The sequence below is a fragment of the Tripterygium wilfordii genome, chromosome 22 (assembly GCF_013401445.1).
Source record: "Tripterygium wilfordii isolate XIE 37 chromosome 22, ASM1340144v1, whole genome shotgun sequence".
In the NCBI taxonomy this organism is placed as follows: domain Eukaryota; kingdom Viridiplantae; phylum Streptophyta; class Magnoliopsida; order Celastrales; family Celastraceae; genus Tripterygium; species Tripterygium wilfordii.
In genome coordinates this window covers 9,626,418-9,694,186 of record NC_052253.1, presented here as the reverse complement: position 1 = coordinate 9,694,186, position 67,769 = coordinate 9,626,418, and the positions used below count along the sequence as shown (strand labels likewise).

Genomic DNA, 67,769 nt, shown 5'->3' with positions numbered 1-67,769 from the left:
AGCATGTACATATAACAAAAGGAACCACAAAAACAAAGACAAGAAACCAAAGGGAGAAAACAGGACAAGGAAGCAAAGAAAAAAGAGTAGCATTTTAAAACAGAAATCGTAGCAAAAGATAATGTAGTCAGAAAGCAGAGTTGGCTTTGTAGATTAGACATCAACATAATCAAGCTCTTCATTACTGCTGATAGAAAATTTGAGACTTCAAAAAAAAATTCAACTCTACAGATGGCATTGGAATGGAGCCGAATCATCACCCCTTTACACTTCTTTTGTTTTAAGCTGCGTAAATTATTTTGTAGGACCAGTCATTTGTACTGACTATTCATCTCCCTTTTGTTTCTAAATTATTCTTCAAGCTCTAAAAAGACATCCTGCATTCCTGCTGTGTGTGCATGAAAAGGATATGTTTGGAGTCTTTAAAACTGAGAATAATGTTGTCAGCTCCAAGCAATGTCAAAAACTATCTCAACCTAAACTACCCAAAATTCCCTATGGGTTATTCCTATCCAATATTTCAACATTGATAGCCACCCAGTTGTGGTTCAACTAAGTACATCAATTATAACCCATAGAGACGCACGCATACTATAGTGCATTGTTTTATATGGCATACTATCCAAGCAAGTGATTTCACATATTATGTTCAAAGAATCAAAGCCCAGATTATATATTATGTCCTCGTTTTACACATCAAAATTAACCCCCAAAACCAACCAATGAAAAACCTATATCAGCAACAAAAAAAAATAGAGATTCAAGACAAGTATAAAATTTCTAAATATTTAAGAACACCTTCGACATAAGGTACTCTTGACACAAACTTCTACACAGCAAAGGCACCATCACATGAATCCTTTGAAGAGTAAGCGAGAAGAAACTACACGAATGTGCAGAAGGTAAATATTGAATATTTGTCAAAATCGAAAAAATTAGATCTCCCTAAAATCAGAACATGCAGTCAAAATCAAGAACATTGAACCCTAGATTTTATTGTTTTGAAAGAATATCTTCAAATTAGATGATTTCACGATTCTTAGAGATGAGACAGAGGCAAAAACCTAGTGGAGGAGGGCTGTTTTTGTCGATTTCTTCAATACGGCACCCATGGAGAATAGAGAAAGCACTGGAGAAACTTCGAATCGTATGTCGCGAATGATCTCCACGATTCGTCTCCCCCTTAGAGGGTTGACGTGTCAATTTTTTTTGAGGTGTAAATTGTAATTTTACATATGTAGGGAGCGTTTTTTTCACTCCCTCCACCTGGGGACCCAAAACAGACGTAGAGAATGAAATAGAGATACATATAAGGATAAGGATTCTGCTGGGTCATGATTTTTGGATGTAGTCTTCAAATATGAGGATAGAGAGTGTTATAAAGAGACTGTTGGGAATGCTCCAAACACCTCTCCCCAACACCCTCAGTACTGATCTAGGTTATCCTTACTGCTCCCAATGCTCAAGGAAGGCATCAATAAAGGGTTTCTTGATTGAAGCTCATCAAATCCTCTTCCAGGTACTGCGATTTTGACTTCGGTAACAACCCCAGTTACTGATTTCGGCAATTTTGATTTGATTTAGTGTGGGTTGCGATTTCTACTTTGCTTTACTGTGGGTTGCGATTTCGACTTCAATAACAAAATTAGTTCCTGATCTTGGTAACGATTTAGTATGGGTTGCGAATAAGGCATGTTAATTTCGATCTATCTATCCCCTTTTTTATTTTGATTTAGTGTGAGTTGCAAATGAGGTCTGTCGATTTCGTATCCTAATTTTGACAAACTTTTTGATTTCGATTTATCTATCCTCTGATTTTGGCAATTTTGAGTTTTGTTGATAGAAATGGCTTGCAGATGTGGATGTCATGGTTGATAGTTGATTTTTTTTTATAAAGTAATTATTGGATTATTTAGTGCATTCAACTGGTGGATCAATATGTGATTACATTACAAGTGTCAATGTTTTCATTTGGTTAATTAATTGCCTTGTTGTAAAGCTTTCATTGCACAATTATTGACAAATTACAATTCGTCAACTTACTGATATGATAAATAGGGATATTTTGTTTCTTGTTTGATGACAATATCTGCATTGGCATAGTTTATTAATTTTCTTTAGAATCTGATGTTGGTTCTTCCACCTCATTAGATCTTTTGATTTTGTTATTTGTGGGTATCCAGAAAATGATGAAGATACGTGCATCTTAGTTACTATGAGGCCATTTGTTAGGCCATCTCCAACTGCTGCACTTGGTAATGGATTGGGGCCACTTTCTAGGACAACCAGTTATTATGCTCGACCATTTGGTGATGATAGTAGTCTAAGGCCATGGAATATCTTCCTCCAAATGAGACACGTGCATCTAGTGTTAGGCCGCCATCTATGCCAAACCATCCAATATTTAGACCTCAACTAAGACCAGCTAAATATTATGGCTGTGTCACTTACACTGTAAAAGATGCCCGTACTGGAGTTGTAGTTATTTTTGACGGACCTAGCACCATGGAAAGAATGAACTCCTCTATAACACAACAGATATGACATGTTTTGTATTAGTATTAACTTTTTTTTTGTGTCTTCTATGTGTTACAAACATTTGGAGGATCATCATCAGGATCTACAACAATCAGGATCTACAACAATCACCCTGTAGTTACCAAAAATTGTATGGCCCCACTGGGCCACATGATGACGAGCCCAAGTCTGGAATGCTCAAATTCACGGGCCCAACTGGCACACTCTAGCTCATACTGAGGCCTATAATGAAACGTTCGAGGCTCTGTCCGTTGATAACACGATCACGTGATAGCAAACAGTGATCCTGACACCATATTTGACAATAGAGGCTAACGTCCCCTCTTAGTATTGACGATGTCATTACTTAACAGAAACTTCCTCTCACCTAGCTATGGCGCGATCAAAAATAAGACGCCTGGACGCCCAGGAGTCAATTTGGCCCACGATCATTCCCTCCTAGGGAACATGATCCAATCCAGTTCACACCAACATCCTTGTACATGACAGATACGTATCTCCAGGTATGATCTCTTATCACATAATATCAATTCATTTATGGTTGCCCACTACTGCATTCCATTCTGTGATCAACATGTGTCCAACTCCCATCATATCATATGTCTTGACATTCCCATCCTGCTTTTCGTCTACCAACCTTGACACATCCGATATACTTGACTTTTATGCGTATATACCCTGGGTTTTACCAAAAAGGACACAAGTTGGTGACACGACTCCCAAGGTATGCCCTCACTTTCATATAAATACCCTTCTCCTACCTTGGAGAAGGGGATCCGAACATTGAGAATGAGACATTGAAACTCTCCGAACCATCACTGAATATTCAGCCACAAACACTCCAGCCATCGTCGGTCTCCCACCTCCGATCACCACTGACTTGATCGTCGGAGCCTCTACTCCGGCACCCCCTAGTTCGGTGTGAGAGCTTTCACGGTTGCTTTTGTTGTGACGTTTACAAGATTTAAAGGTGTAGATGAGCCTCCACGTAATCAAAGTTGACTCATCAACGATTGTAGAAAATTGCTCCTACACACCCAACACACACGAGTCCGTCAACAAATAAGGAGGATGATTTTAGATTGTCATTTTGTTGGGTTGTAATGCTATTTCATTTTAATTTGGTGATTTTATAACTATGGTACATCTTGGATTTGTTTTGATATGTGATGTTATCCAATTTTTGGACAGGTTCATGTTTGTGGATGTTGGACATATTCCTATTATGTTATGTGATTTCAAGATGGGAATATTCATGTTATGTTATGTTAATTTTGTTGATGTTGTTTGTGGATTGATATATTCATGGGCATGTCCTCTTATTATTTTGGATAATTCATTTATCTTTTTAAGGACGACGAAAAGCGTTACACATTGATAGTTTAGGGACATAACGTTGACATTTGGTAAAATTTGTCACTTAAGATTATCCTGATATGCCAACTAGATGTCATATATGGTTTTTTTTCGGCGTCTATCTCACTTAAAAGAGGAAACAACCACCTTTGAATAGTTTAAGAACAATTTTAAGAGCAGAAAAGATTAAGTACAAAAGTAAAACTAGAGGTATAGTTGAGTGATCAAATGTTATATTTTGTCATTTTTTATATTTCCAACTTCCTGTGCAACCATATCACTCCGGAAAATAGCATCGTGTAATTCAGTGTCAACACGATTCCTTAGCTCATTTTAAATATCCAAGATGTATAATTGAGCAAAACATGACCTCCCGTATTCAGGAAGTAGAGAAACGATAAGATGGTGGTTTTGATTGTTGAGTCGAAAGACATATGGTCCATTTGTGCTATTAATGTCAGTATCAACATGGCCTCCCATGAAGTAACCGCAAACGCAGAATTGTACGTTCCAATGTTATCCTTAAAGCAAGGTGACATTTTCCACCATTAGGAGATAGGAGAGCACACAGTAGCGTAGGAGGATCTTTTAACAGAGGTATCTTTACTCGCCTAGACATGCAGCACAATGCAAATTTTGGGGATGCTTGTTGCTTCGATTTTGTCATCCTCTCTTCATACCAGAGCATTGCACCACAATCTAGTTTTCTCTGATAAATTCCCCACATAAACCATCAAGTATCAAATACTACCTTGCATCGCATCCATTTGCATTGAAGTAAACAACATTAACTCTAAGAGAACATTATGTTTCAGATACAGGAGAAGAACCTAAACCGGGGAACAGAAAATTCATTTGGGAAATCGTAAAACCCTTGAAGATTATTGCCTCATCTAACCAAAGGATATGGCGATACCCGAATCAAGCCACAAATTTCTGCCATGCAACTCAACCATCTAAATTTCTATCATAGGAGAAGAACTGTGCATTAAAAAAAGCAACATTAACTGTATGTGAACATTCAAGCCATTTCAGTAAGAGTAGAAGAACCCAAAACAGGATTTAGAAACCTTCATACCCTAGAAGATTTGCCTAGTTTAGCCAACGGATATGGCCACGTGTCAATACACTGCTCTCCAAAGAAGCCCTGAGTTTCGTAATACTTAAAAGTATATTATTCTCTTAAAAAGATCATGTCAACTTAAAGACTTTGTTTGGTAGAGTTTATTTGTTATTAATATAAATTAACTTATAAAATGTGAAAAATAAAGTTTATAGTTGACGCTGACCTATAACTTAGAATAATGCTTGAGACCCCCAAAAAGTGACCCCCAAAAGACCCTCATTTGATGTGAAGTGTTGGATATGAAGTGGACCCTATATGTGTTGTTTTAATCAATGACTATTTTAATGCCACATAGATTTGGGGGTCAAATTTTGGGAGTCTCTAGCATTGTCCTATAACTTATAAGCTGTGAAAAAGATGGAATAAAAACTAAAAAAAAATTTTAAAAAAAAGTTGTATAATCTAGAGAAAATAATCGAGAAAATAGGCAACTGATATATTAACCAACGCGGTGTCGTGGAGCATGGGCGGTAACGGCCGTGAAATTAGTTTTTTCTTTGCTGATATTGTTAGAGATGTATTAGTTATATGAATTTGTGAAGATTCTTGGAAATCATATTATGGTCTTATTTTGAAGGAAATTCTTGGACGTCTAATTATAGTTTTGTGTTGGTGTCGATCTGATTTGGTGGAGACGAGCGGATGCAAGCGACAGTTAGCGATGGTGTTTCTGTCTCTTGGGTTGGATTAAGGTCTGAGAGAGGAAGCACAAGGTTAGCACGAAGGTGATAGGAAAGAGGAATAGAAAAATAAAATAATTATCTTATTATTTTGGGCAGGAGCGGATCTATTGTGGGCCGGTACACTAGAGTCTACTTATTTGTAAAAAAGTGCAACCATTAAAATATCCTTTAAAAAAATTCCAATGGAGACCTGTTAATAACCTCATATTTCATTTTCTCTCCCACAAAACCTTCCTCCTCATACCGTGATTTTCTCTTTCCATCACATCACGTTTTTCTCTCTACAAATTGCAAGAAACTATTGATTTTTGGACCTTAAAACCTCCATTTTCAGAGATTTCACATCCATAATAACGTTTCTTTCTCAATCTTGAGTGATACTATACTGATTTTCTGGAAAATGGTTAGCATATTACATATCCAAGGCTTTTTTCGGTTAATGGATACTTTGGTGATATTATCTGAAATTTGTTCGCCGAAAACCTTTGTTCGTTTTCAAATCATGTTTATATGTTTTGATTTTTGAAAATTTTTGGTTAATTTCTGGCACATTTGCTAGTTAGGGTTAGTTGGAATCTGTTAGGGCTTTTGATACAATATTGATACTCTTGTGCATTTGAGGCTTTTATGTGGTTAATTTTCATCCATTTTTCTTCAATATTTTCAAATTTTGGTTTGAATAATATTGTTTCTGGTGCAGAAGGTCCTTTTTTTTTTGAAATTTTGGTAAACAGATACTATAGTGAAACTTTTGTAATTGCAACAAATAATTGGTACTATAGTGATACTAAATGCGTATTTCATTAAATTGATATCAACAATCAATTTGTGGGAATGTAAGTGGTTGAGGGATTTTTTGCTTGGTTACTGGTGAATTTTAGTGTAGATATGACATTTTTCTTTGGTATTTTGTTGAACTGATACAATAGTGATACTTTTAAACAGAATATCCAATTTAGTGTTCAATTTATATATTTTCCTCATTAAATGATGATACAAATGTTGGAATATAAATTTGATTGCATTACATGTCTTTATGGTTCAATGGTATCATTTTAGTGGATTTTTTGTGTTGGTGATACTATAGTGATACATCTCTGCACCTGTAAATATTTTTTCAGAATTAGCAAGAGAGGTAACCAAGAAAAGAAAATCAAGAAATGAAAAGTAATTAGGAAGAGGAAGTATGCATACTGGTTCAATTGTATCATTTTAGTGGATTTTTGGTGTTGATGATACTATAGTGATACATCTCTACAACTGTAAATTTTTTCCAGAATGAGTAAGAGAGGTACAAACAAGACAGAGCGAGGAAGGAGAGAAGAGAGAACGAAGCATAGCCTGGATTGAGCAACGAAACATAGTCCAGATCTGTCAAAAACGGAGACAAGAGCAACTCGACACAGTCTAGATCTAGCAACAAAGAAGAAGGCGATGAAGAGAGGAGAAGCTCGGCCAAAAACAGAGAAGAAGGCAACGAAGAACAATTCAGGTCGAGAAGAAGGAGAAGGAGAAGGAGAAGGAGAAGGAGAAGGAGGAGATAACTTTTAGTAGAGAAGAATGAGAGAAAGAGGGGACACACAAGAGTTGGATAGTTGGAGGGAGGAGAGGGAGGAGGAGAAGAAGAAGAAGAAGAGTATTGTAGGTATAAACCAAAAAATATCTTAAGTCAGATGACCAAATTACCCTTAAATTACACTTTTTTACAATTTTAAAAAGGCCCATGACTTTTTTACAATTAAGTTGTCTAAAATGCTCTTAGTGTCAATTGTCTGATTTTTTTAACATAGTATATATATTTTGGGCCTTTTCTAATTTTGCCCAACCTGATTTCTAATTGTTGCCCACAACCCACCCTAACTTGTTAAATGGCCCAGCCCATCCCACATCTCGGCCCATGCAACCTGTCTTTACCACTATCCCAGCCCATGCAACCTTGTCTTTTTCCTCTCCTCCTTCCCCTTCACGTAAGAGAGACTATCAATTCGACTGAAAGAGAGTGCTAGTCTACAAGAGAAAGACGTTCGAAAGAGAGAGGCAAACTGGCAAAGCCACAAAGGTAATTCCCCATCTCCAATTTTCGGTATTCATCTTCTCCTTCACAACTACCTATTTGTCTTTAGGAATTGTCAATTACCCATTTGTCTTTAGGGTTAGGGTTTTCAAAATTCAAATTACTGTGGGTGGTCTTACTTAATTGTCAATTACCTATTCGATTTAATGAAAGTTAACAGTGAGTTGCTTATATGTCTTTTATGTATAAATCCTTCTGATTCATTTGCTGCGTTTGAAAAACAAAAGTTGATTCATCTTGCCCAATTTTATCTAAGGGATTTCTCTGATATAGAGTTTTTGGCACTTTTAGATCATCTTGATACTTGTGTTATTGATCTGCACTCTTGCATTGATTTCTCAGAACTAAGTGATCTTGCTCAACAACTAAGTGATCTTGCTCAACAAATAATTGATACTAGAAGACATAATGTATACACACTGGTTTATAGACTTCTAAGATTGCCATTGATTCTACCAATCACAACTGCTACAATAGGGAAAACATTTTCTGCCATGAAGATTGTCAAGAATTGGCTTCGAAATCAAATGGGCGACCAATGGTTAAATGATAGTTTAGTTATGTATATTGAGGAAGATGTTTTTGATACTATTCCAAATGAGGTCATCATAAAAAGATTTCAAAACATGAAAAATCATCAAGAACATTTGTAAATAAACTTTCAATTATTACTTATTGCTATTGCTATTATATGAACTTATAATTTTTAGTGTTATTTTTCGTACTTTTGCATATATAATTAATAAATAACCCAAAAAAATTCCGGGAGCGCTGCCTCAGACCCCCGTTAGGTTTTGTCCACTCTCACATAAATTTCTGCATCCACCCCTAATTTTGAGGGAAGGTGGAGTTTCTCCAACTTTGGAGCACAGGATGAGGGTTTCTCTATTTTGATATTGTATTTGAGGTATCGGTTGGAGATGGTAAATATTAAATGTAGTCCCTTAAAATAGTTTTTCATCTGTTTTGAAGGTTCCGTTGAAGTTGCTTTGACCCTACTTAATTAGGAGTTTTAACTTTTAAGAAAGGACCAAAAGCTTCGCAATTTTTGAAACAAAAGGCTGGAACCTAAAATCATTGCTTCAAACTGTTAATTTACTTGTTGGGTCATAGGATTGTCCGGTGCACAAATGGGAGAGCATATAAATAGACATTTTTAGCATGGGCTCGAGCTTGAACATATCTAATTAAGAATTTAAGAATGGACTGCAAGCTTTACTATTTTTGCCACAAAAGCTGGAACCTTGTTGTTCACACACATCTTGTATTGTCGGGCGTTTGATTAATTAAGTTGGTCATCTTGTCTACTTCTCCAAACGACAAACTTCCGCACCACCGCCCAGCTTTTCTTGCTTTCCAGACAGACTGATCACTGATGTGTTGTTGCCATCATGTCTTGAATCCGACCCCATTGTCATCCGATCGATTTAATCTTCCAATTATATTTGTTTTCAGTTATATTAAGAATTAATCTTCCATTTATGTATTTGTTTTTCAGTTTCGTAAGGCCTCTTTTGTGGGCATGCACACACAACCCATTATTATATTTGGAAACCTAAACTTTAGGGACAATACCAACATATTTATTAGGTCCTTGTCTCCCAGGTTCCCTATTTTGCAATCCCATCGTCTTTTTTTTCCCCTTTTCTTTTTTAGGTAATCACCTGATCGTGCCTTTTCTCTTATCGGTTTTGGTCTTTTGCAAATAAAAGCATATAAGGATAAGCTTCAAAATTTATTCATCCAAAGCAGTGCACTATGCCAAACTCGTCATGTGAATCCCAAATTTGTTGATTCATATAGACCAATCAAAAGAGTCTCACCGAAAGATAATGGTCGTTCATTTTTTAACACCCAAAATTTTTTTTGTTACAAAATCATCACTCACCCGGACAGATTGACCACTATTTCGATCAGGATACCTGCTGATGTGGCATTTAAGTCTACAATTATTGATAAAAAAATCCTTTTTTTAGAGAAGTTTTCGAGAGAGAGAAATGTCATATCATTTATTTATTAATTTTTTTAAGAGAACCAAGCTAATACCAAGGTTAGTAAGCATTTGTTGACTAGAGAATTTGCTAACTAAATGCCACATAAGCAAGATTCTTGATTGGTATAGTAACAATTATGCCCGAGTACTTAAAAAGTCTCATTTTGGAAAAATAGATGATGACTTTGTAGCAAAAAAATATTTGAATGTTAAAAGTGAACGATCCATATCTTTCGATGATGAAAAGTATAATTAACCCAACATTATATTAAGACGGATACCTTATCATCCTCGGTTGATCACATTTAATCCACGTGAAATTATTTAAACATGATTGGAAATAAAAAAATTGTCCGAACTCGTCTTGGCTGGCCCTTCAAATGCGCCTACCCTTGCCCAAAAAGAGTCCCCTGTCTGTCTTGTGTTTCATATATAAAAAAGATAAGAATTGGATACTCTATTAAGACAATTTGTTGTCATGCTTGTGAAAGCATTATTTATTATTTTATTTTGATAAATGTTGATATTTTTATGTAATGGAGGCTGGTGGAGCACGTCAACACACTTCTACTCAAACTCCCCACCCACTGTAAAAGCCAACCAAGACACAGATCCATCGTGGGTATCTGCACTCGATGTGGGCTTCTTCTTCTGAACCTCTACTTCTCTGTTGTTCTGTCGTGAACCAACAGTTTCTGGCCACGAGAGCAACATTTCTGGGCCCCACAATAGAAATTCCGAAAAACCGGTCTTAACTGAATCGTTTCCGTGTCCCCTGTGATCTCATCTGGTGGGGACCTAATTTCTAATCGTGCATTCCACTGCGCTTATGATTTGCTTATTCGGTGTCGCACGTCCGCATCAGACTCCATGCGTGATTTTCTCAACGAAAATCGCTCGAGTGTAATACTAAAACACCGCCACAAATCCCCAAGTTAAAAACTCTACAACCACATGCATGTTTAAATTAGATGCCACCCCAAATCACACATCAAGACAAGATCCGAATCAGAAGATCCTGATCATCCTCCATATACGGTCACGGATAAGGATAAAACCCAGTATCAACCCCCGTGTATTCGCAGTTCCACCACCAGATGTTATTTTTGCGAATTATCCACCTGTAATTCCATGTCAGCAAAAAATTAAATCCATGGAAAACTCGTCACGACTATATATATACCCTGTTTGGTCCCTCTGAATTCTCAGTCGCGAATTGACGCAGTGAGGAGCACAACCATGGCTTCTTGGGTGAGAAGAAAATGCATAGGCAGAGGCTCCTTCGGCACAGTTAGCGTCGCAGTCAACAAATCAGACGCCACCGTTTTTGCTGTTAAGTCAGTTGAGAGAACCTCGTGTGCCACTACTAGTCCTCAACTTGAGTGTTTGGAGAACGAAATCCGGATTCTCCGTTCTCTGTCTTCACCGTATGTCGTTGAGTATCTCGGCGACGACGTTTCTTTGGAGCCCCACAACACGTCGTATCGGAACCTTCACATGGAATACCTGCAAGGTGGTCCCGTTGCTGATGTGGCAGGGCGCGTGGACGAGAGGATCGTGAGGTCCTTCACCTTCTGCTTAGTCTCTGCTTTGAAGGAAGTGCATTCGAAAGGCATAGTACACTGCGATGTGAAAGGGAACAATGTGTTGGTGGGTGCCGGTTGGGGATCTGCGAAGCTCGCAGATTTCGGGTCGGCTACGCGGATCGGAGAGCTCTCTGACGACAACAAGAATGCTCCAATGCTGCCACGTGGAAGCCCTTTGTGGATGGCGCCGGAGGTAATTCGATGCGAATATCAGGGGCCAGAGAGCGACGTGTGGTCTCTGGGTTGTACGGTCATAGAGATGGTCACTGGAAAGCCCGCGTGGGAGGATTGCGGATTTGACACACTGACTCTTATCGGTTTCTCCAGCGAGTTGCCCGAATTCCCAATTCAGTTATCTGAACTGGGTCGCGACTTTCTGGAAAAGTGCCTAGTACGGGAACCAAGCCAGAGGTGGAGCTGTGATCAGCTTTTGCAGCATCCGTTCATAAACTCTGCCTCACCGTCCAAAAATTATGTTCTTAACTCATCTCCCCGGTGCGTACTGGACTGTAATGACTCTGAATTCGAAGTGGACGACGATGTTGAAACTCCATCAACGAGTTCAAATTCCATCGACGATGATCTATTAAGGGGTAGGATCTGCAAATTAGCTGCAAGTAAAGGGGCAATCGTGGAATCCGACGGTGGATGGATTGTCGTGAGAGGCAACGATGCCCGGGCGGTTGCGGTGGAAGAAGGGACAAGTACGGAATACGCGGATTCGTTAAGGATGAGTGAAGAAAATGGAGATAGGACAGGTTGGGAATTTTGGAATTCTGGCGGCGGTGAACAGCGGCTGGAACATGTGGCCTGGCCCACTCTTGGTGGGCTTGGTCGGTATGGGTCCAAAAAGTGGGAGTTTGCGGTGGGACAGGGAGTCATATGTGTTCACACATTATGGAGCTTAATATTTTTGTACAATTATTTGAAACTATTAAAATACCAAGCATATTATCATTCATTAATTTTATCAATATCCTTGCCTTTAATAATTTTATTCCCGTTCTCAATTTGTGCATGTGATAATATGGAATTAGCCCACGATATCAGAAATCCACATTCATGCATGTCAACAATATTATCTGTGTAAGGATTTTGAACCTTTTGAGTAGTGACAAGTTGAGTGCTCAGTTGTTAATGACTAAAGGTATTTATATCTGTGTGTATGAGTTCTTTGTTTGCAGCGATGTATCCTATAATAGCCTACTTTACTGGACAGATTGAAGTAATTTGGTGTAAGTATGGTTTTGGTGACACATAAGAAAAGCATTCCAGCTCGACATTTATGTCTTGTCCTCTACATGGGCAGTTGCTACTTTTGTCAAACTAGGTTAGAGTTTTTAGTCATTAGAAACTCTGTTTCTAGGTTTGTTTTATATGGAATACTTGTACTTTAAGTTTCCTAGTTACGGGTTAAGAAAACTCCTGTTGTTTAGGTTGGTGATTGAATCCAACTTAAGAAACTAGAATCATGAGAGATTTGAAGCCTTAGGCAATTAGGGTTTCTAAGGAGGTATATATACTTGTTGTCCAAAGACTCAAAGATCTATCAAAGCACAAGCTCAAGTATACAAAGCAAATTCTATTCAAGTTTTGGGTGGTCTTTTTGTTTTCATGTGTTGTTGTGACAGTTGGTGAAGAAGATTGGCGTAAGATAGCTCACGTGGAGTGTGTTCCTTGTTGGTGGTGTGCCAGACAGTCTCTTCTCAACACTGATACTTTGGTTGCGGCCAAGGTTCATTCAACAAACATACTTGTTGGGGTTTAGGAAAACATACACTAACTATTTGATGTATTGAGGTATCTTAGATTAGATCCTGTGTAATCTTTATTGATATAGAGGATTGTTTTCAAAGTTGGTCGCTTGATAGACTCGAGGTTTTTCCCTACTTGGTTTTCCTCATTATTTCGATGTGTTTTGATTGTTGGTCTAATATTCCGCAAGTTCCATTAGTTTGACTAACTGTTCTTAGAAAATAATAAACTTTCAATCCGCTTTGAGTAGTTCGTTCCCATAGATATATCGGGCCCATAGGTTTTGTTCCATTTTAACCCAACTACTAAGGACCGAAGTCAAACTCAAAGGGTCAAAACCCTACTCACTTGGGTTAGAAAAAGGTCTTGTAACATATAGTAGGTGGGGTTTGGTCTTATTAACCAAGTGGATTTCAACTCAATCATAACATACAACTCATAACATACAATAATAAAGGAGGAAATGGGGACTGCACAAATACTATGGTCATAAATGATGGTTGGTACATATATTGTTTTTACCAAATTAGTTATAGTTTTGACGTTTTGGATTAAGGATAAGCACACAAATTGCCATAAAAATGATATTTCTTTCAGATCCTTGTCACGTAATTACATGTGGCCAGAATTTGAGCTAACAATTTGGCTTTGTATAATATCATTATGGTACTCATTATAGCTTTGCCCAATGGCTCTTTCAGTGTATTGACAGAGGAAGTGAAATCATGACAGAGATACAACTTATAAGAAAATAGTCGAATCCCAATTTGACCCCACTCAGTTCATGCGAGCTCGAACTTGACAAATTCCTCAAAGTTGAATAAAGTGGGAATTATTTGTAAAAGTATTAGATAGTCCATATAATGATAGTCCATGGGAGCCTAAGTCTTTTAAATGAAATTTTAAAACATTTTAACTCTCAAAATACATGTTAGATTTTAAGAAAAATTACATATTTAGAATCAACACATAAAACTCTTTCCAAAAAGATCCATTGTCGATGAGTTTTATCAGGTAAATCTTAATTCCATTGTTTTTTCAATGGAATTTCCAAATACAATGAATTCAGAACTAAAACAATAAATAATATACTATGCTGTAAAAAACAATAGAATCTATATTAAAACAATAAATTTTGAACAATGATAGGCTACATATCATTTTCGAATTATTTGTCATTTGTAAATATCTGCCAAACTCGGACTCTATTGGTTTGTTTAACAAGCAATTTGCTAGTATTCTTTTAAAACATCTGTTTTGTTGAATGATACGACTTTAACCAAAGTAAATGGTATAAATCCAGTCGTGCCTGCTTGCTATGCAAATTGTTCGACACCTGTAACTGTCCTCCATGCCTGACACGTTGCCACAAATTAGGACTCTTTTTGGTGTATGCTTGCCTACTAACAAACGACACAAAAAACATAATTTGACAACTAATCTTTAATCATTATATTCATGTTTCAGTTATGCGTATATGTCGCATTCAAATTTCCTCGAATGTGGTCTAGCTTGTCTCAAAAGTGACCTCCAATTGACTGCTAACGTGTGGGACCCATAATTGATAATGGATAACCAATCACCGTTGGACACGTGACAGGGAAAAGAAATATGTTTTTATATGAGTTGAAATCCAGGCAAATTTTTGCATTATTAAAATCCATTCGTGCCTGCTTGCCTGACACGTTGCCAACAAATTAAGAATCTTTTGGAGTATGCTTGTTTTCTAACAAACGACACGAAAAACATAATTTGCCAACTAATTAAACTAATCAAAATTCCTTCTCGTAAAAATCTTTAATTATTATATTCATGTTTCAGTTACGCGTATCTGTCGCATTGAAGCTTCCGCGAATGTGATGTACATGTTTTTTTGGGCGATTATTGTATATCATTAGTCTTCCAATTGGAGTTGCCGGATATTCTTATCCAAAGTAAATGCAGGCCACTATTTGTACATAATTCATATAATAAACTATTGTCTATTGGTTCATGTAAAAAATTTGCAATATTTGTCCAACAACCTTTTGGCACTGAAGAAGTTAAGAAGAATTATGCTTGCAAAGTGTTTAATTCTTTTTTTTTTTGGGCTTGAAATGGCAAATATTCTTTCTAAAGCCTTGGATGAATCTTTCTAGGTATGGGCCGTACTACACAATTGAGCTTCCCTTTTTTGAAGTGAACAATAGGGGTGTAAAAATCGAACCAGACCAAACTTCAAACCATAAACCAAATCAAAATAATATTTTCGATTCTGTTTGGCGGTTCACGGTCCTGTCCCGGTTTGAGATTTATGTAAATTACAGTTTTCGGTTTCGATTCGGATTAATGTTTAATTCAGTTTCAAATCGGGAAAACCGAACTTTCATATAATGTTTTTTTTTTCATACTTTATATACATAGACTTTTGTGTTTAAGTTTAAGAATTTAAATTATTTACTTATTTCAATATTTCTATGAATATGTAATATGTTATTATAATATTACTATTGTTTAACAGTTGTAACATGTTTATCTAATTATTTAATGTGATGTCTACTTCTTCACTTTCCACTTTCTAGTATCTAGGACTCTCTCTCAAATAGTCAAATCACTCCCCCTACTCTGTGTCTTCATCTCATCTCAGACTTTCAACGATGTAGCCTTGTAGGAACCAACAACTACGGGATACAAAGTGGAACCCCAAAGGTTGGTGGCAACAGAACCCAAGTCAAGTGGCTATGGCGAAACCCCAAGTTCTTGCTCTGAATCTCAATCTAGTGATCTTGTATTCTTGTTCAATTCCTAACTTCTGTTGACTATTGTCTTCTCTAACTCTTTGGATGTACTAAATGAGTTTTGAGTTCTGATTTCGTGATTGAGTTCATGTTTGAGTTTTGGACTGAGTGCATGACTGAGTTTTGAACTAGATTGAAAACTTGTAGTTTTTCCGGTTTAAACCGAAAATCAAAATATTCGGTTTGCTTTATTTTGGTTTCTGCTTGTATAACAGTCTGGTCCGGTTTGATTAAATATAAAACCGAAAATATTCGATTTGACTAAAACCGAATCAAACCCGAACCGAACCACTAAACTTACACCCCTAGTGAACAAGGATTTTTCTATTTGTACATAATTCATATAATAACGTGTTAGTGGCTTGGGCTTGGTATTTGGATCTTGGAGCTAAGCTAGGTTGTATATTAGGCCAGGATCCGAGTTATCGGATCAGGTTTGACCCGACTTGGTAATTTTTTTAGAGACGAGGACCCATCTGGTAACTCTGTTAAGAATTATCGAGTAAAAGGGTTTCGGGTCTCTGGTTATCGGGTTCGGGTCTCCGGGTTCGAGTTTTGGGTAACCCAGTTTGATTTAACACACTAAATTAGTAGATTCTCAGAAGAATTCCCTTATGGTATGTGTGATAGACAATTTTGACAGTAGCATATATTGTATCATATAATGTGGTAGTATATATGGTGGTAATAAATGGTTGCTGAAATACTAATAGGTGTTTGGTTGTACTTTTGCTGGTAGCATATTGGTGTTAAAATTATTATGGTAAATTACGTGTAGGGGCATTATACATGTAGATTGTAACAGATTTTAATAAATAGCAAAATAAATTGTAAGCAAAAATACCCAATACTAATAACATTATATTAATTAAATAAGATAAATAATAAATTATATATTTTTAATAAATAATTATGAGATATAATAAATTAATACTATCTGAACAATTATCAGATTTAATAAATAAATTATTAATATTAATAAATAAATAAAAATCTTGCGACAAGTCCTCATTTATACCGAGGATAAAATCGAAAAATCAATTAAATTATTGGACATAAATGGAAAATTGTGGTAAAAATGTTAGAAATTGTCCAAAAGAGCATCATTTTGAAAGTGCAATATTATTGTCCCAAAATTGTCTGGGAGTTTACGCCAGAAAAATGTCGTTTGGTGCTCCCACATTTTTGCACCACAATATATGCTATATATTGTGGTGCAAAATTGTGCACCAAACACACCAATTATTGTGCATAAATCATAATGTATATACTGGGAAGTAAAAAAAAAATGACATGGGAACAGTGTATTGCAATGCATAATGCAATATTGTAACTGCCTAAAAAAAAGAAGAATTCCCTCAATTCTTCAAAGTTATTGCATAATGGATATACGTACAATATTGTACCTGTTGGTTTTCCTTAATAATTTCTTGTGTTGGGTTTACTTATTAAATGACAATTGTATTATGAGCTATCTAATTCTATAGGGCCGAATAAGTGATCTATTAATTGGGGTCTAGAGATATCTATTAGGTATGGGTTATAATGTGTCGAAACCTAATACTAATTAGATTAGGGTTTGATAGGATTCTAGTCTAAATTAGTATATAAAGGTCAAGCCAAGGGTTGTGGTCTCAAGCCAAATCATAAACGCCATTTGCGTTTTCTCCTCTTCTCTCATTCAAGAGTGAGAGTTCCTAGTGTTTTCAAGAACATAAGGTGCTTTGTCTGTATAAGACTCCATCCTTCTCTGTTTTGTAAACATGGATTCAAGATTGTCTTCTTAACATGTATTCTTGATGATATAGCATGATCCTTATTATATACAAATCTTATAATAGTAACTGCCAAAATTGAATCCCAAATATTATGCATATGCAGTAATAGGTAACCCACCAAATAGTCAAATATTGTACCTGCTAAAATTGAATAAAAAACACTGGAATACATAGGGGAGTTAAACGGTCAGTTTTTGACTTTTTTCACATAAATTTAACAAACCAAAAAATCGGTTTTGTCGGGGTTTTTTTTTGGTTTTTGATCAGTTTTTTTGGTTCGGTCCGATTTTTAATGGACAAATATGTAAAAAGAATTTTAAAAACCGGACCAATTGATTCGGTTTTGATTGATTTCGGTTTTGACGGTTTTTTTAACAACCCTATAATACATTTCTGCTACTTCAGTGCAATATGTAGCAAGCCAGCAAGAACAAGACAAGTTTTGAACTATTAAAAACATCTCAGTTTCAGTGCTCCTGCTACAAGACAGAGTTATAGCAAGCCAGCAAGAACAAGTCAACAGCTCAATCATTAAAACTTGAAAGTTTAAAACATTCCGTCAATAAAATTAAAAAAAAACATTAAATATTTGACACCAACATTAAATATTAAAATTAAAAAAACTTCCTTAATACAAAGTATTGACACCAACATTCTTCATCTTGATTCTTTATGATCCCTATTTCCAACTTTCCATGACGCTACTATAAATAGGCAAATACCATGCAAAATCAATTAGCAATTATACCATAATTTGTGTAATTCACGAATTCTCACATACCAATATACAATGTCTTCAATTAAGCTTCCCGTACAATAATAGGTCCAACCCCTCCATCCTGTCCAGCTCCACCATCCCAATTCTAAAACAAGGTTCAATATTCAGAAACAATTAAGAAAATCTTAAGAGGTACATTACTATAAATCTTATACTTATGAGATACATTAGTATAAATATTAAGACCTAACTCTTAAAATAGTTAAGAAAATAAGCAATTCACAAAAAGATTTATGTGTAATAAATTAGTAATTACCTTCTTCAGCAGCCCTCTCCACTTCTTGAGCTGCTTTGTCATCCAGAATCAACTCATCGGCATTTTTAATCCAATTCTATGTGCATAACAATGCTTCAATAGTTCTTGATAGTAGAGAACTACATCGTGCCGATATCACACGATCACCAGTGCTGAAAGCAGATTCCGAAGAAATAGTGGGAGCGGGGATAGAAAAAATATCACGTGCAATTGATGCAATAATCGAAAATCATGCCTCCATCACTTTCCAAAAATTCAATAAATCAAGTTCTCCAATAGTGTCTCGCGATCATCAGCCAGATACTTATCTTGTAATATCTCGTATTTTGTGAGACCATTAAAATGGAAAGTGTGTTAGTAGCACCATCCATCCATCGAGCCATATGGAATTATAGAGAATTAAATCATAAAAGAATAGCCAATTGGATATAAGGAAAAAGTTGTAACTATTAGATGGCAGAATTGTAAATATTTAAAATTAGAGGGCATTGTGGGCTTTTAAAAAAAAAAAAAAACCAAAGAAAAATTCGTATAAAACCACAAACCGCCGTAGTCTCTCCTTTTGTCTTGCTCTCTCTCAAACCAGCAACCTCTCTCGCAAAACCAGCAGTCTTCCACGGCAGCGAGCACCTGCCAGCCACCTCTGATCACCGGCCAACCACCATTCTCCGGTAAGAAACCACCCACAAACTTGATTTACTTCAATTGCTTCCAATTAAGATATTTTCTTTGAGCTTTCTTGGGTTTGCAACAAAGTGGGGTTTGACACCATAAATCTATTTTTTTTTTTATTAGGAACTTCTTCAAATGTCGCTACGCTTGGGGAAGTAATATTATCCCAATAGATACAAGTTTAGTTGAAAATTGTTATATTACAATTCTAAGGTTCTTGATCCAAATTGGAGGTTTTGTTAAATTGGTGCTAGGATTAATAAATTAAGTCATAATATGTTGTTTTTAATAGGTTTGCTCATTGGATAGTGGTTGGAGTTATTTGCTTAAAGTTGGTATTGGATTTAGCTTATTGAGCAAGCGTTAGGGAAACTTCTACCCTTTTTGATAATTATTTGTATGTCTTGTATTGAATCATTATAGGAGCCCTATAAATTCTTAAACTTACTTGTTCCTACCATTATTGACTTGTTAAATCGTTGTATTGGACTGTTGTCCATGGATATTTATTGGATTTCATTATTCTTTGTCTTCTAACATGGACATGTCATTGTGGGCTTAGACCATCATGCATCCATCATGTTTTACAATGAATTTTCGTTACAGTGATATTGCATCAATACTTTTATTTGCATAAATTCTTTTAGTGTATTAAAGATGAAATTGTAAATTCATTCAAAGTCAAAATTTTGCATATTCTATACCCTTGTGGAGTTCAATAGATGAGGGGTTCGGGAGTGACGTCAGGGTTTCGGCCTAGCATGTTGGATCACAAGATGGGATTTTTGAGGAAAACCGTATTGTAAACTGTTTTGGGATACAACCTAGTTGTACTGTTGTTATTAAAACAAGTTCTTGTAATGATATAAAAATTATATCATTTGTAAATATTTTGAACTGTATTGTAAATGTGGCATATATTGAGTCAAGTTTTGTGGACTATTGTTGCTTGCCTTGTTGCATCACATTGCTCAGGATGGGGTGTACAATCCACCACCAATTTAGGTGTTCGGATATCCTTGTTGTTTGGGAGTATACTTTCTTTAAATGGATCCTCCTTTGTGTGTGATTGTGGCCTTACGCGTACATGTATACACTTGGTCAACGAGTGCTTCGGTGTTCGGTGTGCCTCAATTGTTCCACTTGTTTTAAATATACACAAGAATTTAAATGTAAATATATATATATGTGCGCTTCTCACACACGGGATCCCGTAGTGTTTTTAAAGTGCGGGATAGGTTTTCAGCCATTGATCAGATCAAATGGCCTTGGCCCACATTAAAGCACACATGTGCAATGTTGGTAATCAAGAATGAAAAAGGTATCCCGCACTTAAAAAAATTCATGGGATCCCGGGTGTGAGAATTCGGGATATATATATATATATATACACACACGTTGTAACTTGCATTCATCGATGCATTTTGGATATTGTGTCTTATTGTACCTTGCAATCATTTATCCATATTTTTTATTGTTATGTGCCATGTTTATATTCCTGTGGCACTTTGAGCGCTGTAAATCTTATCAGGACAATAAATTAAGCAGTTGGAAATGCAGTACAATGATAATAGTAGCAAATAATATGGTGCCTAGTAAGATTGACTATTTTTATGTCAATGCATTTTAAAAAAAGAATCATTGTGCCCAGCAGCAAACAGGTTCCCTTATTAAAAATCATAAGGGTGAAATTCGAAAAAAAAAAAGTTTTAAGGGTGAAATTCAAAAAACCAGGTTCCCTTATGAAAAATCATATTGCAATCAATCAAGCTAGAGTGTGATGAATAAACCATGGATGAACATAGAACAAGCATGAATAGGTCAGGAACATAACCAAATTAAACAATTTACCAATATTCGATAAATCAAAACAAAAACCCTAAAAGAGTAGAAAAATACCTTCTTGAATGGAAAAGAACAGCAACTACAAAGATTGGGAGATAGGTCGAATAGGTAGAGGCGGAAAGCCAGAGATGGAGTCGGAGATGCAAAGGATGATACTAACGACCTTAGGTTGACGCAGAGGCAAAGACAAAGTGAGGCCCCGATGATTAGACAAAGACCAGACTGAGAGGTAGATAAGCCTTCTCCGAGAAACGATGGACGAGGCGGAGAGGCCGAAAGGGTCAGACAGAGATGAGGCAGAGAACTTATGTATCTAGGTCAAATGCTCAAATTTGATAACATAGAAATTTTGTTCCTATAGGTTATACTTTTAAATGTAAAATTTTGTTTTAATTGGTTATCGGGTTATCAGGTCATCCGATAATCCGATAACAGAAGAAATTAACTGGGTTTGACCTGATCTAATTAAAACTTTATTGGGCTTGCCCCAAAACTATCAGGTTGGACTGGGTTTTCCGGCCCAGTGTACATCTGCTAAACAAACGTCGTGACAGGAAATTTAAGGAGACAAGTCTTGGCCCCTGTTTGGTTGACATTTTTTAACAACAATATATTGTTGGTGGACCATATATTGGTTAACATCAACCAAACAATAATATTTTGTCCCAAAAACGGAGACAATTTTGAAGCAATGTCCATTCTAAAATGGTCCCATTTTGGACAATTCTATTCTTTTTTACAACCATTTTTTTTAACCCTCACTTTACATTTGAGTAACTATAATACCTTCATTCTCTCTCCACCTTTTTTACCTCACATTTTCAATTTGGATCAGTTAATAATTTAATAATTCTTTAAATAAAAATTATTTAAAATTTTTTGAAAAGTAATTGTTGGTAGTATACTTATTATAATTTTATCTTTTTTAATTTATTTAATAATGTTATTATTAGTATTAAAAATTGTTTACAATTTATTTTGTTATTTATTTAAATTTGTTAGAGCACTTGTCATGGTACAAGTTTAATGGGGCATGTGAGGCTTTTATTGTATTTTTTTAATGGGGCATGGGTAAAAGTGCATCACAATAGTCCACTTTTGAGGTCCCAAATTCGTCGGGACAAACATGTGGGCATGGCAAAGTCCATGTAAGAGCAACCATAATGGTTGCTATTTGATGGAGCATGGATTATAAAAAGTGCATTTCTAATGGGTCATAAAAAATGTACATGCTCCAACAATGCCAATATAATGGCCTCATTTTGGTGTGGCATGGATGTGGGCATGGCAAAGCACATGCCCATATGTTTGCTCCTAGATGAGCCCTAAAATACTCACACGTTTTACACTAAAATTAATACGGGTCTTACCTCTATTACACAAAATTCAAGCCAACAAATTTATATCATTATACCAATATATTTTGTTAGCCCAGTTACATTAACAAAATACTTAGCCACATGAGCAAAACAATATTCAATACATTTTGTTGTCTCTAGCAAAAAACCACCATTGTGGTTACTCTATGTTGGCTCTATTTGTGAGTCTCATAGCACACAAACTCATATTTAACACCAAAAACAATACTGAGCTCCACATCTATTATACTAAAAACAAAGCCAATAAATTTACACCATTATACCAATACATTTTGTTGGCGCGGTCACACCAACAAAATACTCCGTCACATCAACAAAACACGTATCCTAATACATTTTGTTGTCCTTAACAAAATTACATCATTGTGATTGCTCACAACTTAAATGCATAACCCTTGCATGCATGTAATTTACACAATAATTTTAACAGCAAATATGCTACCAGCATAATTGTCCACAATATATGCTACTGTCAAAATTGTGTACGAAACAGAAACTTAGTGGATTGGGCTGGTATCTAAATAAATAATTTCACCGATTACACGGGCCAGTTTAAGGCGTAAAGCCTTATACTCTTAAAGAATAACCTCACTTGGTTGTCCAAAACTCCAAGCCCCAAACCAACCTACTAGGCTATTACTGCACATTCGGTCACTCATCGATAAAAGTGTGTGTTTGGCAGAGCGGTTGTGTTGATTTTCAATGCTAGCTATTAGGCTATGAGAAAAAAGCTGAGCGTAAAGCAGTGAAATAAGCTATGAGGTGTTTGGTAAAACTTTTATTGTTGTTAGCGGTTAAGCTGTGTAAAAAATTTATTTGTATTATAATTATTATGAATGAATAAACATAATAATTTATAAGTATAATTATTAATTTAGAAGGATAATTATTAATTTGAAATTATATTACATTTTATTTGTATTTTAAATTTTAATTATTTTATTGCAATATTAATATTAATTATTATAATTATAAATGAATAAATATAATTAATTTATAATTTTTATTAAAATATAATTACAATTACACCGTTAAACATAATTTTTATATTAAAAAATTATTAGGTATAATAAATAATGTTAAAACCTTAATTTTTATGTGAGTGTTATGCTTAAGATACCAATAGTTTATAATTTTTAGGTGGGACTCACACAAAAAAACGTGAGATCCACGCCAAAATGCTGCAGCATTCAAAAATGCTGCAAGGACAAGCTCCGTGTTGGAACTTATTCTTATGGAGCGCAGCTTAATTTTGTATTTGGTGGGGCGGGCTGGGAAAGCTAGCGGGCCAGCCCCAACCAATGCTCAAATAGGCCCAAAAATAGACCTTCGGAGTGAAACGAAGCGACTCTTTTTCCTCCTCCTCCGACTAGGACTATTCATTCCCTTTCTCAAATGGTTTTTTTTTTTTAAAATAACCCTCGTTAATAAACAATTTTTAAATCTAACCCTTCTTTTCAAAACACTTAAATATAACTCATTTGACGCGTGGAAAGACAAAATTACCCTTGCACGGTTCAAAACTCTGCAAGCCAACAGTAACCGTCTCGATTTGCGTTATACTCGTCCTTTCATCTTCTTCGTCTTCAGTTCACGCACGAGCAAGATAAAAATTTTCTCTCACATTTTCATCTTCTTCGTTCTTCCGAGACTACCACTTTGTTGGAATTTCTTCTGGTTTTTTACCAACGAACAACAACAACAAACGCGACTAAGGTTAGTTTCATTTCATGGATTGACGGTGCTGGTTTACGTTATTTTTGTTTGAATATTCGTTCATATGTATGAGATTTTTGGAAGATGTTAGTGAAACAGTCATGCGTGTAACATATATGTTATAGGGTGTTGGGTTTCGTTGGTAAAGGCATGCATGTTGGTGGTTATCAGTTTTTCAGTACATGTAGAAAGGTGTTGTACTGTTCATGAAAGTTGGTACCTTTTTCGTTGATAACTGCATTACTTTTACGTTTATAACTACTTTTATTTAGGTTGATAAATGTATTACTTTTAGGTTGATAACTTTACTACTTTTAGGTTGATAACTTTATTACTTTTTCGTTGGGAACTATATTACGTTTTCGTTGAGAACTATATTTCTTTTTCGTTGATAAATACATATATATTTAGTTGATAATTGTTTTGGTTTTGTGTTTATGTTTGATAAACTTATTTTACACTTTTCATATACATGCAGAATTGACATAAAATGGCGTACAAGATTCCCATCAATGAGAGATTTGGTGCCAAGGTTCTTTCTTTTTCAAAGTTATATGAAACAATAAGCGATATCAAGAGTAAGCTGAGCGAAGATCAGCTGACTTTGTTTAAGGGATCCTATTTTGGTGCGTTCTTACAACTAAAAAACATTAAATGGGCTCCACAGATTGTACACCAACTCCTCCTTAGGCAAATACAATCAAAAGAGGATGAAAAAAAAAGGAAAGTTGGTGTTTTTGATTGGTGGAAAAGAATCTAGTTTTTCAATAAGGGAATTTAACCTCATAACTGGACTGAGGTGTCACTCCCTACCAGACATCTCATTATATTTGAAAGAGATGGAGAATTCTAGTGAACCTAGGGTGGGTTTGCAGTATAAGTATTTCAATGGAAGCTATCATATTTCATGCTAAGAGTTACGAAGGACTTTTATGTAGTGCCAAGATCCAGAAGATATCTTTAAGTTGGCACTTGTATATTTTGCTGAATCTGTACTCTTAGGTAGAGATGTTAAGCTGTTGATTGATGTTGATTTGTTGAATCTGGTCGATTATCTTGATATGTTCAACAAGTACCCATGAGGAACTTTGTCCTACAAGAAGACAATACAGTCCTTGACTAATTGTCTTGTTGGAAGGTCCGACAAATTTAAGGCTAAGCAGAATGATTATGAATGGTACAATCCACTGGGCTTTCCTTGGGCTTTCCAACTATGGGTATATGAGGTTATTCCCAATATTACAGAAAGTTTTGCAAACTATGTTGATCTGAATTTGTTGCCTAGAATGTTGAAATGGTCATCAACTAAGGCACCAAAGTCGAAGACTGTCAATGATATATTGGAGGCGGATGAGGTAATTATATTTTTCTGGTTTATAATGAAAATGTTTAGTTTGATAATACATAATTTAGAAGTTTTAGTTGTTAATGAGAATTTTAAGTTGGTATTGTATATATGTACGTTGGTATTTTATATATTTATGTTGGTAATGTATATATTTACGTTGGTATTGTATATATTTATGTTGGTATTGTATATTTTTACGTTGATAATATAATGTAGATGTTTTAATTTATATGATTTTTTCATCTTCAGGTTATAGTCTTTGAAATGGTCAACACACACTCAGAAAGTGAGCAAGAGTATACATCTAATTGTGAAGGGAATGTAGGTGTCGTATTAAAGAAGGCAAAGAAAGCCAAGCAACCCATGCAGAACCCTGGAGCTGACTCTGATGTCAGTTCAGTTAAAAAGCCAGATGATACATTTGATATGGGATTGCTTGTGAGTTCGTTGATCAGGGGATTGGTCAATGATACTCTTGCTGAATTAGAAAATAAACTGGATGGAAGATAAATGATATCTCGGTGAGGCTCAGTTCTATTGAGAACGAGATTGTGGGCCTAAAATCTGCTCAGAAGTTGAGCAAAAAAGAAGAAGAAAAGAAAATTGTACATGATAAAGTTGAGGAAAAGGAAGAAAATGTGGGGATTAAGAGAAAGATTGTGAAGATGAGGGCGATAAAAAAGGGGAAGCAGGTAAAGAAAAATACTCTGAGAAGGAGCTCACGTTTAATGCCGAAGGCAGACAAAGAAATATCAGAGTTACAAGATTTGGAGAAGAAGAGAAAAGTGCGTTTGGAAATGCTCATTTCCAGGAGAAAGAATGTTTCAATGAAGAAGAAGCCTTCTTTAAATGATGATATAGATGGAGTTGGAGCTGAGCATGTGGAAATTGGGCACCTAGAGAAGGGTGATATAACATCCATCGAGGGGGAAGATCACTTGGCAAATGAACCCAATGAAGATTTCGATAAAGTTATTAGCGATATTATTGAGAAGGTGGATCATTTGCCAATTGAAACAACCGATGATGATGATGATGCAAATCGATTTTATGTTTCCCCCCATGTCGATGAGATTGTTGATGATGATGATCGTCATGTTGATAATCCTTCTGTAGCCGATGAGAAGGTTTACAGTGATGATATCAAGGCTGATGATAAAGTTGATGACCAGTTTGAAGTTGAAAACAGTGAACTTAAGGTTGATAACCTTACTTTTATGGTTGGCAACACGATTGAAACTACTTCAGATAAGGTTGATACCAATGAGTTTATGGTTGGTATCACTGAAGTTAAGGTTGATCAACCTGATGAACTGATTGATTTGAATGTGGATAAGGTTGATGCCTTAGTTGAAGAAACTGTTGATGCCTCAGTTGAAGAAACTGAGAATGAAGAAATGGTTGATGGGATTAGTTCTATTGATAATGAGGAGGATGATACTGATGCGAATAAATTACGTTGTTGGCAAAACTGGCAACCGAAGGTCAACAGTATCAGAGCAAAAGATTGAAGAAGAGAGGTCCGTACCAAGTGTCACCATATACGGACCCTTCCAAAAAGAAGAGAAAGATCCTACCAGAGTTCAATCCTATTTCAGAGTATCCGAACGAATGGGAAGTTGAAATGGATGAATTCTATAAGAATCTCATCAATCATGATAAGGCAATTGATCTAAAAATAATTGATGCAAAAAAGGATTGATTTGATACAATCATCGACCAAAGCAAGTGGCTATTAGATACGGTACGCACTTATAACTCTTAATTTGTACATTGCTTTTGCTGTTAATGATATAGAAATTTATACATTAGTTATTATGTTAATGAAAGTTTTTAAATTATGCTTATAACTGAATTACTTTTACGTTGAGTACTGCTTCTATTTAGGTTGATATCCAATGGTTGTCGTTATACATGAATTAATTATAGGTTGATATATGCATATAGATTTGGTTGATAACTGTATTTGTTTTGGTGTTTATGGTTGATAAACTTATTTTATTTCTTATAATGATATAAATATGTTCTGCAGCATCTTGACGTTGCATTCGAGTTCATTCGTAAAAGAATGTCTGAGAATACTGATATTTTCAGACAAAAATGTGATATTATGGATACACCTTTTCATGTAAGTATTTTAATTCTCGTTGATTTTATCTATGTTTAGGTTGACATTTATATTACACTTTTCGTTTATAAGATACACGCTTTCGTTTATAACGTAAATATTTTTTCGTTGACAATTTCAATATAATTTTTTTTCCAGACATATCTCAACATCCGTTACAAATTACACGAAGAGAACAATGAGCCTTCACATTGGGACCGTGATGAGCTTCTACTACATTTTGTTGACGGATCTGAGGCAAATATGGTCTCTTGGTCCAATTTGGATAGGGTTTATTTCCCAATTAATATAACTGCTGATCATTGGGTTGCTGGTGTGCTAGACCTTCAAAAAAAGAGGATCATTTGCTATGATTCACTTATCAAACACACCAGACAAGAGACATTTAATAATGAAATGAAATCCATTGCAACATTGATCCCCAAGATGTTGAAGCGGGCCATCGTCATCGACAACGAATCTCCACGGACCATAGAGCGTCAACCTGAAATTCCTCAACAACAAAATGGGTAAGGTTTTATATTCCTTTAATAAATATTCTTCTAATAAGTAATTGATCTAATTTCGCTTGCTTTTTCATTCATTTCGGACTGTGACATGTTCTGTATAAAATTCATAGAGATTCTCTCAGCTGATAAGGACGTGACCATTTTGAAACCTGAGGACATGGGATTTATTAGGAAAAAATTTGCCGTCGAGACATGGAAAATGGGCATGATGGGAATGTAATTTTTATTTTATTAACATATTATCTTTATTTAATAAATACAATTGTAATTATTTCATTTATATATATGATATTCTATATTTACCAACAAAGACAGTTTGAGTAATCAACGTTACGAGTAATAGTTATCAACGAAAAACTGTGGACCATAACATATAACTATCAACGGAAACAATTAAAGTAATCAATGTTAAGAGTAATAGTTATCAACGAAAAACTATTGACCATAACATATAACTATCAACGGAAACAATTAGAGTAATCAACGTTATGAGTAATAGTTATCAACGAAAAACTATAGACCATAACATATTACTACCAACGGAAACAGTTAGAGTTATCAACGTTACGAATAATAGTTATCAACGAAACATGAGATACCCTAACAAATAAAAACCAATGACCAAGTTCAAACATAATTCTCATTGTGCTGACGTGCTAGGGTGTAAACAAATGGCTACAAGTTTGACGGTTGTGACCATCTTGTTTGCAACGACTGCATTTTCTTTTTTGTATTTGCTCACCGGATGATGGAATTCGACGTTTCTTTGGTCGTCCACTTTTTCTCCTGGTTTTTGGAGGTAACACAACCCTCACTTCCTCAGTCAGAACATTAGTGTCTATGTTCAAAACAGGGTTGATTGGTTCTGCGTATGCCAGTAGCAGCCTGTCAGTACGATAATATTGCGAACACAATGAAATTATTAGTAATTTTCTAACTCTACATGCTGCAAAAGCATGGACGCAAGGTATATGGTCAATATCAAAAACTCTGCAGGAGCAAGTCTTGCTGGCCAAAGCCACTTGTCCTCCATCATCACCGTCTTTAACAAGAAAAGTATTTATACTAATAGGCTCCACAGTCATGATCGTAGCCCTGAAAAATTGACAATTTTTAATTATCAACGATAAAATTATAGTAATCAATGAGAAAAAAAATAAGTAGTTAACGAAAATAATAGTTATCCACGGAACATTTATTCAACGAAAATAACAAAATTCTCAACGAAATATATAAATCATCAACCAAAATCATCAAATTTATCAACGATAAATTTTATCCACTAGAACAATAAAATTCTAAACGAAATAAATAAATCATCAACGAAAATTCTCAAAATTTTATCAACCAAAATAACAAAATTCTAAACGAAATAAATAAATCATCAACGAAAATTCTCAAGGTTATCAACGAGAATTAAATTACTTTAAATACCTATTCCTTCTTTCTTCTGCAACTTTATCGTAATAGTCAGTCAGTTCACCTTTCATTTCAAGAGCTATTGATCGTCTCTCATGAAACCATCATTGTAATAAAGATTGCAGATGATCCATCAACTTCGTAATAGGTAAGGTTCGAGCATCCCTCAATATTCCATTTAAGCATTCAGCAATATTTGTTGTCATGATGTTATACCGTTGTCCAGGAAAATAAGCCCTAGACCATTTCTCAAAACCACCTTCACTTAAATACTTGAAAACATTACCTGCATCGAATCTGCGTATTTGATTCATGATATGTTGAAACTCCACCTTATTGTATGACTTTGCTGCCTTGTAGAATACAGGGATGACGGAATCACTAAACTTTTTGGACTTCAAATTCTGACCAAGGTGATACATGCAAACACCATGTATGACCTCTGGAAAAACTCTCCGGATACTTTTTTCAATACTTGCATTCCTGTCCGAGATAAAAACGAGTGAATCCATGCTTCCAATAGCTCCATTCAATTTTTCAAAGAACCATGTCCACGCATCATCATTTTCTGAATCCCCTACTCCAAAAGCCAAAGGATAAACCTGGTTGTTTCCATCCAAACATGTGGCAACAAATAATGTTCCAAGATACTTACCTTTCAAATGAGTTTCATCAACACAAATTTCAGGTCTTACACAAGTACGAAAACCTCTTAATGATGGTCCAATGGCCATGAAACAGTATTTGAATCGATTGATAGAATTCGACTCAATATGTGTTACTGTTCCTGGATTGTTTGATTCCAATTGTGCAAAAAAAGAGGGAAGTTCAACAAAAGATTATTCTGGCGTACCATGCAATGAATGTAGGGCGCTTTCTCTAGCCCCCCAAGCTTTCCCATAAGTGATTGAAAATCCATGCACTCTCTCAAAATCCTTGACTATGTCATTTGGTCTATAAATGCAACTAACCCCCTCATATTTAGACTTAATGCATTCCCCCACAACCCAACCTGTTGCTTGACGAGCTTCATGAAATTCAAAACAAGAAGAAGACAATTGTTCGTCACGATATACCTTTATCACGAAAAAACAAGTGTCCTCAACTCTTGTTGCTCGAAGCCACCACTTGCATTCACTTACTTTGCATCGAACAACAAGAAGAGTTTTTGTCGATTTTGCCACTTTGAATTCGAAGTGAAAATGAAGCGCATGCATGAATAGCTTTTTAAACAAGCTCTTTTTGTTTGGATATTTCTCCGACTTTCAAAACAGCATATGGATCATCATGTACAACAGGTGAGATCATATTACCACAGCTTTGTGATGCACCAATTGAATTAGAACCGACAAATCCAGCATTACCCTCAGAAGAAAAATTTTCCTGGGCAGTTGTATGATCATTGGCGTTAACTTCTGATATATTTATCTCAGGTTCGTTACGATCATCAATGTTCCGGCTGAATCCAACTATGTCAGGTTCATCAAACAATTCTGTATCTTCAATATCATATCGATCATCATTTAACTCAAAATTTACATCAGTATCATCATCATATACCTCTCTATCAGTGTTTGAAATGCATAGAGATGTCCCAGGTATGTTCTTGTCACTGTTGCATCGTACAAAAAAATGAACATCCCTGTCACCTTCAATCTCAACAGGTTCAGTTGGACCATGGACATTGAAAATATACTTCAATTGGATGTTATGTGTCCGACGATCGATATTGGTCAATTCGTACACCACATCCAATAATTGGTTGTAGGAAATGTCATTTGGAATGATCATGCCCTTACTCTTCCCTCCTTTATATGCATAACTGAGACCAACCTTTTCCCAAGACCCACAATAACGAACCAATATGCTAACCTCTTCCATCTTTGAATCACAAAATAAGTAGTATTCAACCAAAAAATTCAACGAAAAGTAACAGGGTTATCAACCAAAACTTGCATCTAAAATATTAAAAACCAAAAACATGCAATTTGTCAACGAAACATGCACAAATTATATACGTTTAGCAACGAAAAGTAAAACAGTTATCAACGAAATACCTACAATTGGTATGATATAAGAAAAGTAAAACAGTTATCAACTAAAAAAGTTGTCTGATATCAACGACAATACAGACATTTAACAACGAGAATACACACGTTTAGCAACCAAAATATACACGTTTAGCAACAAAATAAATTTACTGGTGTTTTTATTACACTAACAGAATGGTGAAGTGTAAGTGTAAACTTTCTGCCATTTACGATTGGTCTAACCATCCTATTCATTATGGTCGAACCATCTTCTGCGCTATACATCTAGCCATGGTTAAAGTTGTTTGGTGAGAAACCAACTTCATTGAAATCGTGATATTATCAACCCTATAAATGTTTTATCAACGAAAAATTGCCTGAGTTAAACGAAAACAAACGAAGTAACCAACGAAAAATTTGTCTCACATCAACGAAAAATCATTTATGCACGAAATATTTGTACTGGTATTAGTATCTCATAAAATGCACTACACTAACCTTAGTTTGGTGCTATCTTCCTTCTCGACTTAAATGACAAGATTTTTTAGCAAAAAATGTTGTACGGTAAAATGCAGACTCGGTGAAGTAGGAGATGAAGGGTTGGACACTTAGCGACCACGGTGAACACTTACATGCTCTAGGGGAACGAATAGGGAGCTTGCGTTGCCGACTTTAGGCTTGTTTATGTCTTCAACGACGTTGCTATGGCAGCTTACGGAGCTTAGACGTCCCGATACTTCAACCTTGAAGATTTGAGCTTTGGCTTATGGATTTCACTAGATCTGTGACAAATTTTGAATGAAAGAGGTATAGATGGGCGGTTTTACTGGGTTTGAAGGAGAGAGAGAGTGGTTTCGTAGAGGGAGATGAGTGCTTTTGGGAGGGAAAACCATTTTTAGGGTTTAAGTGATGAAAAGATGTGAAATGATATGAATGTCTTTTCCTTTGATAAAAGAGTTATATTTAAATGTTTTGAAAAGAAGGGTTAGATTTAAAAATTGTTTATTAGCGAGGGTTATTTTTTCAAAAAAACCCTTCTCAAATCCACGGCCTCCCTCTCTCTTTTGAGAATTGCAAGCTCGGTGTCATTCAGATCCCGAACTGCCGATCTAGGGCACCATGGCTGCCGCCAATGCCCCAATAGCCATGAAAGAGGCGTTAACGGTAAACTCTCCTTCATTATCATTTCATTTCCTCGTTTAGGATCTCTCCACGGATCTCGCGCTTTGGATGTTTTTCTTCTTATAATTTCTCCATGCCAACTTTGTTAATTTGGTTTTGAATTGACTCACTGCAATTGTTGCAGTTGCCTAGCCTTGGCATCAATCCGCAATTTATCAATTTCACTCACGTGACTATGGAATCGGACAAGTACATATGTGTTAGGGAAACTGCTCCGCAAAACAGCGTCGTGATCGTCGACATGAGCATGCCCATGCAACCTCTTAGAAGGCCGATCACAGCTGATTCTGCCTTGATGAACCCCAACTGCCGAATTCTCGCACTTAAAGGTTCATTTCGAACTGCCATTCTGGTTGATTCACGTTAAGCGTTCTCTTTAAATATTTAGGACACTGTTTTAGTTGCTTTTGAACGGCCAGTCTTATGCAATCCGTAATCATCCTTAATCTGAGCGTCAAAAAAGTGCAACTCTGGTTACTGTAGCTTGATTGCCTTGTTGCTGACTAACATGTAGGACAGTTTTTTTTTCATTGTATCTAGCGGGCTTTGTACTTTGTATTATATAAAATTCAGTGTCGATACCAGATATTTTTGAAATTCCTTGCTTTTGTTATATTCTGCTGCTATTGAATCATTAGGATATAGTTAGGTGCAGATGAAATGTCTGATCTCATTGTTTATTGATTGGTCTACTAAAAAGATTAGAAATTTGATTACCAGAGAGGCAATTGCACACCACAGTTGGGATATCATTACTTTGTAATCCGTTTGAAAGCTTAATACACTAAAACAGCGCACCAAGTCAAAACTCTACATTCAGTATGCTGCAAGAAATGCTGCAAGAATGAATTACAGGCTGGCTGATTACTGGAAACTATAAATGTAGTATGTCAAATCACTCTTATTTCATATATGTAAGTATGTTTTAACTGTATTTCTATTCCTACCAAATGCTTGCATATCCAGATGTGATATACACTAGTTGTACGTGGTTTTCTTCTCCATTATAGTTGTTACGTAAAAATCAATCCAGAGCTTTCTGTTCTTTCTAATTGTGGTTTGGGGAGAGTTGGCGTACACATTTTTATTCCTGTATCATAGATTTGCTGTTTTTGTGATTTGAGCTTATGATGCCTGGTTGCTGTGAGTACTGCAATTCCATGTTTTATGATTTATGCAAGTTTACTTTAACCTTGGACAACAACGAGCTTCACCTTAAACTGCTATGATTTCCTGTGGCAGTCACATCGACTTTTATTGCAGTGGTGAAACTCCTATGTTCTGTTTCGTTCATCTTTAATGTTGTTTGTTGTTTTTTTTTTTAAAATTTTGAAGCTCAACTACCTGGAACAACTCAGGATCACTTACAAATATTTAACATCGAACTGAAAGCTAAAGTGAAGTCACATCAAATGCCCGAGCAGGTAATTTATATGATGCGTTTTGAATTGTGGTGATCCTGATTTCTTACCTTTTCTTGTATATGGGCACACTCATTCAATGCTTAACTCCTTAACTGTTGTTCTTTTATAGGTTGTGTTTTGGAAATGGATTTCCCCTAAACTGCTAGCCCTGGTCACACAGTCATCTGTATATCATTGGCCAATTGAAGGCAGGCACGCTTAATCTCTTTTGGCTTTAATACCCATATAAGATTTGCTTCATCATTTAGAGTGATATGGTTTTTATATTGCAGTTAGCATTTTTTTGACATGGGATAGTTTATGCGTTCATTCATTCATCATTTTCTGTCGTTTCTGATGCATTTCTCTTATTGCTTATTGAATGCAGGTGATTCAGAGCCTGTGAAGATGGTCGAAAGAACAGCCAATCTAGTGAACAATCAAATAATTAACTATCGTTGTGATCCTTCTGAAAAATGGTTGGTACTGATCGGAATAGCCCAGGGTCCACCTGAGGTATGTTGTTCCATTGCTTCAATTTTCCACTTGCTCTTTGACCAGTGCCTCCTGATCTACCTTGGCTGGAGTCAAATATTATATACTCTGAAGTTTCATTAAGTGTTGTATAGTCTTTTCTATATGAAGTCTTTTAAAACGTTAATCATTTTTCTGTTTTCAAATTGTCATGGTAGAGACCGCAATTAGTCAAAGGGAATATGCAGCTTTTCTCTGTGGATCAGCAACGAAGTCAGGCTTTGGAAGCACATGCTGCAACATTCGCCACATTCAAAGTATTTTCTTATCTTTTTAAGTTTGTTTCCTTAATCTTTCAAGTCACATTGCTCTTAAGATTTTGTTTCATGTATATGATGATGATGATGTTCTTTGAAGGTGCCAGGGAATGAGAATCCTTCACTTCTAATTTCCTTTGCTGCCAAGGCATTCAATGCTGGACAAATAACGTCAAAGCTACATGTTATTGAACTTGGTGCCTAGCCAGGTTACTTCCTTTTTGGTTTATTTCTCTGTCTTTTTGCATGTTACCCATTCATAAAGATTGGGGGTGACTGTCAATAGGATTCTCTCAATTGCTGTTCGGTTGTCAGAAGCATGCATTCTGTTCCTTAATTATGCGAAGCATGCTTAATTTTCTTGTGTTTGAATAAATTGTTGATTAACTGATTAAGATTCCGGTACTAGGTAAACCATCATTTACCAAGAAACAAGCAGATTTATTTTTTCCTCCAGACTTTGCGGATGACTTTCCTGTGTCAATGCAGGTCCGCAGTCCGCTACACATGCTTTTTCTTATTTACCGATTTGCTCAAGTCCCTAATTCCTGTTAAGAAATTTCTTATATGAACTCGACAGGTATCTCAAAAGTTTGGTTTGATATACGTGATCACAAAACAAGGACTACTGTTTGTGTATGACCTAGAGACAGCTTCTGCTGTTTATAGAAACCGAATCAGTCCAGATCCTATTTTTTTGACAACTGAAGCTTCTTCTGTTGGTGGCTTCTATGCCATCAACAGGCGAGGGCAGGTTCTGCTTGCTACTGTAAATGAATCCTTAATTGTACCTTTTGTCAGTGGTCAGGTATGATTGCAGGAATTTCTCCATCTTTATGATTAAAACTAGAGCAAGAGAATACCATAATTTACTATCTTATTTACTGTTGTGCAGTTGAACAATTTAGAACTTGCTGTTAATCTGGCCAAACGAGGAAACCTTCCTGGCGCTGAGAATCTGGTAATTCTGAAATTGGCTTTGATAGTTTCTTGTATCGCGTTATAAAAATTTATAGGTTGAATAGGTGATTCCCATCCTACACTTTTGTCTTCTTTTTTCTGTTTACATATCCCATTTGTGTTCAGGGATAAAAGAAACCATACTATTTGAGATGTTCTTCATGATACTCTCTTGGTGAAAAACTGAAAATAACTTGTTTCCAAAATCCATATAATATGTAGAATTTACTAGTGGGTGGAAAGAAAAGATTTCTTTGATCTTTATGGTCTTTAATGGTGTTGGCTGCTGAAAATCATGTATGGTGGTTGTCCACGGGTGGAGGTGACAATGGTTGGTGTTTTCTGAAATGTGCGACTGTCAGATGGGTAATTGGGTACAAAAAACTCTTAACTTCATTTGCTAAACAATCCCTGATTTTAAGCTTGGTTTTCTGTTGAAAAAAAGTATGTCCCCTTGAGTTCTTTTCCTATACTGAGATCTTGTTTCGCCATTCTAACCCCAGATTTTGTTTTGCCATTCTACACCAAAAAAGTTTGTTCCGTGGGTGGGATATGAAGAATTTGGCAATTAGTGCACTTATATGATACCCATGATTTCATGCAGAAACTTGAAACTTGAATTTGTTTTCCTAACTTCATATATCTTAGTAGAATTTTGTTTAAATTTTTCTGTGGCTAATAATTTAAGGTATATTCTTGGGACTCTTGCCAAATATGCTTTGTTCTTGGCAATGAGATTATGGCTGGCATATAATTGTATACCTTCTATGAACCTTTTCGCGCAGAAACTTGAAACTTGAATTTGTTTTCCTAACTTCATACATTTTAGTGGAACTTCGTTTAAATTTTTTTTTCGCTAATAACTTTATATTCTTGAAAGTCTTGCCAAGCATGCTCTGTTCTTGGCAATGAGATTATGGCTGGCATATAATTGTATACCTTCTATGAACCTTTTCTCCGGTTGTCTTGCTCAGGTTGTCCAGCGGTTCCAGGAATTGTTTTCTCAGGCGAAGTATAAGGAGGCCGCAGAACTTGCTGCTGAATCACCACAGGGTATCCTTCGCACTCCCGACACCGTTGCTAAATTCCAGGTATAAGCTTTCATTCTTTTGGTCAGTTCTTGTTCTTTTTCAGTTGATGATAGTTTGCATGCGAGATTAGATGACCTTGTGATTTCTCCTATCTCCTGGTATAACTCTGTAGCAAGATAGGGCAGTGTGTACAAATTTTGCTTATTTCATTTATATGTTTCAGAGTGTTCCTGTGCAAGCCGGGATGACACCACCTTTATTACAATACTTCGGAACCTTGTTGACTAGAGGAAAACTCAATGCTTTAGAGTCGCTGGAGTTGTCACGCCTTGTAGTTAATCAAAACAAAAAGAATCTCTTGGAGAACTGGCTGGCAGAAGACAAGCTCGAATGTAGTGAGGAGCTTGGAGACCTAGTCAAGGTTTCATTTTAATTTCCAATCTGACCTTTTTTATTTTGATGCTTTGTTGTTACATGATTCATGCCAACAATCATTTTTTTTGAGACGCCTTTGATGAAGTTACCCTTGGAGGCTGCATCAAGAGAATCCAGTGGTGTCTTTAGAACTTCTTGTGGAAGATCTACAGCAAGACCCTGCTTTGGGGGGGGTGGGGGGGGGGGGGAGTAGTTTGGGGTTTTATCTCTTTAATCAGTTTTTGGCTAGAATAAAACCCTATTTTGATATTTCTTAACTTGAGAACTGGAGGTTTTGCATCATTTGTAGATTTTTAAGTCTTATTTCCTCTTGTTCCTTTTTTTAGTTATCATATCGTCTTCTTGCTGACTTTTCCGATTATTGAATGTGTTTTCTGTAGACAGTGGATAATGACCTCACACTGAAAATATATATCAAAGCTCGGGCAACTCCAAAAGTTGTTGCCGCGTTTGCTGAGAGGAGAGAGTTTGACAAGATTCTCATATACTCGAAGCAGGTTATGTTCATAAACATTTGAGCCTAGTTCAGTAATTTTACTCCTGGTTGACTTATTGTTTGATCACTTGCATTCTATAAACTATTAGAGTTCTTAATATTAAACAATTGATATATAATGCAGGTTGGGTATACCCCAGATTATTTGTTCCTTTTGCAAACAATTTTGCGAGCAGACCCCCAGGTGTGTCCTTCTCTTAGCACATCTGCTGCTCCGTTGCTTTATTATGTCAATTGATTTATTGACTATAACATTGGAAGCTTCTTGCTTCTCTTAGCATATCTTTGACTTTTTTTTTAATAAATCAATGGCATAGGGTTGGTCATCAGTTTGGTTTGGTTCTGGGGATCTGGCTGGGAATGTATTTATAGATGCCTACCGGGATTAGATTTAGTTGGGTCAACTTCCAGCTTTTGAATTCTCTTCACAGTAGTAAAAGATATTCCTTTCATAATAATGTTGTTACACTAGTGGTCTAGGTGTGAAAGGTGAAGTATTGTAGGCACTAGGCATAGTCTTTGAATCTAATGAATAATTTTTTTAATTGTATAAAACAAAGTGCGTGTTTTAGGTTTGATTGGAATTGACTGAATCAGGTAGAGGAGTCCCAATTCACGGCAGATCTTATTTTCATTCGGTCGAGCCTTTTTAGACTTATCAAAATTTTGGGATTCAAATCCAACTGAGTTTGACCTTTTAAAAGTTTAATGTAACATGATTGGAGGATTAGCTTCTATTTGATTGTTTAATGTGTCGTGTGTAGTCCTGTTTTTCTCTATTTGCATCTATTGAATTTCATGAGTGGTTATCTGTACATCTGGGTTCTTAAGCTCAAGAAAGTTGGAAGATTGTTTTAAATTCTTGTGTGAAAATAGGCTGGAGTTTCAACCTTATGTTCCTAACGTAGGATTCTTTACAACTGTTTGAATGCCAGGGTGCTGTTAATTTTGCTCTTATGATGTCCCAAATGGAGGGAGGTTGTCCGGTTGACTACAATACTATAACAGATCTGTTTCTTCAGGTTCATGTCAAGCATTCCTCTTGTATGCTGTTTAGAAGTTTGAGTTAGAATCATGGCTTCCTATTTTCTGCAGCATTCTTGCCAGGATTATATTCTCTCTCAGTGTTTTGATCATCATCAACACAATTGCCATTATGAGTGTTCTTATTATTTGTTTATTTTTGCTTTAGTGGAACTTGATTCGTGAGGCAACTGCGTTTTTGTTGGATGTGCTGAAGCCAAATTTACCATATCATGGACACCTTCAAACAAAGGTTATATTGGCTAATATTATCATTAATAAATAGCTCAAATGACACATATATTATATTAATGGATTTACTCATATGAGTTCTATAATTTATTATGTTTAGGTTCTGGAAGTCAATCTTGTGACATTTCCTAATGTTGCGGATGCCATATTAGCCAATGGTATGTTTAGTCACTACGATCGTCCACGAGTAGCTCAACTTTGTGAAAAAGCTGGCCTCTATATTAGAGCCCTTCAGGTGAATGTCAATAACTAATCTTATGAGAAATATCCTGCAAAGATATCTGTTCCAACTTCCAAGCTGTATTTATATTCTCTCTGTTATGCAGCATTACACTGAGTTACCCGACATTAAACGTGTCATTGTGAATACGCATGCCATTGAGCCTCAGGTTTGCATGTTAAATGTCCAGTAAAGTTTATACTACGCAAGTTTTGCATTATTTTTAATTTATCCATGGGTTTGTTGTCAGGGTCTTGTTGAGTTTTTTGGGACGCTTTCTCGGGAATGGGCTCTTGAGTGTATGAAGGATCTTCTGCTAGTCAATCTTAGGGGGAATCTGCAGATTATTGTGCAGGTAAAGTAAGCTCCTTCTAGAGTCGGTCAGTTGTTAATACCAGGTATTCAATTGAGGTTAATTGAATCTTGAAATTGCAGACTGCCAAAGAATATGCTGAGCAGTTGGGTGTTGATGGATGTATCAAGCTCTTTGAGCAGTTCAAGTCATATGAAGGACTCTATTTTTTCTTGGGTTCATATTTGAGCTCCAGGTATCTTCTCGTTTATATCAATGTGAAACAATTATATAATCTAAGAAATGTATGCTTTGGAGAATCTCTTAATTTTATAATTTCCCTCCCTCTTTGGGACAGTGAGGATTCTGAAATCCACTTCAAGTACATTGAAGCAGCTGCTAAAACGGGGCAAATTAAGGAGGTAGAAAGGGTGACTCGTGAATCAAACTTTTATGATCCGGAAAAGACCAAAAACTTTTTGATGGAAGCCAAGCTTCCAGATGCACGTCCTTTGATTAATGTCTGTGATCGATTTGGTTTTGTTCCGGATCTCACCCACTACCTTTACTCAAACAACATGCTGCGATATATTGAAGGTTATGTTCAGAAGGTATAACTTTTATTCGTAGTTTTAGAAACTATCCTACATTTTATTTTTGCACACATAACAAACCAAGTAAATATTAAATGAATTTCAGGCATGGTAGTTTGATATTGTTTTCACTTATTAGGTCAATCCGGCAAATGCTCCTTTAGTTGTTGGGCAGCTGCTAGATGATGAATGTCCTGAAGATTTCATCAAAGGTCTTATTCTTTCAGTGCGCTCACTACTTCCTGTTGAGCCTCTAGTAGAGGAATGTGAAAAGAGGTAGGTTGTTTTCTTATTATGGCATTTTTCTTCCATTGTCAAGGGCTTATTTTGTAACTTTTTTGGAAGCTACTTTTTGTTTTCAAGAACAAAAATATAATGAAACATATTTGTTTAGCTGTTATTAGTTAATTGTTCTTGAAAACAAAAAAATAGTTTTGTTCCCTGATCCCTAAAAACAGGTAACTTATATACCTTGTTTTTGAAAACACAATGGCATTTCTGTAAAATTTTTGGTTTATAAAAAATGAAAAAAAAAAAATTGACTTACATTTTCCCAAACATATTCTCTAATTTCCAATATCAAAATAGTTTTTTCATAAACAATTCATCCAAATAAAAATTTTGTTTTATTGAGCATAAAATTGTACCAAAAACTCTAATACACATTTTTTGGAGACTCAAACATATAGGTCCCATATCTTTTCTTTCTGATTCCGACATAGCTTTTTCTTTGCAGAAATCGGTTACGCCTGCTCACTCAGTTCTTGGAGCATCTTGTGAGTGAAGGCAGCCAAGATGCACATGTTCACAACGCGCTTGGTAAAATCATCATTGATAGTAACAACAATCCAGAACATTTTCTTACTACCAACCCATATTATGATTCACGTGTTGTGGGTAAATATTGCGAGAAACGGGACCCAACACTTGCAGTTGTTGCCTACCGTAGAGGGCAATGTGATGTTGAACTTGTCAATGTTACAAATAAGAACTCTCTGTTTAAATTGCAGGCCAGGTTTGTAAATTTTGCTGAGTTGACATTGTGAATCATGAGGAATTTACTTGATCTTGGAGGATATTTATTCAATGTTTTCTTGTATCAGATATGTTGTGGAAAGGATGGATAATGACCTTTGGGACATTGTTCTTAAGCCTGATAATGAGTATAGGAGGCAGCTAATTGATCAGGTCGTATCTACTGCTTTGCCTGAAAGCAAGAGTCCTGAGCAACTTTCTGCAGCTGTTAAAGCTTTCATGATGACTGCTGATCTTCCTCATGAGTTGATTGAGCTTCTTGAAAAGATAGTTCTTCAAAATTCTGCTTTTAGTGGGAACTTTAATCTTCAGAATCTTCTTATCCTGACAGCCATTAAAGCCGATTCATCTAGAGTTATGGACTATGTTAACAGATTAGACAACTTTGATGGACCCGCAATTGGGGAGGTGGCTGTTGAAGCTCAACTGTATGAAGAAGCATTTGCCATTTTCAAGAAGTTCAACTTGAATGTTCAGGCTGTTAATGTGCTTCTCGATCACATCCATAGCATTGATCGAGCTGTGGAATTTGCATTCCGTGTTGAAGAAGATGCGGTCTGGAGCCAGGTGGCAAAGGCCCAGCTCCGAGAGGGGTTCGTGAGTGATGCAATTGAGTCATTTATCCGTGCAGATGACGCCACCCATTTTTTGGAGGTCATCAAGGCTGCTGAGGATGCAAATGAATATCATGACTTGGTGAGGTATCTTTTAATGGTTAGGCAGAAGTCTAAGGAACCCAAGGTCGACAGTGAACTCATTTATGCATATGCTAAGATTGATCGATTGGGTGATATCGAAGAATTCATTCTCATGCCAAATTTTGCTAATCTTCAAAGTGTTGGAGATCGCTTATATGATGAAGCACTTTATGAAGCGGCAAAAATAATTTTTGCCTTAATTTCAAACTGGGCTAAGCTGGCTATTACACTTGTAAAGCTGAAGCAGTTCCAAGGAGCTGTAGATGCAGCTCGTAAAGCGAACAGCTCAAAAACATGGAAGGAAGTCTGCTTTGCATGTGTGGATGCTGAAGAATTTCGATTGGCTCAGATATGTGGACTCAACATCATTGTGCAGGTGAGATTTGTTACTGATTTTGATTTCTAATCATCTAGCAACAAGAAGTTCTGTGTTACAGTTTTTCATTGTCATTAGCCATTCCTGGCAAGCTTCTCTTGCATTTCCTTTCCTCAAGTCTCTTTACCTCTTGAATGAATGAGTTTCCTTGTTTTGAATTCTTTATCCATTTGGTTATTGAATGCTTGTTTCTGCTCCCATTCGCCTGATGTTAATTACTTTATTTGAATAGAACTCGTGTTAACCAACACAATATGTGTTTTATTGTTCTAGGTTGATGATTTGGAAGAAGTCAGTGATTATTACCAGAACAGGGGATTCTTTAATGAGCTCATATCCCTTATGGAGAGTGGACTAGGATTGGAACGAGCATATATGGGCATCTTCACCGAGTTAGGAGTTTTACATGCAAGATACCGTCATGAGAAGCTTATGGAGCATATCAAGCTGTTCTCAACTCGACTTAACATTCCCAAGCTTATACGAGCTTGTGATGAACAACAGCACTGGACAGAATTGACTTATTTGTATATCCAATATGACGAGTTTGACAATGCTGCAACCACTGTAATGAACCACTCTCTGGAAGCATGGGATCACATGCAGTTCAAAGATATTGTGGCTAAAGTTGCAAATGTAGAGCTTTACTACAAGGCAGTGCACTTTTACTTGCAAGAGCATACTGATCTTATTAATGATGTTCTTAATGCTTTGGCCCTTCGTGTAGACCACACTCGTGTGGTGGACATAATGCGAAAGGTAAGCTGTTTCCTTCAATGTCTTTGATATTTTTTTTCCTGGTGCTGCTTGTGCTGCCTCTTCAATCTTATACTGTTGTTGGTGACAATGGTTAGGGACATTTGCAATTTGTATAGTATGTTGTTAACATGCTTTTCTCTGGTTCTCAGGCAGGTCACCTGCGTCTCATCAAGCCATACATGGTTGCTGTTCAGAGCAACAATGTGTCAGCTGTAAATGAGGCTTTGAATGAAATTTATGTGGAGGAGGAGGACTACGACAGACTTCGTGAATCTATAGATTTGCATGATAACTTTGATCAGATAGGTATTGCACAAAAGGTGAGAGATTAAGACCTTAGGTTTAATCACTGTTTTTGGGATGGTAAAATAAAATTTTTTGGGCCAATGATTTTACTTGGGCAGATTGAGAAGAATGAGGTCCTTGAGATGAGGCGTGTTGCTGCATATATCTATAAGAAAGCAGGAAGATGGAAGCAGTCCATTGCTTTATCAAAGAAAGACGGTCTTTATAAAGATTGCATGGAAACATGCTCACAATCTGGTGATCGCGACCTTGTTGAGGAGTTGCTTGTCTACTTCATTGAGCAGGTATGGGTTTAATGTTGTATTGAATAGAATGGGAAACATCTGTAATTTCCATTAATGGTTTCTCCTGTGAAGCCGCCACTGGAAAGAGAGTCAGTACTCTTTATCTTTCCATTTTCACTGTCGATTGTGATTCAGTAGTCTAACCGACCAGCTTCTCTAGTAGAGCCTTTTACTAGTGCCTGGATAATTAGTTGTGATTGTTCCATGATGAAATTCACAGGGGTAGGTCCTGTTTATCTTGCAGCTAAGTATCCATTAAGAGTGACTCAGGAATGAGTCTACTAAGGAGGATCCCATTCCTCAATTATTATGATTTTCTTTTGCCCAAAGCAAGATGAACCTTGCAGTTGTCTTTTTTTTTTTTTTTGATATTTTTATTTGCCCCTCTTAAATTGTTAAGTCCTGTTGCTGGGTTCTTTTGTGATGACTTTGTAAATTTCGTGTCTATTTTATTTGCCAGGGTAAGAAAGAATGTTTTGCAGCATGCCTCCTTGTGTGCTATGATTTGATCCGTGCAGATGTTGCTCTTGAGCTGGCATGGATGAACAACATGATTGATTTTGCATTCGCCTATCTCTTGCAGGTTTGGTTGTCCCCCCCCCCCCCTCAAGCACTGTTCTTTCATTTTTTTCACCTTTCCTGCTTTTCTGTATGAAATCATTTTTTTCCCTTTTGTTGTAGTTTATTCGGGAGTACACTGGCAAAGTAGATGTGCTGGTCAAGGACAAGCTCGAAGCTGTTAATACTGTGAAAGCTAAAGAGGAGGAGGAGAAGGAGATGGTTGCTCAGCAGGTATAGCTTTGTATATAATAATGTTATTCCATTTTGAGGAAATAAATAAATAAAATGAACTGCCGTTTATGAATGCATTCTATGCACTAGGCAGATTGAATGATTTTGGAACATGAGAGTTAGTTAGTTTAGTTTGCTCCTGCCCTTGGGATATTGATACTGCCCAGGTAAATAGCCCTCATGGCTACGAGGTTTCTGTTTCCAGGAATAGTTGATAATTTCTCACATCCTTTTATAAACAGACTGCATTTTCTCAGATCTATGTTATGCAATTCAAAGAAGTTTATCTGTTAGTTCATAATGTGCTGTGTTGATTACAGCTTTGATTTTGCATAAGAAAATAAGAACTAATTGATGATCACATTGTTTCTGGCTTCTGCAGAATATGTACGCACAACTGCTGCCTCTTGCTTTGCCTGCACCCCCAATGCCTGGAATGGGTGGTGGTTTCGCCGCACCACCGCCAATGGGTGGGATGGGAATGCCACCAATGCAGCCTTTCGGCATACCCATGGGCCCTTACTGACTTTCAGGTTCTCGGTATTTAAGCAAGATATGATGGTTTACTTACACGTGGGGGAATCACTTCATGTTAATTCTCTATGCTTGAGAGTTTCAATTCGGATATTGACAAAATGAAAGGGATAGCTCACTTATCATTCCAAAATGGTAGGGCTATGGTCATTTGTATCAACATTCTTTCTTGTACTTGGTTTTTTCGGTGGTATTGGGAAGGCTGAGTGACACATGGTTGGACTAATATTTTAGAGGTCGATTAAGTTAGGGCAGGAAAGTGGCGAGCGTAACCCTGTATAGGTTAGATTAGACAATTCGGTGAATGTTTTTATTTTGTCTCTCTATTGTTGGTTTTTATGCTGAGGTCGTCGTGTTAGCTTTTCAAGGAGACGGTTTGAAATTTGAGAATTTTGTAATCAGGTGCATATGATTTTCTTTGTTAGCGTCGTTCATTGGTAGGTTTTTGTAATCAGGTGCGGCCCTATATATAAACCCAGCAGACCCAAATCTTCCTCTCCAATCACTACTCACACATGGGTAGACTGTAACCAAGCCGTCCAATGGGTTATTATCTGGAAACCTTGTTTTCTAATTATGAATGGTAAATGCCCTTCTTATAAATAGATAACAACTCATAACTAAGCAATGTGTGATATTGATATCAATGCCCCTCGTTTTATTGAGCCTATGCCTAAGTTGATTGCATTCAGTGGGGTTTTTTCATTGGGTTGAGATCTTTATCCGTACCATCAGATCCATTGGTAACTCTTTCCATAGTAGCCCAGTCCAGCCTCATACATGAATGAAGTTGACGCTCACGTCGACTGCACTCGAGGGGTCTTTCACGAGGTTGGGATCTTTACCCATACCACTAGATCCACGGATAGCCTTTTTCGGGACTGTCTAATCCAGTCTCATATCTGGACGAAGTTGACGTGCACGTTGGCTATACTTAGTGGGGGTCTTTCATTGGGTTAGGGTCCTTACCTATATCACTAGATCCATTGATAGTCATTTCCATGGCGGCCCAGTCCAGTTTCATATCTGAACGAAAGGAGATCCAAACATCCACACCCGTAGAGACTGAACAACTCCGATACCATCATTAAGAATCATGTTGGCATTCACTCAATTTGTCAACAAGTCTTTATTAGGATGTCCCATGTGGGGTCATCTATTAATTAGAGTCTTCAAGCATTAAACTCACGCATGCTCAAAGTCTCAGTCTATTCAATTGTTAAACCGTGCAAAACATTCATTTCAATGCATGCTCATGGGTCGATACGCATGCAAGAAATTTATTGCATGCATGCGTGAAGAAAGAAAAATGCTTTTCTTTGAGCTTTTGAGAGAAAAAAGGAAACCTCATAGAGAGTGAGCCTGAGAAGAATAGTGAGAACCAATTTCTGAGAGCTTTATCCACAAATTGAAGCTATACAATTATTGTATTGTGTGAGTGATCCACCTACGAGTGAAGTTTTGTAATCACATTGAAATAATGAAAGTTTTAAGTGGTTAAAGGATCCTGTGATTTTTACCTCTTTGAAGGTTTCCACACTAAAAATCCTGTGATTTTATTTCTTGTTCTCATCCATTGTGCTATGTTTCCCAACATTGTGGTATCAGAGGCTGGTTGAAAAGCACAAAAATGGGGAGAACGTTGACAACATGATCAAGTTGACTTCATTTAATTATGTAATCAGGAAGTCGAAGATGGAGGATCTTTTGTATATCAAAGATTTGTGGAAGCCTATCAAAAGGCCAACACAGAAAGTGGTAACCACGACAAGTGCTACTACCGACAACAAAACCTCTACATCGACGACCTCAGCAGACGATGATTGGGAGGTATTGAACCGGAGGTGTGCTGCTCAAATCTGACAATGGATTAACAAAAATATTTTTTTCAGATTTTTGCTAATGAACACGACGCTTATGGTTTTTGACAAAATTTGGAGAAAATATATGTAAGAACAACCGCTCAAAATAAAGCAACTCTAATGCGACGACTGATAAATTTGAAGTACAAGTATGGGGGTAGTATTTTGGAGCACATGAGTAAATTCCAAGGCATAGTTGATCAACTCAATTATATGCAAATGACTGTGAATGACGAATTGCAAACACTGCTATTACTGATTTATTTGCCAATGAATTGGGACACATTAGTTGTGTCAAAAGCGCTTGTTTTAGAAAGGCAAGACAAGCAAGATTCTCGAGGGAAAAGCAAAAATAAAAATCCCACTGCCAGAACCAGCAAAGAGGACGATCAAGATCAAAGTCAAGGCCCAGACGAGACTTAACGTGTCACCACTGTGGCAAGCTTGGACACTTCATTCATGAGTGTCGAAAAACTGAAGGCAGAACGGTCTAGACAATCGGAAGCTGAAACCCAAACTTCTGAGACCACAATAGTCACTGATGAAGTTGTCATTATTCAAGATTACAATTATGTCAATTTGCATCTCAAGACTCAACCTGCGTAGTTGACTTAGGTGCCTCATTTCATGTCACATCCCGAATGAATTTCTTCTCATCCTACACTTAAGGGCAAATTTGGACTTGTGAAGATGGGAAATGATGGAGAATATGAAATTGTTGGCATCGGTACTATTTCTTTATAAACTAATCTTAGGTGTAGGTTAGTTCTGAAAGATGTGAAACGTGTTCCAGATATACGTCTCAACTTGATGTCCACTGGAAAGTTTGACGATGATGACTACTTCAACAGCTTTGGTAGAGGTAGATGGAAGCTTATCAAAGGTAATTTGTTGATAGCAAAAGGCAAGAAGGAAACCTCTCTCTACCTGACAGAAGCTAAGCTGTGTAGAGGAGAAGTAAATGTAACCAGGATAGAAGTTTCCACCGAGCTATGGCATAAACGACTTGGTCATATGAGTGAGAAAGGCTTCCAAATTCTTTCCAAAAAAGAGCTCTTGCCAGGCATGAAAGGTATACCCTTACAAACTTGTGTTGACTGTATCATGGGAAAACAACACAGAATTACATTTCATAGTTCTCCTCCATCTAGAAAAGCTAATATTCTAGATTTGATACACACTAATGTCTATATGATGAGTCATAAGTCACTTGGTGGTGCTCTTTATTTTGTAACCTTTATTGATGACCACTCGAGAAAAGTGTGGGCTTTGAAAATTAAAGATCAGGCGATGGAGATCTTAAAACATTTTCATGCAAAAGTTGAAAGGGCAACTGTAAAAATTTGTAGTGTGTACGTGCAAACAAGGGTGGCATCAAGCTTGTGGACCATTTGATGAGTATTGTAGAAGATTTGGCATCAAGCTAGAAAAATCAGTACCAAAGACACCTCAGCACAACAATGTTGCTAAAAGGATGAACATAACTTGTAACACTCCTCTTTTAAGGTGCCACGTGGCACAGTAAATTAATCAAAAATCAATTCTTACAATATTTCAAGTTTAAACAATCTTATTCAAAATAACATTCTAAGGCCACGATCTCTAAGGCCACGTCCTCTTTTATTTCTATTCCGAATGTCTTGATTATTTTTCTATACGATTAAAACGTGCAGGAGAGGTCTACCCAGGTATACAATCAGTTTAAGAATTTAAAAATTACTTTTTCAAAATATTCTTTTAATTCAAGATAATAAATATTCAAACATCTCAAAACTTACTATTCATGACCGTAGATAATTCATGTTCACAGAGTAAAGGTTAGTCATATACTAATCCCTTACTAGGCTTAGTTGTAACTAGCCTCAAATCACATTTCAAAGTATGGGTTAGTCACATTCAACCATCGAAAATAATCCAAAGTTATGTATATTTCACAAATGATTTTTTTGTTCTTCGTAAACAATTCTTTTATCAAATAGATTTCGCAAACAAAGAATCATTAGAAGTTTCCACATATTTTTTTAAGACATTTTATAAAAGCTTAATAAAATATTTAATATGTTATAGCACAAGGACGCATCATCTTTTTAGCGTCTATTAAATTTTTAAGCGGGTGCCTTCCCTTTATGTTTATCGAACACCAAATCAGGACCTTCGTTCACTTGCCCTATTTAATCAAATAAAATACATAATCACAAACAATCCTAAGCCATTAATCAATACCAACCATAACCCATGCAAATTATACTAATCACCATGTAACCCTTCTCACCCTTTTTGTGCTCAACTTTAACCCTTGAAGAACACATAACAAAAATTGTTTCTATGAATTGAATTTATACTAAACAAATAGTATTCCTTTGTAACTTTAGCAAACTGACAGATTGCTCAATTGATTCATATACACCGTTTCTTTTGCATGCCATTTTCAAGACATTAAATCCCTAGAACTCTTGATCAAAACTTTAGCTACAATTCTAGTTCCGATTCATTACACAGATAAACAAGTAAACTATATTTAAAGTATCTCAAAGCCAACATGCCAATAGATTAAGGAACACCAAAAAGGCGTAAAACAATCCCACAAGAACAAATTCCTAACCACAATTCATGTTAACGCCGAACCACCAAATCTTGTCATAACCTTATCAACTTTGAGAATAACCCATACTCAATTCAATCATGAATCAACAATCTTATAGACACTATGATTTTTTTACCTATAACTTATATACAAAAATAATAACATGTCTACTATCTTCGATTTATAAGGAAACTTACCAGAAAATAAATCCTTGACAACCTTGATCCGATTCAATCCTCTACCACAACACCGAAAAAACCAATGCCAACACCTTGCTCAATAAATCCTAATACCTGACAATACTGCATATCAAATTAATTAAAATATCCATCTAATCCGAACACCATATTAACCACACAAAAATGGAGTCATCCAAGAACCTTACCTTATTTATAACCCAATTTCTAGACTTCCAGCACCTCAACACAACTCTGGAATACTCCCTTTTAGAGGATTTTTACAAGAACAACTCATGAAGACAACATTCTCTTTTATAAGCCAAGCCTTCATAACACCAACCAACCTTTTGCATACCAACCGACATACCCTTAATTCTACTCAAAAGACTAAATGTGCGATAGGTGTAAGAATACTTACTCGAGGTGTCCGAACGGATATCATGTTTCGCGCTACTGCAGTGCAAAATCTTGAAAAATTAAATTTATGGGCACAAGTGTTAGGACACTTGGTATGCCGTCCGAACACCACCTGTCCAAACTACATACTAGGTGTTTGAACACCTGCTACGTAAAAATAGTAGCTATTTTTTCTTATCAATCCAACTCATTTTCCATCTAACCCACTTAATTATACCAATTTTAATTATAAAAATAAATATATCTTCTACCCATAAAATTTGAATTTTATTATTATTGGTATTAAGTCAAAATGTTGTACATTTGACACCGTCAATCTACACGTGGCACCTTGCCATTGGTCATTAGGTTTTTGGAATGTTACATTTCTCACCCCTTTACAAGAATTTCGTCCCTGAAATTCCTTATACGAAACTAGCCAAATAACTGTGGATGATTCTTGCACATTTCGTCTTCACATTCCCAAGTTGACTCCTCAAACGCATCATCTCCATATTACTCATACCAATGGAATCTTCTTATTACGTAATTTATGTACCTTGTAATCTTGCATCTCTACTAGCTCGGTCTTGAGTTTTAATTTGGGATCTAATTGTACCGGTGGTTCTACCAAAATGTGAGAGACATCGTAGACGTACTTCTTCAATTTGGATACATGTAACGCTAAAAGCTACAGGGCAACGCCAAACGATATGCAACTGGATCGATTCTCTTGAGAATCTCAAATGGTCCAATAAATATGGGGCTCAGCTTTTTTCTTTTGTTATCTCTCATAACTCTTTTCCATGGTGATATTTTCAAAAAGACATGCTCACGCTTCTGAAGTTCCAAATCACGTTCTCAATGACTTCTTGCGTGTTTTCGACGGTTTCGAGCAACTTGCGAATTTTCTTTCACCATTTTAATCTTGTCCACCTTCCATTCCATCACTTCCTCACTTGCTAACAGTTGGTCGCCTTTCTCGTCCCAACATACAGGCGTACGACATTTCATATCGTATAAAGCTTCAAATGGTGCCATTCCAATGCTTGAGTGATAATTGTTGTTGTAGGCAAACTCTACCAGTCGAATGTATTTATCCCTAGCACTTTGAAAATCCAACACACAAGTCCTCAACATGTCCTCAAGCGTCTGGATTGTACTTTCGGACTATCCATCCGTCTGTGGATGATAAGCAATGCTAAAACTCAGTTTAGTTCTCAATGCTTTATGTAAGTGATGTGCTAATTATATACATATAATTGTGCATCTTTTTACATGAAATCATGCATCGTTTAGAGTCAATTTGGGATTGATACTGCCTAAAGAGTAGTTATTTGCACATTTTAGGTGTCGGGGCATGTATTGAAGAAAAAGAGCCAGATCGGATCAAATTCAAGAAAACTAATAACAGAAGCTAAGTTCGATCGATCAGACCACTTTGATGGAGTAAGCGATAGACAGTAAATTTGATCGATTGGATGCATATTCCGATTGATCGGCTAGACTTAATTCACGATTTCTGAGATTTTCAAATGCTCAAAAATATCCCAAACTCATGTGGGTCTAGTTAAAAACGACATAGACTGGTTAGAAAAATGACTCTGGGGTTTTTGGAAGTATAAAAGGGTAGATTTTTAGGGTTTTTGGATGCTATAACTTTTGGGAAGTAGCAAGGGTTTTGGAGTCTCTCCTTACAACAGCCATTGAAGCTTGAGCAAGGGGATTCAGGGATTTGTATTGAAAATACTTTCGATGTAGCTAGGAATAGAACATTGAATAGGTTGGGAGATCGATTGTCAGTAATTGGATTGGGAATTGGGGATTTGTGGATTAATGGAGTTCAATTGGATAAGTGGAGGTGAAATTAGGAACCCTAGTGTTTGATTCTCTTGAAAACTCTTTTTCATGTTTGTTTGCTTGGTTGATTGACTCAAGTTCGAAGTTGCTGATTAGTGTTAATCTCTTTAATTTCTAGCTTTAGTGTTAGATAAATCAACCCAAACAATTCGCTTTCCCATTTTAGTGTGATAATTGCTTAGATTGGTACTTAATAGAAATTGACAATACATCCTCGAGGGAACGATACTTTATTCACTCTTTATAACCTATGCGATTTGTGCGCTTGCAAATATTTCACCTCAAGTTTTTGGTGTCGTTGCCGGAGATTGAGGCAATTTTATTTTTGTGTCAATTTAGGTTATTTTTGTGCTAATTTGGTTTTTAATTTTTCTGCAGAAATTCTTTCTCTTGTATGAGCTTAGGAAGGTGTACTCTTAGCGTGGATTTGGTTGGTATGGATTCGGAGATTGAGAGGACTTTTCGTATGCTTAGACGGGAGCAAAATCATAATCCGATTGAAGGCATAGGAGACAACTTGGATGGTAGGAATAGTGTTGGGCCCATTAGGGGCAATGGCTTGAATGAGAGAAATGCTATTGGTGGAGGTGCGAACAATGCAAATGGTGGAAATGGAGCTAATGAGGTAGATGGTCCAGCAAGGCAAATTGACCCTCGTTCTTTGGAGGAATGTGCTCGACCAACTTGGGATACCACTCCTTCTAGTATCCCATATCCGCCTATCATCTTTACTCATTTTGAGATCAAGCCGGCTATTATTACCATGATTTCCAACTTCGTTGTATTCCACGGCTTTCCTCGCGAAGAGCCAAATGTGCACATTGCTTCATTTGATATTCATGGTGCTTCACGTAATGCAATTCTATTGAGGTTGTTTCCATTTTCTTTGAGGGATAAAGCTAAAGCATGGTTGATGTCACTCCCTCCCAACTCCATTACTACATGGGAGGAGCTATTAGAGCAATTTCTATCTAAATTTTTCCCTCCGGCTAAAGCGGTTCAAATCCGGGATGATATTACGACTTTTTCCCAACTTGATCTTGAATCATTCCACGAAGCTTGGAAAAGGTTCAAAACTATCTTGAGGAGTTGCCCCAATTATGGACTTGTGGAGTGGATTGTTTATCAAGCTTTTTATTCTGGATTGAGTATGTAGACGAGGCAAATGCTAGATGTAGCCGCGGGTGGCTCTTTTATGACTAAATCTCAAGAGGAGGCTCGAACTTTGCTTGACAAGGTTGCCAAGACAAATACTTCTTGGCCAACGGAGAGGCTACCACAAAGGCAAAGAAATCCAAGAGATGCTAATGGAATGACCGTATTAGCCACTATGACTAAAAAGATTGATGCTTTAGCGATGAATTCTCCTCAAAGAGTACATATGGTTCAAGGAATGCCTATGGTGTCTTGTGATTATTGCGGTGCTAGCCATCAAACCGGAGAATGCTTGATTACTAAAGCATCTTTTTCTCAAAGCGAGCAAGCCAATGTTATTGTAGGTGGCCACTACAATGCCCAAGAAATGACCCATACTCCAATTTCTACAATCCGGGTTTAGGAATCATCCTAACTTTTCTTGGAGCAACAACTAGAATGTACAAAACCCTTCTCCTCAACAAATTCAGCCCCAAGAGAAGAAAAGGGACATTGATGAAATGTTTGCCAAGATGGCTGGAAGTATGGAGGCACTAGTTAACAACACAAACAACTTCATTAGCAAGACTGATTTCGCCTTACGAACTCAAGCACCATTGATTCAGAATCAAGGAGCCTCCATTAGGAATCTTGAAATACAAGTGGGGCAACTAGCTAATGCATTATCGTTTAGAGAAAAAGGTGGGCTACCTAGCCAAATGGAAGTGAATCCGAAAGGGAAAGATCATTGTTATGCCATCACTCTTCGGAATGGAAATCTAGTGAAAACTGTTGCAGAACTGGATGCTGAAAAAGCCCAAAAACTAAAAAATACAGAGTTATAGGAAAATGCAGTTGAAGAGTCACAGAGCCCAGATTCGATCGATCGGACACCACTCCAGATCGATCGGACCCTCCACACATCTGAAGTTGAAAATGAGACAGAGCCCAATTCTGATCGATCGAACCAATCCCGATCGATCAGACCAGTGTAGAACATGCAGAAAATTCTAAAAAGTTACAGAAGAGCAGGAATGTGTAACCCCGATACGCAGTTGAATTGGATTGGCTTGATAGTTCACTATCAGCACCTCCAGTTAAGGCATATGTACCTCCAATTCCTTTCCCACAAAGGTTGAAAAAAACCAAGAAGAATTCTCAATTTTCCAAATTCTTCGACGTGTTCAAGAAGTTGTAGATAAAAATACCTTTTGCAGAGGCTTTGGAGCAAATGCCTAGCTACACAAAATTTATGAAGGAAATTCTTTCCAAGAAATGGAGGATGAAGGAGTATGAGAGTACAATTAACGGAGGAGTGTAGCGTGATAGTGCAACAAAAACTCCCAATTAAAAAGAAAGATCCGGGAAGTTTCACCATTCGTTGCACCATTGGTAGAACGTTGATTGAAAGGGCGCTGTGTGATTTGGGAGCGAGTATTAATTTAATGCCACTATCTATAGCCAAACTCATTGGTTTGCATGAAATTAGCCCCACTACGATGTCTCTTGTTATGGCGGATCGGTCTATCAAGTATCCCCATGGTATTATTGAGGATGTTCTTGTCAAGGTAGACAAGTTGGTTTTGCCCGTGGATTTCGTTATTCTTGATATGGAGGAGGATTCTAATACTCTAATTATTTTGGGGAGACCTTTATTGCGTATGGGGAGAACTCTTATTGATGTGAAAAAATGGACTTTGGTGTTGAGAATTGCGGATGAACAAGTCATATTCAAGGTGTTTGAAACCACTAAATACCCGAAAGATGGAGAATCTTGTTTTCGAATAGATACGATGGATCATACCTTGGCTCACACTTATGCCATAACTTCTTGCCATGACCCTCTTGAGACTTGTTTGGTGAGTAAGGATGCTTTATGGTATGGTGATGATGATGTGGTGGAGCTTATGAATTGCCTAGAATCTATGAAAGAGTCTAAACCGAGGAGATTCTAGAAATTTGAACCTCTTGGTGCCTTGCCTTCTAGGCCGAAACCAAGTATTATGGAAGCTCATACCCTTACATTGAAACCTCTTCCTTCCCATCTTCAATATGCTTACTTGGGAAATTTTGATACCCTATTGGTTATTATTTATTTGGAAATGAATTGGGAAGAAGATGACAAGCTTTTAAGAGTGTTGAGAAAGCACAAAATGGCATTGGGGTGGACAATAGCGGATATTCGATGAATTAGCCCCACTATGTGCATGCATCGTATATTAATGGAGGAGGACTACAAGTATTCGGTGAACATCAACGCCGACTAAATCCAAATATGAAAGATGTGGTAAATGCTAAAATTTTAAAACTTCTTGATGCGGGAATTATTTACCCCATTTCATATAGTTCTTGGGTAAGTCCGGTACAAGTTGTCCCCAAAAAGGGTGGAATCACGGTGGTGAAAAATGAGAAGAATGAGTTGATTCCCACCCGGACTACTATCGATTGGCAAGTTTACATCGACTGTAGGAAGCTTAACAATGTCACTCGGAAGGATTACTTTCCTTTGCTATTCATCAATCAAATGCTAGAGAGGCTTGCGGGGCACTCTTACTATTGCTTCTTGGATGGTTATTCAAGGTACAATCAAATCCCCATTGCTCTAGAAGACCAAGAAAAGACTACTTTTCACTTGTCCTTTTGGCGCTTTTGCCTATAAAAGGATGCCCTTCGGCTTATGCAATGCACCGACAACTTTTCAGCAGTGTATGATGAGCATTTTCAGCGATATGGTGGAGCACACAATTGAGGTATTTATGGATGACTTTTCTGTTTTTGGTTCATCATTTGATTCTTGTTTGAAGAATTTGTCCGTGGTACTTCAAAGATGCGAAGAGACCAATCTAGTACTTAATTGGGTGAAATGCCACTTCATGGTGCAACAAGGGATAGTCTTGGGACAATGAATCTCACAAAAGGGCATTGAAGTGGTTAGAGCTAAAATTGAAACTATTGAGAAACTCCCTCCACCAACTTCGGTTAAAGAGGTGAGAAGTTTCTTGGGACATGCGGGCTTTTATAGGCGTTTCATCAAGGATTTCTCAAAAATCACCAAGCCTTTGTGTGAACTATTGTTGAAAGATGCCAAGTTCCACTTCACTAAAGAATGCTTGGAAGTCTATACTACTCTCAAAGAGAGACTTACTACAGCCCCTATCATAAGTTTTCTGCATTGGCACATTCCATTTAAGCTCATGTGTGATGCTAGCGATTATGCTATGGGAGCGGTTATTGGTCAAAGGGAGAACAAAATTCTGCATGTAATCTATTATGCTAGTCGCACTCTCAATGATGCTCAAGTTAATTACTCAACAACGGAGAAAGAACTCCTGACGGTTGTCTTTCCCCTTGACAAGTTCCACTTATACTTGATTGGCTCCAAAGTGATTGTCTACACCGATCATGCGACTTTGAAATATCTTTTGTCAAAGAAGGAAGCTAATCCACAGTTGATTAGATGGGTACTTCTTTTAAAATAATTTGACTTGGAGATTCAGACAAGAAAGGATCTGAGAATGTCGTGGCAGATCATTTGTCTAGATTATTGGAAGGCCGAGAAGAAGCCACTATTCCTATCAAAGAAACATTCCCGGATGAACAATTATTTGCTATACATTCCTCTACAACTCCTTGGTATGCGGATAATGTGAAATTTTTTGCCAAGGAGATCCTTCCTCCGGAGTTATCTCATCAGCAAAAGAAGAGGTTTTTACATCTTGTTCGGTTCTATTATTGGGAGGAACCCTTCTTGTGGAAACATTGCACGGACCAAGTCATTCGGAGGTGTGTCTTGGAAGAGGAGACAGTTAGTATCTAGCAACATTGCCACTCACTTCCTTGTGGTGGCCATTTTGGAGGTAACAAGACCGCCGCTAAAGTCTTGCAATCCGGTTTCTATTGGCCTACCTTGTTTAAGGACGCCTATTCATTTATTCTTGCATGTGATGAATGTCAACGCACGGGGAACATTTCAAATAGAAGTCAAATGCTCTTAACCAACGTCGTTGAGGTGGAACTTTTTGATGTGTGGAGCATAGACTTCATGGGGCCATTCCCTAACTTTTTGAGCAATCATTACATACTCGTGGCGGTTGACTATATTTCTAAATTGGTGGAGGCCATGGCGTTACCCACCAATGACTCTAAGGGGGTTTTGAGGTTTTTAAAGAAGAACATTTTTACAAGATTTCGTACTCAGAGGACAATTATTAGTGATAAGGGTACCCATTTTTGCAACCGGCTCAACTCTTTACTTGCCAAGTATGGCATAACTCACAAGGTCACCACCCCTTATCATCCTCAAACTAGTGGCCAAGTGGAGATCTCTAATAGAGAGTTGAAGACAATTCTTGAAAAGATGGTGAATGCCTCAAGGAAGGATTGGTCTCTGAAGCTAGATGATGCCTTATGGGCTTACCGTACGACTTTTAAAACTCCTATTGACATGTCCCCTTTTCGCTTGGTTTTTGGGAAAGCTTGTCATCTTCCGGTTGAATTGGAGCACAAAGCCTTTTGGGCTATTAAATTTCTAAATTTTGACATGGCTAGTGCAGGGGAGAAACGTATCTTGTAATTGAATGAACTAGATGAAATCCGCCTTGGTGCTTATGAGAAAGCAAAAATCTACAAGGAGCGGACCAAGAAATGGCATGATAGTCATATTGTTCGAAAGGAGTTCAAAGTGGGACAACAAGTGTTGTTATTCAATTCAAGACTCCGTCTCTTTCCCGAAAAGCTCAAATCAAGATGGTTGGGTCCTTTTCTTTTTACAGCGGTGTTCCCTTACAGAGCCGTTGAGATTAAGCATGGAGAAATGGGAACTTCATTCAAAGTGAACGGGCAGAGATTGAAACCCTACTATGAAGCTGAATTTTTGGGAGGAATGCCACTCTTCCCCTCCAAGATCCACAACAATAAGCGACAAGAGTCGGGCCATCGACTATAAACTAGGCGCTTGTTGGGAGGCAACCCAACCGGGGTAACTTTGTTCCCTATGTCATTTTATTTGCTTTATTTTCATGTACATATATGTTTTGCTTGTTTTGAAAACTGTCTAGGTTGGTTGTGAGGTGTTTTGGTGCAGGTAAATCAAAAATCAACCCGAGGGCAAACAATCCAAAGTTGTGTATATCTCACAAATATTTTTTTTTTCTTTGTAAACAAGCAAACAAAGAATCATAAGAAGTTTCCACATATTTTTATAAGACATTTTATAAAAGTTTAATAAAATATTTAATATGTCATAGCACAAGAATGCCTCACCTTTTTAGCGTCTACTAAATTCTTAAGCGGGTACCTTCCCTTTATGTTTATCGAACACCAAATCAGGACCTTCGTCCACTTGCCCTATTTAATCAAATAAAATAAATATATCACAAACAACCCTAAACCAGTAATCAATACCAACCATAACCTATACAAATTGTACTAATCACCATGCAACCCTTCTCACCCTTTTGTGCTCAATTTTAACCAGGAACACATAACAGAAATTGCTTTGTATGAATTGAATTTATACTAAACAAATAGTATTCCTTTGTAACTTTAGCAAACTGACAGATTGCTCAATTGATATGAATACACCATTTCTTCTGTATGCCATTTTTAAAATATTAAATCCCTAAAACTCTTGATCAAAACCAACATGCCAATAGATTACGGAACACCAAAAAAGCATAAAACAATCCCACAAGAACAAATTCCTAACCACAATTCATGTTAACACCGAACCACCAAATCTATTCATAACCTTATGAACTTTGAGAATAATTCATACTCAAATCAATCATGAATCAACAATCTTATAACATTATGATTTGTTTACCTATAACTTATATACAAAAATCATAACATGTCTACTATCTTCGATTTATTGGGAAACTTACCAAAAAATAAATCCTTGAATACAACCTTGATTCGATTCAATCCTATATCACAATACCGAACAAACCAATGCCAACACCTTACTTAACAAATCCTAATACCTGACAATACTGCATATCAAATCAATTAAGAAATTCATCTAATCTGAACACCATATTAACCACACAAAAATGGAGTCATCCAGGAACCTTACCTTATCTATAACCCAATTTCTACACTTCCAGCACCTCAACACAGCTCTGGAATACTCCCTTTTAGAGGATTTTTACAAGAACGATTCATGAAGACAACATTCTCTTTTATAAGCTAAGTCTTCATAACACCAACCAACCTTTTGGATGCCCAACCTTTCCCATCTTTAACTCCACAACTAAACCTTATAACTATGTTCTTAATCACTCCACTAATACCTCAAACGGAGCTCTTAATTTTCTAAACAAAGCAAACCAACTAACATACCTTTAAATCTACTCAAAAGGCTAAATCTGTGATAGGTGTCTGGAAACTTACTCGAGGTGTCTGGACAGATATCACGTTTCACATTATTGGAGTGAAAAATCTTGAAACTTGAATTTTTTAGCACAGGTGTCCGAACAGCACCTGTCCAACTCATTTCCCATCTAAACTACTTAATTATACCAATTTCAATTATAAAAATAAATATATCTTCTACCCATAAAATTTGAATTCTATTATTATCGGTATTATGTCAAAATGTTGTACATTTGACACCATCAATCTACACGTGGTGCCTTGCCATTGGTCATTAAATTTGTGGAATGTTATAGAATTATTTGTGAGAGAATCAGATGTATGCTCTTAAATGTAAAATTGCTATCTTAAATGCAAAATTGCTAAACCCCTTTTGGGGGGGAGGCAATGAGGACATCAGTTGATTTAATAAACCTTTCATTGTCAGTGCCATAAAAATCGTTTCAATCAAATCTCAAACGAGTGAGTTATGCCTATCCAATCATACTGACATCTTTAATTGTTGAAATTTAGAAGTACAGTAAAGGTTGAGAGTAGTATGATCAATAAAAATATATTTTAAATAATGTATTCTTAATGGAATAAATCTTATCCCCTTATAGAACTTATGGCTTGAAAAAAATTAGAGTGGACTTATGGGAATAAAAATTTGATCTGAGGGACCAATTGCTAATTAATCCTTCTTTTTAAAAATAAAATTAATATTAATTAGTAAATAAGAATGATGGAAAACGAAAAAAGAAAGATAACTTGAAATAAGAAAAACAAGGATAGATAGTTAGTAAGGGGCAAAATATAACTCTTCATCCTTTAACTATACACGTGGTTTCATGTTCTACTTAAACTTTTTTTTCCCAATTTCATGTCTCAACTATCGTAAAGTGCCATGTTCGCCCCTTATTTTATTGATTTAAAAAATTATTTAGTTATTCTACTGATTTTAACAAGGACATTACATTGAATTTGTGTCAGCTCACTAGTCCTTCTATTTTCAATTTGATTTATGACAATGAATTAGTTATTTCATTGATTTCAGTATGTCATTCCACTAGCTTTAGTGTCAAACATATAATTATTTAATTGATTTTCATTTATTTTAACAATGGCATTATATTGAAATTGTGTCAACGTACTGATTATTACATATGATTTATAATAATGAATTAGTTTTTCCATCGATTTCAATATGTCATTCCACTGATTTTAGTGTCAGACATATAGTTACTTCATTGATTTAAAATATGATTTAGTTATTCCATTGATTTTAACAATGACATTACATTAAAATTGTGTCAGCTCACTGGTTATTCTATTGATTTATAACAATGGATTAGTTATTCCATTGATTTAAAATATGATTTAGTTATTCCATTGATTTTAATAATGACATTACATTAAAATTGTGTCAGCTCACTGGTTATTCTATTGATTTATAACAATGGATTAGTTATTCCATTGATTTCATTATGTCATTCCACTAATTTTATGTCAAACATATAGTTATTTCATTGATTTAAAAAATGATTTAGTTATTCCATTGATTTCATTATGCCATTCCACTGATTTTAGTAGCGTGTTAGCTCATTGATTATTCCACTGATCTTAATATGTGACTCCATTGTTATAAAATAATGAATTTAAGTTTAAACAATGGAATACATAAGATAAAAACAATAGATTTTGGTTAAAAAAATAATGGATCTCAATTTACGAAGTAATGCTTTGAAAATCATGTAACACTTTGAAAGTCATTGTATGAGCCAAAAACGTTGGCCTGAAATATTTGAACACATGGTCAGAAGCCCAACGTGGGTCCTGGTTAGATCGGCCCAGATATGTATCCGATGGCCTATTTGACCCAAGTCTTGGCAAAGCCCAAGGCCCATATCTGGATTGGGCGTAAGGGCATCTCAAGGCCACGGTATCCTGTAAGTATCAGATGGGGTCATAGGCCCAATCACGGCCCAACGAACAAGCTCGTCCGTACGGTCAACAAGTGTTGATCATGTGATTGGGAACACTATAAATATAGGAGGGGTCCTCCTTATTTATTCTCTCAACTACCTGGTACCTCTCTCTCTCTCTAAAAGCCTTTCACTCCTCTCACTTAAATATCTCCCACTGTTGATTGACTTGACCATTGGAGCTTGTTTGGCCGACCCCACACCAGTGTCTAAGTTTGACGATCAACCTTCTTTGATCTTGCAGGGTTGTCATAGGCCTCGATCGACGATAGTAAATTGATTGTAGATTTTAGGATCTACAATCATTCGACTAGATCAAATATTTTCGATCGACTCATCACTTTACTATATCTTCAGACGAGTCAAACGATTTCTCTACCCAGCTGGCTGCGTTGAAGGCTTAAATGGCGAAAGATAAGGCTGCAGCGAAGGTCGAGAATGCCTCTGTCCGGGCAAAAAAATCACTCTAAGGAGTAAGGTTGAGCAGCTGATGGCTCAGCTTTCCACGCCGCCCCCGACCTTACAGGTCCACCTCAACATTGGCTCTATGCAATCACTTGACTCTCCCAATCCAGCTGAGACTTCTTGTCAGCCGCGTTCTCAATCATTCCATATCCCGCAACTCCCTCTGTCGGTCAGTGAGCAATCTAACACCATCCATGTGCTTCCTCCGCCCCCACCAATTCATCATACCATCACTACCAGTGCCGGATTATCCTACTCCTCGGAAGGGTTGATCGACGCTCAAAGGATGATTGAAGTCGAAACATTCCTCCGATGACTTCCCAGAGTACCAGTGGCGATCCAAAAAAGCTTACCTGACAGTTATTTTGACTCCCCATTCACCGATCGCATCGCAATGGTGGAAATGTCAAAAGAAATTCCATCTTCCCAACATGCGCTCTTTCGATGGAACTAGCGATCCGGACGACCATGTAGCTCAGTATAGACAAAGAATGCTCGCCCTCACGGTGTCAAGGGAGTCTCGCGAAGCGTAATGTGCAAAGCCTTTGGATGTTGTCGTCTTACCGGCCTGGCCCTACAATGGTTCATCAACCTCCCGAATGTCTCTATCAACTCGTTCGCTCAATTAACAGACCTTTTTATTGAACAGTTCGCTAGCAGCAGGAGGCTGCTAAAGGCTTTGGATGACCTCTACAAAATCAAATACAGGTCGAAAGAGTCACTTCGTGCATACATTGGCCTCTTCTTAGCAGAGAAAGTACTGATCCCCAGTTGTAATATGGAAACGGCTGTCACAGTTTTCAGAAAGGGTTTGTCACCCTCCGACGAGCTCTACAAGGAGTTGACCAAGTTCCCGTGCACCAACATGGAAGATGTGCTAGCTCGAGCGTGGGCCCAGGTGAAGTGGGACGAAGATGAGAGCAATTAGCCTTTATCTTCGATCGGAAGAAAAATAAAAAATCGCGGGGTCATGAGAGACCGTAGCCCAGATCATCGACCCCATGGGTCAGAATGATCGCATCACGACCTACGACAATACGATCGATCTCGATCAGCTTCATCCTGCTGTCGAAAATCAGAATACGCGTTTAGTATCGAACCAACTGAAATGTCTCTACTCTCAAAAGCTTGGGAAACAAAGTACAGTGGCCCAGCAAAATGAGGTCTCCAGCAGACCGACGAGACTCATCGAAATGGTGTGACTTCCACCAAGACCAAGGCCATACTACTCGAGATTGTCGGGGCTTGCATGATGAGGTTATTGAATTGTTGAACTGTGGACATCTAAAGGATGTGCTGACTGAAAAGGGGAAAGAAACCATGGCCAGAAGAAAGGAGCAAGAACTGACCCCACCAGTTCATCCCAAACCAAAAGGGTCGGTTGGAGTAATTGTTGGAGGATCCGAGATCAGTGGCATATCGCATTCAGCCGCAAAGAAGAATGCCCAAAAAGTTGTCAATCTACTCCTTCGCTCGACTGAACCAATCACTCCGCTATCCGATCAAATGGTAAGCTTCATTGACGATGAAGCCACATAATTACTCAATCCGCATCACGATACTCTGGTAATCTGGATTCTAGTCATAAATTATACGATTAAACGTGTCTTAAATGACAATGGTAGCTTGACGAATGTCCTCTTCCTAAGATGTATCAAGGCAATGAAATCGACGAAACTCATATAGTCGGTCGGTCGACCATACTCGTGGGGTTCAGCGGAGAGCAGGTTTATAGCTTGGGAGAAATTGCCTTGCTGGTTTACATTGAGGGGGTAAATCTCAACACAAACTTTGTCGTGCTGAATAGTGCTTCTCCGTACAACATTATACTCGATCGGCCATGGATCCATGAAATGAAAGCAGTAACTTCCATGTACCATCAACTGATACACTTCCCTACCAAATAGGGTGGTCAAGGAGATTACAGGAGAGCAGCCTGCTTCTCAGAATTGCTACACTAATGCGAAAGGCAAAACAAATGACTTATAGCAATTACAGGACCTGATGACCTCGATGGATCAAGCTGCTCCAGTCTATCAAGGTACGCCAGATATTGGGGAATTGGTTGACATACAGATCCATCTGGACCACCCAGACCACAAAGTACAAATCGACGCACGTCTTAAGTATGATATCCGAACAAAGTTGATTGAATTTCTCAAAGAGAATCATGACTGCTTCGCATGGTCGCACGCCGATATGGTCTGAATAGATCTAGTGGTTGCCGTCCATCGACTCCAGGTTGATCCAGATCATGAGCCTATCAGGCAGAAAAGAAGAAAGTTTGTGCCCGAGCGTAACCACATTATCAACAAGGAAGTCCAAAAGCTTATTTACATAGGCTCTGTTCGTGAGGTCCAATATCTGGATTGGTTGGCAAACGTAGTTGTGGTTTAAAAGAAAAACGAAAAGTATAGGGTCTACATCGACTTCACCGATTTGAACAAACATCTCGAAAGGATCCCTTCCCTCTCCCGTACATCGATATGCTGGTCGATTCTACTGTTGGGCATGAACTCCTCAGCTTCATGGATACTTTCTCTGTCTACAACCAAATTCTCATGCATCCAGACGACTAGGAGAAAACCTCATTCATCACTGAAAGAGGAATTTTCTATTATAAAGTTATGCCCTTTGGTTTGAAAAACGTAAGATCGACATACCAAAGGTTGGTCAACAAAATATTCGCTGCTATGCTGGGCAAGACTATGGAGGTCTACATCGATGACATGCTGGTCAAATCCTTGAAAGCTGATGCCATCTGGAGCACCTGCGATAGGCGTTCGAAGTACTTCGAAAGTACAATATGAAGCTAAACCCAACCAAGTGCTTTTTTGGAGTGTCGGCCAGAAAGTTCCTTGGATACATGGTGACTCAGAGGGGAATAGAAGCAAATCCGAACCAAATTTTGTCGATTCTCAGTATCCTATCGTTGAGAAGCAGGAAGCATGTGCATAAGCTAACTGGAAGCATGGCAGCCCTCAGCAGATTCATCTCTCGCTCCTCCAACCAGTGCCATAGTTTCTTTAGCATTCTTTACAAGTCCAAGGACTTTGAATGGCCGATCGAATCAAAAGAAGCCTTATAACAGCTGAAGCAGTATTTGGTATAAGCACCATTACTTTCCAAACCAAAGTAGGGTGAGTCACTTCTATTATATCTTGTAGTTTCTGAAACAGCCGTTAGTGCGGTATTAGTCAGGGAAAAAACGATCGACAACTACCAATCTACTACGTCAGCAAAAGCCTGCTTGATGCAGAAATGAGGTACTCCCAACTTGAGAAGTTAGCCTTGGCACTTATGGTAGCTGCCCGAAAGTTACGTCCGTACTTCCAATGTCACTCGATCATCGTTGTGACAACCTTCCCGCTGCGTAGCATACTCCACAAGCCCAAATTGTCTGGCGATTGACAAAATGGGCCATGAAACTCAGTGAACATGACATTATGTTCCAGCCCTGGACAGCGATGAAGTCTCAAGTACTGGCTGATTTTGTCGCCTACTTTACTCCGCCAATAGAGATCCAAACAAAACACGAATTGCTTTGCCTGACGGAACATCAAGGAGGAATGTGGTCCCTTTCGGTCGATGGTTCAAGCAACGTGAACAGAAACGGGCTCGGAGACGTTCTCATTTCACCTTAAGGGGAAATAATGCAACAGTCCGTCCGTTGTGGGTTCCGAGCTACCAACAACGAAGCCTAATACGAAGTTCTGATTGCTAGATTTGAGCTCGCAAGGGAACTTAAGGTGAGAAAAATTTTCGTTCGGTCGAATTCACAGTTAGTTGTTAATCAACTGCATGGGACTTATCAGGCTCACGGAACCAATATGATGACGTACTTGGAGCTAGCAAAGAAGCTCCGAGACACGTTAGAGAAACTCGTTATAACACAAGTGCCACGTCTAGAAAACTCACATGCGGATGCGTTGGGCAACCTAGGATCTGCCCTACAGACGAGTGAACCCCAAATGATACCAGTCGTGCACCTAGAAGTCCCAGCAACCAATAGCGTTGACAAAATCCTAGCAATTTCCACTGAGGATAGCTAGATGATGCCAATGATCAAATACATTGATAGTGGAGAATTGCTGATCGACAAGAATGTCACCCGACGATTCAGGGCAGGAGCAGTTCGTTTCACCCTTTACGAAGGCCAACTTTATAGGAAGTTGTACTTAGGTCCGTTACGCTGTTGGGTGATGACTAGGCAAGGTGGAAACATTCTCTCAGAATTACATGAGGGAGAATATGGAAACCATTCAGGAGGAAGAAGTCTGGCCAATCGAACTTTAACAAGCGGCTATTTCTGGCCCACAATGCGAGCTGATGCCACCAACTTTGTCTGACTTTGTGATAAATGCCAACGCTTCGCCCAAGTTTCTCACCTTCACCCTGAAAAACTTCACCCCACGCTCGCACCATGGGCCTTCATGCACTAAGGAATGGATATAATTGGCAAATTACCGGTCACCTCCTGCCAAATAGTATACGTCCTTGTCTTGACGGACTACTTTACGAAGTGGGTCGAGACAGAGGCTTTCAAGCAAGTCCGGGATAACGAGGTGAAAAAGTTTATCTGTAGGTTCGGCATTCCCAAGAAAATCACGACCGACAATGGCTCGTAGTTCCTGAGTCATCAATTTCAAGTTTTCTGTAGTAAATATGGGATTAAATTACATTATTCCACTCCGCGCAACCCGCAATCGAACGGACAGGCTGAGTCTTCCAATAAAACCATTATGAACACTTTGAAGAAAAGGCTTGAAGGTTCTAAAGGCAAATGGGTGAAAGAATTGCCAGGTGTACTATGGTCTTATCGGACGACGGCCAAAACTCCGATAGGTGAAACTCCATTCTCGCTAGTGTATGGGTCGAAAGCGGTCATTCCCATCGAAGTCGGGCTGCCCTCACCCATATGTCAATAGATCGGCCAGAGCACCAACGACAAATTGTTGTAGAATAACCTTGACATGATCGATGAACTCAGAGAAGAGGCCAGGGTCCGAACGACCATCTATCAGCAAAAGATGGCACACCACTATAACAAAAACATTCGAGCCCAAATTTTTCGAGTTGGAGACTTCGTACTTAGAAAAGTCTTTCAGAACACCAAAGAGCATGGAGCAGGAAAGCTTGAACAAACTTGGGAAGGACCCTATCAGATTAGGGAAGTTCTCAGACGAGGGGCTTATAAGCTTACAGCCAAAGGCGGCCGGGAGTTAAAGAATACTTGGAACGCTATCCATCTCAAGTTATATCATTTTTAAGTGAAATGAACTCCTCTCTTTTGATTCTAGCTTTGTTCGAACGATTATTATCAATATGCTATAGATGAGTAAATCAACCAATATTATATATTCAAGGAACATACGATCGAAACAAAATATTCAAGAAATACAAGACAGTCAACTATCCCAAAAGTCCCAACACAACGGGCATACCATCAAAAAAGACAATTGTCCGATATTCACTTATCTATCCCAAAAACCCCCCCAAGAATTTATATGCAAAATGACGGACGACGCTAAGCTGTGAAACCGTTAACTACTACAAACAGAGATAAAATTTAGACTTTAGGGGGGGCGCCAACATCATTGTCGTCGACTACGTTATTGCCATCATCAACCTTATCACCATTGTCTTCCTCTTCGTCTTCATCTTCAGTGAACAATTTCAAGTATTCCTTGTGATTGCGGATATGTAGGTCGACTTCCCACTCAGAGGACTTCCCCTCTTTGA

General features: G+C 37.2%; 5 protein-coding genes, 1 long non-coding RNA gene and 1 pseudogene across 6 annotated transcripts; 5 read left to right on the top strand and 2 right to left on the bottom strand.

Moving 5' to 3' along the window:
* The first annotated feature begins 1,400 nt into the window (after window positions 1-1,400).
* Window positions 1,401-3,804, top strand: LOC119990736. The gene is made up of 2 exons (XR_005466080.1): window positions 1,401-1,519; window positions 2,184-3,804. It is a non-coding gene; the product is annotated as an uncharacterized LOC119990736 (long non-coding RNA).
* A 6,353-nt stretch (window positions 3,805-10,157) lies between these two features.
* Window positions 10,158-12,446, top strand: LOC119991511 (mitogen-activated protein kinase kinase kinase 17-like). The gene has a single exon (XM_038837858.1). It carries the CDS (start codon window positions 11,010-11,012, stop codon window positions 12,444-12,446), a length of 1,437 nt encoding a protein of 478 aa, XP_038693786.1. The 5' UTR covers window positions 10,158-11,009.
* Window positions 12,447-28,953: 16,507 nt separating this feature from the next.
* On the bottom strand, window positions 28,954-29,787 carry LOC119991510. The gene is made up of 2 exons (XM_038837857.1): window positions 29,732-29,787; window positions 28,954-29,392 (listed from the first exon to the last, which is right to left on the bottom strand). The coding sequence occupies exons 1-2, from the start codon at window positions 29,785-29,787 to the stop codon at window positions 28,954-28,956; spliced, it is 495 nt and encodes a 164-aa protein (XP_038693785.1).
* Window positions 29,788-29,820: 33 nt separating this feature from the next.
* On the bottom strand, window positions 29,821-30,933 carry LOC119991509. Its single transcript, XM_038837855.1, has 2 exons — window positions 30,570-30,933; window positions 29,821-30,503 (listed from the first exon to the last, which is right to left on the bottom strand). The coding sequence occupies exons 1-2, from the start codon at window positions 30,931-30,933 to the stop codon at window positions 29,821-29,823; spliced, it is 1,047 nt and encodes a 348-aa protein (XP_038693783.1).
* Window positions 30,934-32,765: 1,832 nt separating this feature from the next.
* Window positions 32,766-45,640, top strand: LOC119991467 (annotated as a pseudogene).
* An 8,875-nt stretch (window positions 45,641-54,515) lies between these two features.
* On the top strand, window positions 54,516-55,178 carry LOC119991508. The gene has a single exon (XM_038837854.1). It carries the CDS (start codon window positions 54,516-54,518, stop codon window positions 55,176-55,178), a length of 663 nt encoding a protein of 220 aa, XP_038693782.1.
* A 7,381-nt stretch (window positions 55,179-62,559) lies between these two features.
* On the top strand, window positions 62,560-62,955 carry LOC119991507. The gene has a single exon (XM_038837853.1). The coding sequence runs from the start codon at window positions 62,560-62,562 to the stop codon at window positions 62,953-62,955; it is 396 nt and encodes a 131-aa protein (XP_038693781.1).
* Window positions 62,956-67,769: the final 4,814 nt, after the last annotated feature.

Excerpts from the sequence above, each read along its gene's own strand:
- LOC119991510 (XM_038837857.1), bottom strand. The coding sequence starts at position 29,787 with ATGAAAGGTGAACTGACTGACTATTACGATAAAGTTGCAGAAGAAAGA. Across the intron at positions 29,393-29,731 it reads GCAGAAGAAAGAAGGAATAG|GGCTACGATCATGACTGTGG; the intron begins GTATTTAAAGTA and ends TCAATTTTTCAG.
- LOC119991509 (XM_038837855.1), bottom strand. The coding sequence starts at position 30,933 with ATGCATGCGCTTCATTTTCACTTCGAATTCAAAGTGGCAAAATCGACA. Across the intron at positions 30,504-30,569 it reads CGCCCTACATTCATTGCATG|GAACAGTAACACATATTGAG; the intron begins GTACGCCAGAAT and ends CAAACAATCCAG.
- LOC119991511 (XM_038837858.1), top strand. The coding sequence starts at position 11,010 with ATGGCTTCTTGGGTGAGAAGAAAATGCATAGGCAGAGGCTCCTTCGGC.
- LOC119991507 (XM_038837853.1), top strand. The coding sequence starts at position 62,560 with ATGTGCAAAGCCTTTGGATGTTGTCGTCTTACCGGCCTGGCCCTACAA.
- LOC119991508 (XM_038837854.1), top strand. The coding sequence starts at position 54,516 with ATGAGAGTACAATTAACGGAGGAGTGTAGCGTGATAGTGCAACAAAAA.